This window comes from Hylaeus volcanicus, chromosome 5, assembly GCF_026283585.1.
Source record: "Hylaeus volcanicus isolate JK05 chromosome 5, UHH_iyHylVolc1.0_haploid, whole genome shotgun sequence".
Lineage (NCBI taxonomy): Eukaryota > Metazoa > Arthropoda > Insecta > Hymenoptera > Colletidae > Hylaeus > Hylaeus volcanicus.
The window spans coordinates 4379063-4451151 of record NC_071980.1 but is presented as its reverse complement, the minus strand read 5'-3'; the positions used below and the strand labels follow the sequence as shown (position 1 = coordinate 4451151).

General features: G+C 47.8%; 1 protein-coding gene across 1 annotated transcript; it reads left to right on the top strand.

Moving 5' to 3' along the window:
- Positions 1-39233: 39233 nt before the first annotated feature.
- LOC128876841 (zygotic gap protein knirps-like) lies at positions 39234-71576 on the top strand. The gene is made up of 3 exons (XM_054123560.1): positions 39234-40150; positions 51395-51472; positions 68933-71576. The coding sequence occupies exons 2-3, from the start codon at positions 51395-51397 to the stop codon at positions 70130-70132; spliced, it is 1278 nt and encodes a 425-aa protein (XP_053979535.1). The 5' UTR covers positions 39234-40150; the 3' UTR covers positions 70133-71576.
- The last annotated feature ends 513 nt before the right edge of the window (positions 71577-72089 follow it).

The following is a 72089-nucleotide window of genomic DNA, read 5'->3' as shown; positions in this document are numbered from 1 at the left end:
TCTAACACCTGCGGAATTACATATTACGCTTTACCTGAATCCATCATTTTTCTTAGCAGCGTCAATGCCACACGGGGATAAACGCATTCACGGACACTTTTTCCCGATGGCATTCATCAAACTCCGGTTCCAAACGGTTCGTACAAGAAACTCTTATTCATCAAGCTAATCAAACTCTCCCGCGAAGCGTGCAAAGTATCTAATCCGCGCCACGACGTCGGCAATCAACGATAAACAGCAATATCATCGGGTAGTCGTCAGAGGAACGCGCCGCGGCGTCCGATCGTCGTGAAATTAAACAAAAACACCGCGGCACTCGGCGAGGACTCGAAGGATCTAGGATCCTCGAGGCTTCCCCCTCGAATAAATTCCGCAATTAATAAATCCCCCCTCCTTAACTGCACGCGATTAAGCACGAGCCGCGTAATCCACTTAATCGATCATTAGGCTCGCGCAAACACGCCGCGGCGAGTATCGCTAATAGTAAGCGTTTTCTCGTGCGTTTAGAATCCGCCAGCAGCAGGCGGCCGTTTGATAGGTTAAAATTTGATTTCGAATCGTGTAGACCTTGATACGATCGAACGATTCGCGATCCTAGGAGGGAATGCTTGGCACGTTTGATGCCTCTTTAGTTGCAGGTCACTGGCTTGCATTTTGCTGTGGCGATAGACTTTTAGGATTCGAAGCGAGATAGTTCTACTGTGACCTTTCTACCTGGAAGGTTATACAGGGTGTTCGGTAACTGGTAGTACAAGCGAAAAGGGGATGATCTCACTGTTGCAAAGCAACCTGTTATCTTGTGACACCGTGCTGCATCGACTGTATCCAAAGTGGCCTAGAAATCTGTTTCCAAACGAAAGAATATCGATCTATCCACCCGCATTTATAAAAGAAATTCTCTTCCAAGGCATCCAATTTGCTCATAATAACCATACGAAGCGTCCTCGCGGGTTAAAGGTGTGTTCCTCGAAGAAAAAGAAACTGAAAACATTTCACCAGGCATAGATCCGAGACAGCCTCCCTCGAAGGCCGCGGTAAAATGTTTCCCCCCGTTAATTTCCCATATGAAAGTACCGCTAAGAGTTTTCCCGCGCGTTTGGAGTCCGGCAGCAGCGGGCGGCCGTTTTAATCGGGTAAAATTTCATTTCCATCGGGCATATCGCACCAGGGTCGTTACGAGCGATCGACCGTCCCGTGATCCGAGGAGGGAATGCCAATTACGTTTGTTTCCGCCGATGTGCGGGGCGCGCGCGGGTCGAGGCCAAGTCGAAGCTCGACGCGCGTGCATCGTGTGTGCGTTTTTCGACTCGGTTACTTCCGCATCGATGGAAACGTAGTCATATCGATGCAGCCGTAAGATAGCCGCCCGGTGCCCCGTGTGTGCCGAGCGTTGTTCGCGATCAATAGATCGCTGTACCGGCGGATCGGCGATCTGGCGATCTAGCAGCGGGAGATCGTGTAGCGATCGTTCGTTCCGCGATCGCGCACAATACGAATCGTACGTTCCGGGGTCGTACCGGGGGCGACTGTCTACGTATACTACCTCGGATCCGTGAGAAGTGTGCTGCCTGCTCACGGACCCGTACAACGTTCGTGCTGCGCTGTTAAAGATACTTTCGACGACGCTGCCAGGACGTGTCTACGTATATGTATCGGGGTGATGAGCTCTCGTGGACGAGCACCGGCCGAATCGTAGCAGATTCGATTTCTCTAGGTGGTAACCATCGGGATGGAATCGGTTACACACTCGTGCCGCCTGCATTTTGCTTAGAACGTGTAGGTTTCTCAGCATTTGGGAGCAAAATGTTTTATAGATTTCCTGGTATTAGGATTGAAGTAGATTCCTCAGTGGTCATCTTGTCGTTTGGTTGGTGACTCGGTAACTGTTCTTACACCGCTGAATCTCTCGGATTCGAGTCGAGTCTCTCTAGCGTCAGCTGTTTAGTTTACTTTCAGTTCCCTCAGAACGTAAAACTGTGAAGAAACATCGCTCGGTACTCAATTTCTACGATTTCCTAACTCTCGAATCCATAGCGCCGTCGACCCAGTTTCACGCATGTCGAACCGAAGAATTTTGATCAATGTGGACCGAATTAAATTCTCCAAACGCTCGGCCGATTTTCCGCCAATGGAAAGAGTTACTATCGCCGTGGATTATAAATTTCCACACCGTATTAAAACGCGCCGAACGGCCGCGCACCAAGCCCCGATCGAGCCCGCATGATCTCAAGCGATTTCCCAATTCTTTTTGAAACCACGCGAAGGAGAAAAGTCTCCGCGCAATTTTAAATTTATTCTTCTCGAGGAGGCTTAACCTTTTCTTCGTCGTAGCTCGGTTTTCATCGAGCGCCGCGCATAAACATACAGGACATCTTTTATTGCCAGTCGGACGACACGTGTCCGTCCATAAAACCGATCGCGAAGAGAGGACGGTTAAATGCCGCGTCGCCATTATTCGCGAATCGATCGATTAGCGTTGTAACGTAGCCTTTCGTTGCGATAATTATTTGTTTAGAAAGTATCTCGAGAGCCTTTCGGAGTGATTCGGGTCGGAGGTCGAGACCGTTTAAAACGCTCTAATCAACCGGATCGTGCACGCACAAACTGGCACCGTTTCTGTCCAGCTGGCGCTCGGGCTTTACACGTCTGTTCCGTTGATTGAATTATTAGGGTTATCCGCTATCAATCTCGTTTTTCGCAACGTCAGTTTCGACTTTCGCTAATTTATTCGAATTGTCGGATTCGTGTACCACCAATTTGCATATTCGCCAGGTGGTGTTGGCTAGTTTTTTATGGCCCGAAATGTGGAGTAAGTAACGAATGTAAAGTACGGTCGGTTGAATGTGCGTTAATCGGTATAGTTACGTAGGGATCCATCCGATGCTTTCGTTAGGATCGATTATGTAATATCGACTGGTCACTCGGGAATTCGAAGCTTCAAATTGGATAATGGTGTTTCGATTCGTTTTCGTACGAGGAATTGACTGCGTTAGTTTGTACCTTAAAGTAGAAAATAGAGGATAAAATTGTTCTCAGGCGCCTACAATCTTAGAGAGAAGTGCCTCGACCGGTATCCCTAACGCAATCGTCGCGTAACAAGATTATGATTTCTTTCCCATGGCTGAAATAATATTTTCGAGGGACACGGATACGTTTTCGCCGGCCAGGCACGTCGGGCATCCATAGCTCGCGGAAGGTATGCGGCGTCAAGTATCCTAGCGGGCAAAAGTTATATTATACCGAGCGTATCTGATGTCTACATGCATGCTGCTCGTATATACCGGCATTCACGCCAGCGTTGCGCAGGCCCCGAGCACAAAATAATGCGAGGATCGGGCCGCGGCAGCTGCCGCCAGCCTCACAACGATATCAAAGGATTTGCTGATTCAGAGGCGCGCCAACGAAAGAAGGACGACGGAGCGCGCTTCGCCCGTTTTCTTCGCGAAGAATCGAAACGTCGATCGATCATCGAGGGCGTAACGTCTTCGACCGCGTATCTAGGCATAGAGGAGACCCCGTGTGTCTGACAGTCGTTCTTCAGCCGGAAGATTTATTTCGTCGTCGAAAAACATCGGCCGTGGGAGTCCGGCCAAAAAATACAGGCTATCCCCTCCTGCGCGACGATCGCATTCTACGGTCTTATCTCTCTCGATTTATGAAACTCGTTGCTGGAAACCAGATACGCAACATTCAACGAATACCGCAACTATTAACGATCATTCCAGATGGAAGGACGCAAATTTATATGAACATTTGAAACATAATATTTGAAAGTGACGCAATCGCTGTCTTCCTACTCAGAGGATTACTAAATTCCTCTGGTTCTTTTTAATTTTTTTTCTCGTTCACAAGACACCTTGTCGTAGTTCGATCGTTCAACTTGAACGCACTCTGTATTTCGCAGATTGTAAAAGCTCGTTCGACAAAAGAAGAAAAAATACGGTCTACGGTTTCCCTATCTCCTCGTTTATTCGTCAGAAATCTCGTCCATCGGTGTCACGAGCGACAAGCGTCTCGTTTTTCAATCTGAATCAGAATTTCCGGTTAGGCAGGGATCCGCGGGGTGTCCCAGAAGCGTTTCGCAACCGCGATTTATCGACCGTTTATTTATTTTCGCCCGTTCCTGTCAGACCAGGGCCAGCGATACCAGGGTGTCGATCGCTATCTTAATTTCGTATTGTGATCGGTCAAACGGTCCCGGTTGGCGCTGAATGGGCCCTGTGTGTGTGTGTGTGTGTGTGTGTACACGCGCGACACTCGGGCCCCCCGCACCCTTTGTACTCGTTGCTCGCGGGCCTCGTGAAGGGAAACCGTGGCACGATGACATAGTGTCGACGAGAAACTACGCGTACGCACGGTTTCACGAAACGTCGCGTGCTCGGCTATCCTTGTCCCATGTTGTGGCAATCAGAGCCGACTTGTGTTCGTTCGCTGGTAAGACTTTTTCGAAGCTGGCCGCTTGGCGCCACGGCATTCCGAGCACGCTGTTCCGACGTGAAAGTGCAAACAATTTAGATAAGCGGGAAACGTGTGCGCGCCGCCATTAGAATCGGCGCTGGAGCCGTTCGATGTTTCAGCGCTCGAGTAGCATGCTTTCTGCTTGATCCTTGGAAATCTTGGCGAGGATATTTCATTCTTTATGTCTTCTTACATTTCGAGGGAGATACTTTCATGGAAATATAGTTCAAATCTAAAGGATAGCAATTTCGAAACGAGCGTGGATTTGGTATCGCGCAAGGGGAGTAAAAAAAAAAGTGAACACAACAGACTTTCTCCGAATTTCTTTGCGCATCTGCACCGTGATCGACCACCAGGCCCTTCGAATGGAACAGGACGCGAGGAACGACCATACGCGCAAAAGAAAGGAGTGCACGGGAGACCCAACCTTCGGCATAAACCTGATAATTTACGCATTCGGGGGTGTATCTCGGTCGGAATCAGCTCGGTTCGGTCAACCGAAAATTCTCAAGACGACACAGGCAGGTAGACGCGCGGCTAGCGTCCGTCGGTTTGGTCGCGTCGCGATTAAACCTGTGGGCGGGTCCTGCGATCAGATTAATGACGTCATAAACCCAATAAAATATCACCACGAGGACCGACAATGCGGGCGATACACACTGGGGAATCGGGAGCGTCGGATACCGTCTACCATTTCTTCCTTTCCTCCCCGCCTGCGTTTTCCGTCACCCTTGGCCTGATGGATGATGCAAATAACTGTGCCCAGGTCCTGACGCAACCGTCGAACGGTCACGGAGCACTTTTCTCAGCAGGTGGCTGGTGCTTCGAACGGCAGGTCCCTGAAAAAAGGGAAGACAAGCTGGAACGATCAGAAAAGAGAGCGTCTCGGGGTGGGGATCGGGGAGAAAGAGCAGCGAAGAATGCGGCTAAGAAAGTCGAGCTCGACCTCGAGGGACGATCCTCCGGTGCTCTTCTTCCCTCTCTGTTTTTTTCTCGGATCGATGGATCGTCGGTCAATAAAAACGAAAGTCGTCGGACTGAAGGGTAGGTCTCACCCCGTGTCCCGAGCGTGGGACGCGTGATTCTATTCGCTCGACTGCCTCGACTTTAAGGTGACTGCTGGATAATCGGTTCACGGAGTCAGATGTTCCTTTGTTAGGCGAGAGGACTTAACTCTTCATTTTTGCATTCATCTTGTTGGACACTTAACTCGTATCTGTTTTATTATAGAAGGTATTCCATTTAAGTTGAGATTGTAAAAAATCTCGAAGACACAAAAAAATCACAAGCACATTAAAAATCAGTAAGCTACAATTCTTCCACTCTACCAGGCGACAAATACACGACAACATTAGAGACACGTGAAGATGAACCGTTGATCTCCTGGAACATGTTCGGTCTGCATCCTCGAGATCGGATCGCGTTTAATCGACTGGGACTGTTACTCGCGCGAGCAAATGAGTGTCTAGCGATGGCCGATCAACATCCGGCGATCTGTCGACGATACCAGACGTTCATGAGCGTCCTCTCCGTCCTTCTTAAAGGATGTATCGACAAATTCGTGTCCCGCGGCGAAGGAGGCAGATCTGTCACATCCGTGGAGAGTAATCAGAACCTGTAGCGCCGTATATCGCGTTCTGTTCGTTGCAAGAACCACGTAACCGTGGGTCGTGGGGGTCGGGTATCGATAGTTCGAATCGACGGACGATGTCTCTCGTCGTTGCTCATCAAGACGCGACAGGACGGCTATATGCTGGCTGCTGTGTCATCCGCGCTCAGACGCGGGATGTCTGCTCGATGACCGCGGGCACCCTCGTTGCCCACCTTTGTTTTTCACGCTGAACCCGTGAACGCTGTCGGTGGATGTGGGTGGCCGATTTGTTAGTTAGATACGGTAGATTATTGATTATTTATTATTTAGAACAGTCGACTTTGACATCGTCCCTTGCCCATTGCCTTCCCAACATATTCCTCGACCACGATTCTGTAATTTCACTTTACAGGAGTGCTTGTCCCACTTCTTTTAGTATTTCTGGTTTCCTTTCTACGATTTTACCGCGTCTAATTGCCCGCACGTAGCAATCACCCGAACGAAGGAGCAAGTTAGAGCACGCAGCTGACGGTCGCCGGCCAGGTACAAGAATTTCGGGCCTCGAATATAGCGTAGGTCGAAATCCTCCCGGAAGCATCGTCGTTTATTGCGTTTTTACCAAACGCCGGGTACCACTAAGACGGTCGGTGTAAAAAAATAAAAACTCGCTCGTCGAAAAAATCTGTAACACTTTACGAGCGTTTAAGCCCCCGTCGGGGTATTAACGACACCATACTTTCGGACTGTGTCCGACCTGGCTAAACCCGGACGCGTCTAATGACACCGTGAGTGCTCATTGTTTATCCTCGGAAACGTGGTTCCAGGTATCGAATCGCTGGGTCCCGGAAAACCAGGCTGATCCTTTACGACAAACGAATCGATTATGACCCATTCACGCACCCATTGTTCCCCATTGTTCGAGGACGTTGTTAATAACTTTACGACGGCTGGATCAGGGCGACTGGTCGTAAAAAAAAGTCCAGTCGACAGAGGTGCAAATAAAAACGAAACGAAAAAAATCGAACCAGAGAAAAAAGCTCGAAGAAAGGAACGCGATGGCAAGAATACAGGGGGGAAAACACGTTCGACTAGAGTAGTCGAATCTACACGTATCGATAGTTTTCGTCGGAAATGTGATTTTGATCGCTATGTCCTGCCATTATTTCCGATTGGTTTTAAGGGTACGTGTTCTTGGAAATCGGAGAACTTTTCTGTAACTCGTGTTCGCTTTCCTTTCCTTTTCCTTTCTTTAATGGTCGTTCATCGAGCATCCTTGGATTATCGGCCCTAGATTGTTTTGCGTCTCGCTGAAACGGTCGTAAAACGGCCGAATTTCCCTAAAGAACGCGTCCACCCCCAGGGTGAGAGCATAAACATTCCAGGGAAGGTGTCACGGCTATCTTTCTACGGTCTAACGGTGCACCGTGACTTTTTGCCAACGGTACGGGGACCCCGCTTTCTTTCTTTTTTTTTTCCTGGCCTTTCTTCGACCAATTTCGGTCGGGGGAGAGAAAATCGTACGGTTCTCGCATTTTTATGGGCGAGGAAAGAATAAGCAAGACCTGTACCCTCTTTTACGCGCCGAAAAATGTGGGTCAAGTCGTAAAAACTTTCGGCACGGAAGAAGGGTTCCCGGGCAGGGGTAGTCGCAGTCGTTTGCCGTTATTTTGGGCGACTCGTAAACTCATGGACTGCTTTTTACCATTATTGCTCCGAAAATAACGCCTTGAAAGTAATTGGAGACCGTAAAAAAAAGATATTCGACGACGATTCCTGTGTTTAGGTAGGAATGCCGTATCGAGTGCGGTACGCGGTATCGCTAAATATTACAGTTTATAAATGCTTTTACTCCTTTAGTGATTTATTGCTGAAGGGAAGATACATTTTTTTCGGTTACAAGAACAGTAGTGAATAGATTCTTTTAACGCGTATTGTATGCATAGACTTTTCGGTCAGTTAAACAAGGCTCTCTTCAGGAAGTAGGTACAAATCGTAGGTTTAGTGTTAAACTTAGAATAAATTCTAGTTCTAAAAAGAGATAGAGCCCAAAACGCTTATCATGCTTCATACCATGGAACGCTTGGTCCCCATAAACCGTTTCATCAATTTTTTCCGAATTTGTATCTCCGCCACAAGGGTTGTTCTTCGAGCATCCGCGCTCGAAGGGGCGGATCCGCCTCGTCGTAGGGTCGCGTCGATAGGAGGCCTCGAAAGGGGCCCCAAAGTGGAGCGTTCTTCGGGCGTATCGTTGCGTGAAACCGACTCATCGTGGCACAACGAGAGCCTAACGACGGGCATTCAGTGAGTGCCCGTTTGCCCACGTGACATGCAAAAATCACCCTCTCGTTGCCAGGAACCGTGAGCCTCGGGCTTTGGAATGACTGGTCCGTGATTGGGCCCCGAAACTCGAGAAGAAGCACGGAGGATCCTCCCTCCTCTCTCTCTTGACACGGAAAGCCGGGCTAATTCAACCAACAAAACGAACGTTTACGCGCGTTTTGCATAAATGCTTACTCATACCGTCCCCTTGGTATCTATTATTAAAACCTAACGCTTTACATCTCTGTTTACTTTACCTCTACCTTTGCCTTCGTTTCTGTTCTTATTTTTAGTGGTTTCACGATGTTACATTTATTTTTCGTATATTTTGGGGAGAATAAAAAAAGAAGCGAGGAACAATGAAAATAACGAATATAGAGATGATGACTTGGCGACGCTCGCGCCAACATCCTCGACGACTTACCGAGAGGCAGCACTTCGTTACCTCGCATATTAATGAGCGGCCGGAGCTCTCAGTCCGCCGATCCGAATTACTCTCAATCACCTCGCGGAGCCATATGCTTGCTATTAATTACCCGGCTCGAAAACTCTTAACGACGCCAGCCTGTACAATCGATTTTCACCATCGAACGCTACGGGACGAGCGTCCGCCGCGCAGATGGAGATGTATTACCAAGGATTCCGTCTTTAATAGCGTTAAAGTTCCTGCTAATGATTACGGACAAAATTATTATCAATAATGTCGTTATTAAATTATCAATTACGTGATTGGGATATCGATGATGCTGCTTCTGGCTTTGATCAAAGAACAAGTTTAATTTCTTGCATAAAATTGGGCACGATTCTTATCTGGATGGATATTTCGAATAACGAATTAAGGATAAGCAACTGTTTGTTTCAATTACGTCATGATTAAATACTTTGGTTTTACCCACGATGTATCACTCGAGTAAAATTTTGCTCATCTCTGCTGTTCCATTTCTATGACTCATTCTGTCTGGTATCCATTGCGCAGTCAATCATTCAGTTAACGGAGGTTGTTTTCATTAACATACAAATTACTTTTATTCCAAGATAGAAACAATAATCGCGATCTGACACCAATTCCAGCGTCCCGCTTATCTCGACACCACGAGTCTGATTTAATCGACGTTCGTGCATCGAGGTAACAATGGAGGAATTGCAGAACGCAACTCGTAGAGGTCGTGGAATTTTTAAGCCTTCGTTATGAAATATTTTCCTGTGGAAGAGATAAGCAGAGACTAGCTAAATTTTATTCGAGTAAGTGATAGTCGACATGAATAGTGCCAAGAAATTGAAAATTACTGTATCAGGAATTCGTGCATGTTCCTGGATCGTGTCAGAGACGTCATCAGGGTCGACCTGCCTGTCGTTCCTCGGTCTCGTTAGAAATTCAGAAAACAGCCGGACGAGGGTCCCGCTGTCGGCCTAAAGAGTCTGATACCGCAGCGACAGGCGTCGGACACGGCTCGCGACTGGCACACGTAGTAATTATCATTATACCCGGTGGTCCATGGACATGTGCCCGTGAAACGTCTCGCTTGGCCCAGACAAGTGACGCGTTTCCGTAATCATTTAGTCACGGCGGCGCCGACGTCGCATTAACGTCAACGCGTCAGTTCAATGGCCGTCGAAACGAGAATAAAAAAATTAGAACTCGAAGAGGTCTGACGGAAAATCTACAACAAATTACACGTTCGTTTATTATAAAACGATTTAAGATATAATTACAAAATATCACGCCATGGGTAAGAAGCTGAGCAAACTATGAGACAGTTTTTAACCTTTTGCACCAAGGCCTTCTTGTTTAGTATTTATTCTATCGCCACGAATGCTAAGCTTATTGGACCTGCGCACCCTGAGTGGAACTATTCGATTATCCCAAGAGTCTACGCTCCCGTTCTCTAATTGCGTGGCGGAGCATATCACCGATCCGAAACGCAATCAATTCCGAGGAAGGACGCGGAATAGGACGAAGAGGTCCGAGTGAATCGGGAACGCGAACTCCCGGATCGAAATTAGACTCGGACGGGGCAATCTTCGTGGAAGATGAGCGGTCTCATAGACCAGCGAAGGACAAACGCGCGGGAAAGAGGAATCGAAGGCCTTCTGCCCACGGGGGTAGGGATGAAGGGACGTCGGGAGGGGTCGAAGGGGTAGCAAGCGAGATGCATTTCGTGGATTAAGAAGGTTATATACCTGGCGGTCTCACGGTGAGCCGGCTCGGTAGGAGTCTAATAAGATGTAACTAAATTATGATTGGATTCATCATTGCCGCGAACGGGATTGGTATGGTCGATCGTCTCAGCTCGAGGAACGCCACCGGTCGGTCAATAATTCATCGGCCCCGCGGCATTCTATATGAAGCGTGATATACCGTGATCCCGAATGAGCGATTGCCAACGGCGAACCCGAGACGGAAGAGGAAGGGACGACGGTTTCTTCTGCGCGTACTCCTGTTTCTGCCAGCCGCCGAGGGGTTGCTGACGAGGCCTCCGCGCTGTGGACGTTGCACGGATGGTTGTTTCTTACACCCACGGTAATTCGGATTTTTCTGACGCGGGGTTATGTTAGCTACGGTGTATTCCAGAAATAATCGAGGAGGTACACGTTCGCGTAAAATATTCGGACGTTAGGAGTTAAAAAAATAATATTACATTATGATGCTTCCACGGTGACGAAGGAAGTTAATAGACTACAATGGATCGTAAATAACTCAGGAACGTATCATAAATCATAATACACCTAATACAAACATTGCCAAGGAAAGCTGAGTTTCAAGAATTTTTTTTTTCTAATCGAAGCACACCAGAGCAATCACGACGTAACGTGGTCTCCGAAGGGAGTAGAGTTGTATACCCGGAGAAAAGGCGTCGTCGTCTCTATTTCACGGGTCGCGTGGGCTCGCGCAACACGAGAGCCAAGGAGGTGAACACGCGATGCGCAATCCATATTGCTCCTGCTCGAACGCTGGCCGTTGCGTGGTATTTCCAGTACCGTTCCGGAATTCCGTTCCAGTTCGTTTAATGAGGAACGACTTTTTAGCATTCCTGCGTTAAAGGCAGCGTGAGAACCGCGAAATGCGGGGTCGTGGACCATAAAATCCGTGACTCAGAGACAGGCACCTGGCGCGGCCCGGATCCTTGTTGCACATGCGTGCCAAAGATCACGGGTGCATTAAACCGAACAGACCTGGTCGAAACCGGGAAACACGAACGCGCTACACGCCAGGATTATGTACAGGGTGTCCCCGACACGCCTGGTCAAGCCTCGTTGCTGTGCTCTATTAGCGTACACGCTGGGATGCTAACCGTGGAGGCGCTGATATTATTCTAAACGATTCGGGGAAAAGAAGAAAATTGTTGAAGACACAATTGTACAATCATTCATCGGCGGGCATAATTTATAAGTTGATCGAGAAGAAAGCGTTCATTGGACATTCTAAACTACTTCATCGAATATAAGGATTATTTAATTTCATCCGCCGTTGCAAGCTGCTTCCACGAATCTGTATCAACAAACGAGTTTCGAGCCATAGGAAAGCTCGAAGCTAAACAATGACGCCTGAAGCGAATTATGCGTGAGCACGTTCGCGTAATCAGCCACGACTAACGACATAACGAGTGTCTCGGGCCTGGTGGCTGAAGCGACACCTTAGAATATTCTATTGACGAGTAGAAAGCAGGGCCAGTTGAACAGCGTTTGGCTTATTCACGCGAACACGCTTCTGTGGCTTTCAGTGGTTTACTAGTTTGTGGAAACAGCGATTAGGTGCTTCTTTGTAAACCGCCGCCAGACAGAGATCGCATGCTCGACGACCCGTGTACAGGTGGCACTGGATACTAGCATGACTTCTGGAGTCATTGGTGACCCCTCTGGAACTTAAATTTTTATCAGGTTTGCATTAGATAGATTTCCGACTCTATGGTATTCGCCAAAAGAGAAAATGTAATATCAATTATCCAGAGGAGCCATCTTCTTGTACGATTATTTTGTATCTACCTTCATCGAAGAGTGAACAGTAACCTCGATAGTACTGGAACACGTGTCTGCCAATTGGCAATACGACGTAACCCAGTGGTATCGAAGAGCTCCATAATTATAACGCCACTCTCCGATCCCAACGGAAACGGTCTCCGCTGTTCTCCGCGATTCTATCTCGTCCTGCGCGACACCTGTTAACCAGCTCAGTGCACATCGTTCCAGGAGCACCGTGGAGCTCCAATTCCTCGACCTTCGATCCTGCCTCGTCGTTGATTTACCGTTTCTCCAGCTTCGTGCCGCTGGAGACACGACGGAAGGCCATAGGGAACTAGTAGGAGAATCATGCACCAAAGTGCTCTCAGCTTATTGGAAATGATAAGACGGAACTTTTTTATATTTATAGTGTATTCGTAGGACGTTTAGTATTAAAAATCAAAATTAAGAACTTAAAAGACTTTTTTCCTGAAATTCAATTTTTGCAACGAACTTCCAACTTCTCAACTTTTATTTTCTAAACTAAGCATCCTATGTTTAAAAAAAAAATATACACGAGGAAATGAACAGCGATTCCTGATGGAGTTGAACCTGCCACGGGGAGAAGATGGATGGGGAGAGAAATAAAGGGGGGAGAGAGAGAGAGCCGAAAGGGAACGATGTCGAAACGAAAGCCGCTCCAGAATCGTGGTAGTCGTGCATCCGATAATGAGGCTAGCGCGGCATTTTCGATCCCGCGCCGCAAATAATCCCTTTTCTCTACATGGGAGGCTCTCATTATCGTGCAGACGAGCCGTCGGGCAGGGGAGGGTGGACCGAAGACATGAGAGCCAGAAGAAAAAGACACGATAAATACGGACAGGCGGGGGCGGCAGGGACGGAAGGAATGCCCTGGCAGTCGATGCCGTTTTATTTTTTTCAGAAGCTGATTGAGATCGACCGAGATCATTTACCGGTCGAGCCTGGACTAATCAGATCAATCAGATAGAACGATCGCGAAATGAGTTCGGCGTCATTATCCTCCGTCGGGGCCCGCGGTCGTTGTCTTCGTCTCGCCCTCGGTATGTCCCTCTCTGTCCTCCTCTGTCCGCCGTGACGACCCCGTGGTCGCAAATCGAATCATGAAATCGATTTCGACCGCGATCCCGACCCGTCCTCCTGCCAAGTATAATTCAGATTGGCATCCGTTCACCTCCGCGGCGAAGGGATCGTTATCGATGCCCGATTGCGATTATTAGATACGACTGATGCTTTAAATTTAATTAGAACGATTTTTCTGTCTGCCGGGCATGATTCATCAACGTGGATGCATTAGGATCGTTGATTCTCATTTTGCTTGATTGCAAAATTTGTTTTAGACGAACTCTCGCGGATGATTCTTTCTTTTACTTTCTTGATAGAAGGCTGAATGATGACCCAAACGTACAATGTATAATTTTGTTTCGTTCCTTGCTGAGATTGATTAATGTCGTGTCTAATATTAATTTATACGGGACGCGAGCTGTTATTTTCTCGTGTCCCATTTGCTACCAATTTTCGAGCCGCGCTTCCGTGACTTCGCCTGTCCACCCGTTGTTAGTGTCGCGTGATTTCACGCGCACGCCCTCGACACCTCGGCGTGTCCCCTTTCGTGACGAGGACACGCGCACGCCTACAACCTTCCTTGCTTCGAGTATCCTTTAAGGCAAACGAAAGTAAGACGTCATTGTCTCAAACACGGCCTTGTTAAACACCAACAAATATCATAATGGCTATTTTAAATGGAATTTGACAAAATTCTCCTGTGTAATGAGATTGAAAAGCATCGGAACATTTTATGGCAATCTAATTAGATAGTAAATTGTATAATCTTTTTAAGGTTTTGAGCGTCCTTAATTAGATACAATTCGAGCAACAAAGGACGAATCGAATTAAAACTTGCATCAACACTTGATCGTATCTTCGCCCAACCGAGGACACTCGGAGGTAGATCCGAGATTCGAATCTAGGCTGGGCCATTGTTTGTTTTTTTCCTTGTCAGAATCCTAATATCAGGTTTTGGTGGGACCAGGCGGTCGCTTTCCAGCAGATGCTCGAATCGTTGGCACGAAGGCGTATAAATATTTCACCCGTCGTTTCATCAACGCGTAACTCCTGCGTCTTCGGGATTATCCTGTAAGAAACGACGGATTTCGATTCGCGTTATTCGGAGTGGCCCGTTAAACATGCAAATGATCCGAGCAGCCCGAAATCACGATGGTCGAAGCGAATAAATCGAGGCAGGGGACAATTTACACGATCGTGGAGGCAACGGGTATAAATCAATTTGGAAAGCAACGTCGTTGGCCAGGTGAGATGATTTCTCGCCGAACTGGAAGCGTTTTACCGCCTCAGGCTTGGCAATTTTCAGCACGTGGAGTGTCGATGCGATGCGTAAGATAACTGCATCGGTAGTGGGCAATTTAAAAAGAAAAGTTTCATAAGTATCGTTTCGTATCGCGAGTGGGAAGAAAACTGAACGCGAAGTTGTCCATTTCTAGCGCTTGCGGTTTATGTTCTAGAGCTCTCGACTAATTCAGAGGGCGGAAAACCGTGATGGTGCCGCCTCCGTTCTACCTAACGAGCTGACTAATTGTTTCGAACTGGGCGCTGATTTACCGTGGGAAACGCGAAACGAGCACTCGTGCGTGGGGTGTGGGCCGTTGTCGGCCGTAGCAAACGCGATAATTATTACGACGTCTTGTTTAACCCATTAATTACCAGTGCCCTGCTCGAAGGACTTTCTAGAAAACAGATTTTTGCCTAGATGAAATATTTGCAGAGGCTCGAGTAGCCATCTGTCGCGCAGATAAGTTTTTTTTAAGTCGCTCGAATTCTCAGATCTATTTTCTATAAACAATGACTGGTCGAACGTTGTTCGTACCGATCAATTTGTTTGGACTCGCTGCTTCCTATAATTTGGGGCAAGTCCGGTTCCAAAATCACTCGCTCAGGTCTCGAACACTCCATTAGGGTAATTTACGAAAGTGCTCGAAATTAGAGACAAGTTCCAAACTCAACGTGAACCCTAACCGGCGCAGAACACATAATTATCCTAGAAACCACGTGGCTCTTAGTTTTTACAACGGACGAACGATTTTCTATCCATCTCCTGTGGTGTTCAACGAACGATTCTCTTCAGTTGAAGTCGTTTACATCCTCCACTTCCGCCCGCTGTCTTCTATGAATCATTTTGACGGTTCGTGCCGCGATGACGGGTGACGTGACATCGAAAGGACTACTATTCGGTGGAAAGTCGATCCGCTTTCGTATAAACGGCGAGCGTTTTGACTTCGAGCACAATGGGTCTATTTTACCAGGACTTTCACACGACAGAGTCCTTTGTCGTTTCCGTGGGCAGGGCTATCGCAGGTAGATCCTTTCGTCGCACCCTTCCCGAAAGATGCTTGTCCATATCAATATTTTATTACAAGTTCCGACTAACGAGTCCATCATGTCGAAAGCGATCCCTTTGAGAAAGATCGATTCTTGGCGCAAGGATCGACCGCGTGGAAGGACACCGTCGATCGTCCACGCAATAAAATAATTTACATGGCAAGTGTCGAGAAGTCAAACGGAGTCAAAAGTGAAGGAAGGATAATTACAGCGTAATGTCGTACTTTCTCCTCGGAGCGTCGGTGTACGCGGTCATTTACACGCGTGTAAAACGTTATGCTTGGAAGCAGCTTACCCGGTGATATTAATGTCGTGCTAGTACACGCGCGTAATGGCGTGCGCGCGCGAGAACCGGCCGCATGATTTAAATCCCGCGATTAAAATGAATAGAAACCAGCCTGGAAACGCAGCCGTTTGCTTGACGAACTCGCTGTACCTTTCGTTTCGTGGAAACTTCGTTCAACGTGACCAACTAAGTACGTATACGACACCTGTCGGCCGCATTGTCGTTCACTTTAGTTTGTTTACTTCGATTTATCAATGTCTTCGTATCAGTGGCGTAGAAAATGAAGTCGTAACGGTGCTTGGAAAAGGATTATCAGTTTCTTGTATAAACTGTTCCCGCGTAAAAATTCAAATAATACGCGTTGAAGGGTAGAATTAAATCACAGTCGAAGAAACGGCAGATGGTACGCGTAGCGCTGATCTTTCTTGAAATTTACAATGCGATTCCGAGCGTAAAATAAATTTCTCAATATCCCGGGCATTTCACCAACGAAATTTACGGCTTGACTTATTATCCTCGACGAAGTCCACGAGGTTGCCTGATTTTTCCGACGCTGCTTATTTACACCCGCCACGTGCGAATCGTACGAGCTTGTCGTTGTTCTCCAAACGATAGGGAAATATAGTACAGATCGAATTACGCTCGACGTGAACCGCGGTACGAGAAACGATAAAAGTCGAGATGATAAATTCCGCGACGCAAGTGCGTTTTAACGATTCGATGGCGGTCAACAGGCCACGCATTTAAACGATATCGAGGACGTGTACCGTAGAGAAATCCAAGCGAAGTATTGGGGAAAAAAAAAAAGAAAGAACGAGCGTTCCCCATCAGGCAGCGCCTTCTCACGTCGATCATGCACGCTTAGGCAGCGTCCTTCGTCGGTGAAGGACGCGCAAGGATCACGGTCGAGGATTTTCAGCGTTCTTCGTGCGGTGAAAAGGCGGTCGGATTCGTGAGCAGCCCCGCCAGAAGACTCCGGTTGCCAGGCCGGGCCCATTTTGATTGATCGGGCAATATAGCCTGCTCGCCCCCCGCGGTTTGTGCATTACCAGCTACGACGTGGAAAAATTACTGGATTGAGATGCACTCATTAATAATCCTCGCGTACGTGTGCGAGATCGAGCCCCCTTGACTTCGATCCTAAACGGCCGCGACTCGGCTTCGCTTGCGCGGCCCGTGTAATTACTCGTGAACGACCGTGCGACACGACCATGGACGAAGGGCTCGTTCCTTGGGATCGATCGATTTCCACAGAAAATATTCTATTTTTGCTATAGTCTTTTTTGGAGAAAAGGTAACTCCGGTTCTCGACCGTAGATCTATGTACAGGGTACGAATACTTATGGGACTGACTGTATATGTCCCAGTGAATGTATCTGGTTGCTGTTGGCCAGATTACAATTGAAACTCACATGAATATATATATTGTGGAATACTTTTGTCTCTTTGGGTATCGAAGTAAATGCAGCAAGTAAGAAACGATCCAACAAAAACACGATTCCATCAGCGAAAGCCTTTTACGATCGCACTAGTCGTTTACCAAACGTCCTTTAAACCCAAAGACCTTAAATTTCGACCGAAGCTCGGTCCCCCGGGGTGACGAACTCTGTTCGGGGTCTTAAATAGACGAGGGGGTCGTTCGCTACCCCGAATAAAACGCGTTTCGATCCGTAGAATTAGAGAGGCGGACGCGGACGCACGTTCGCGCGGCATTCCCGTGAAACTCGATATCCGTTTATCAAGGATCCACTTTGCTCCCTCGAATCCGTTGAATTGCTCCCGGTTTCTTGTCGCCGATCGGAACGTAAAGCAGCCACGTACACGCAACTCCGTGTCGGTGAACGCGAACGTGGATAGTTTTATGGCGGCCCTCTGCCTCCCCGTAATGCGTTTGGCTAAGAACTCCCGTGTGCGAGTCGAAGCGGAATAAAAAGAGGCGAAATGGTGGGAGGAGGGCCCAGGCGAGGCAGTGACTTAGCTACGGAGAGAGCTCGAACGGGCCCAAGCTCGAGCGAACGGAGAAGAAAGGGAGGACAGAATGGTCTTAATATCCTTTGATTTATCTCGGCTGGGTCACGGCTCCTTTGCTCCATTCCCTCACCCCCTCCCCTCTTGGCCAACCACCCCCGTGCGCAGACCGCAACGCATGGGCGGGCCAATAAGTTTTTAAATAACCATAACTCCTGGTTTTATGGGCGAAACGGCGCGCGGATGGGCCACGGCCGCTCTTGCCGCGTCCGCGATACGGTCAAACTGTAGCGAGCAACTTGTTTGCTTTATCCCCCTTTATATTCGATTGGCTGCGGACCCGATCGGTATACCAACCTGTCGGCGATCGCGCAACTCGTTTCTTTTTGTCCTGTTACCGAAAATGATTATTCGACCAGGGGCCAATTTGTTGTCGACGAAAATAAGCTGGACGACCGGGGGTTGAGACAAACTGTTTGGCCCGCAGAGTGACGAGAATGCAACCGAGTTGCCCAACGAGGATTCGAGTATCTAAATCCTAAAGTATCTGTTTCTTAAGCATCTCTAATTTTTGCAATTCCTTTTCCACTATGCCACGCGCTATTTGCTACATTTCCTGTAAATATTCTTCTCATCGAAAACAAGACCATCACAATACGACGTGCACAGACATCCATGCAGAGCGAGCGGAGGTGCCGCGAGGCGCCTTTGAGCCACATCGGCTTGGCGCGCATTTGAATAACAAAATCGTTCGAACCACAAAAGGAGCAGCGCAAAGGGCAACGGATGCTCATCATCGTCTAACCCCTGACGCACGTGCTCTCGAGCAGTCGTGTAGCGAACGAGCATCGTCTATCAAACGACGACTAGAACAATGGCCCGTGACTTAGTAGGAGCACCTCCACAACATGACACGGCGTGTACGCCGCGCGCGGACCGCATGCGTCCGCCGAGCCGAAGAAAGCGGGCGCCTCGCTGTTCTAGCTTCCATTCTGTAATGGATCTACACGAATCTGGCCCGATGTTTCGTGCCCTAGCCATTCGTTCCCGTTGCCACAGGCCTCGATAGCGCACCCACGCTTCTTCGTTTCTTTCGCAATCGGTTGGTGCGCGACTTGGTACCCAACAGCTGACACGTATTCCTCTACTTTTCTCTAACTTGGCGACATATGATCGGTATCGAGAAAATCGTACTCCAGTACTCCATCTTTCCACCCACGACACGTTCCTTCTAAAATTGCCCCCGTATCCTCGACTCGCGCAACAGGAGCCGACTCAGCCGATATCGCGACGAAACCGCGTCGGTGGTCCCCTGAAAAGGGACCAGTCGAACAGTCGGCTACCAGATGAGTGGGTGGTGGCTGAAAGAGGCAGGTTGCGTGGCAACCGCGATACCGGGCCTGCTCGCGAACGGACCTGGCAATATTCAACGTTCCGTGTACACGTCGGTCTGTATGCGTGAACGCGCGTGTCGGACTTAAGCGCACGGATGTGGCACCCAATGAGTTTAAATCATGCCGACTGCCGGGAAGAAGGTGCAGCAACGCGCTACGAGGCCCGAGCGGTTGCGCGCGGCTAAATCATAGGAGCCAGGAAGGCGTGCGAAGGGGATAACGCTTGGCGCAGCGCGTTCCAGCGCGAGCTTCGAATCACGGCGTGTCTGTAATTCGTTTCGAACGATCGGTGGATAAGCGACGTGGCCGAGTGTTTTCTCGTGGGCCGCGAGATCCACGCGTTGGGATCGACGGGGAACGGCCTCCTCCTGCCGTGGTTACACCGCAAGGTGGACGACGGTAAATCCCCGCGCGATTTATAACGGAGGATGAACGGATCGTTAGAGGTACAATGACTGCGGTTGATGCTCGGCTGGGCAGGATGGTGGACCATGTGGCGATCGGCTGGCGCTACTGAAACCTATGAGAAACTGGGACGGGGATCGAGATCGAACTCGTGTTTTTGAAATTCTTTCAGTTTCTTTGGTATTGTAGCAGGGAAAAATAATGCTAGAATTGAACTGGTTTTAATATGAAAGATGTAGAACTCTTTTCTCAGAAAATTCGTTGCTAACTTTGGAGCACCGTGTGCGCCAAAGTTACAGGGTCTGTTAATCCTAACAAATCGAATTCAACCGTCGCGACGCCACGAGCACCGTGGAAAAAAGGAGCGAGAACGATGATATCGGTAGACAAGGGAAGGGAAGAAACGGACTCAACGAGGGGGAGAGTTAGATGAAGAGGGACGGGGTGGAGGAAGAGAGGCAGTCGCGGAAAAAGGAAAATAATAAAGCGAGTCGGTGCCAGGTGCCCAGGTTGGCATAAGGAGGCGTCCAAAAGCAGTGCGTGTCATTAGAGACCGTGAAAGACGTGACAAATGACAGTCTGTCTCGTCTTGAATGCACATTGGCGCCCCCTATCGGTGCCATTCGTTTGTTTGCGGTCACACATTGTCGTGCTGCGCGTAGAGAGAGACTGGGCCAAGGAGCTTCTCCGTTTATCGTGGAACCTCCGCCGTTGGCGTGTTGCGACTCCTCTGTGAGAATACGATTCGCCACGGATCCTTGGGGATGTTTTGACGGCCGGTTGACGAGCGATTGTCCTTTCTAGCTGCCCTTCCGAATGCCTCTCGTTACTTTTTTCTCGTTCTCCTTCCCTTCGTCACGCTGGCAGACTTCCTTTCTGGACCCGACTCTCGAGTGGCCTCGATTAACGGGTACGGTTTTTTTTTTTTTACGTTTCTATTCTCGACCGATCTCGACGAATATTAATCGACGCCAGCGTCTCGTACGCTGGTTGGATATTGATAAATTGAACTCTCGGTGCACTCGACGATCCACCATTCCTCGATTCAGCTTGCTCGAAGATCGGAGTTCGCGAGTACTCCCGAATAATTACAGTTGAGAATCTCGGGGGTTGTCTCCATGTACATCCATATACTAAAAGGAAGAGTGGTCGATAAGATCCTAAGTTGGTAGCATCGATTAGAGTAACAGTCTCGAGCTGATAATACGTCTCTATCAGCCTGCCATATCTGTATAAATTGGAGATCGTAGCTGACAAAGCCATTGCTTCATCGTATTCCTAGCCTCTGCAGCCAGGCAACGTTTCGTAACTTCGTCGATTGCTTGTCCCGACCTTGACAGCGGCAGAGATAAACGGATCCAGCGATACAACGCGGGATAAGCCTATCGAGTCCTGTCTTAAATCCAATAACGTTAGACGGGGCAATATCGTCGTTGGTGGCCGGTAGTCATCACGGGACACTTAACCGCGACGACGCGTTCAACGATCCAGGGGAAAAAGAGCTAGACCCTCGACCACCCTCGACGGAGAGGTTTATCGTGCGTCGGGACGCCGTGCTTGCCGGCTCTATTTCTCAATTACCAGCGGACAGGAAACGCAGCCGGGCAGGAGGACGTCGCCGAACCACAGCGGATGGCGTCTCGCGGATCCATGTTAACACGGACGGCCACTAATCGTTCACGTTTTCGCCATAAGGGCTGATTCACTGGCAGCGCTGCTTCTTTACGGCATTGTTCGCCGGTCCGGTCGGATCGCTATCTTAACTAGCCTCGTGTGCGCGCTTGGGCCGCGAGGAGCTGGTAGCTACCGAGCCGAGCGGGCTGGTAGCTCCCGAGCGCTCGTAGACATGATCGTTCCTACGGCGTGTTCTACGCCGTGCTCGGCCACGGCCTATACGTGACGGCAGTAAAGTAAACGTTCCTCCGGTTGGAACCGGCCTGGCACGGTCTGAGCAACCGCGCCACGGACCAGGAGCAACAACGCCACGGAAAACGTTCCTGGAGAACGAGATCCAGGGACGATAGGAAACCACGAAATAGATGGTGGATTCTAGGCCCTAGGTGTGAAAGGATGCTATTGGCAGGTTCCACTCGTGTCTTGGGCAAATTGATTTGTTGCGTCGAAAATAAACCACTATCAGCGTGACCCAAATCTTGATTTACATCAGCTATGGAATAGATTTTATTTTCAACCCTGGATAACGAGGTCATGTGGAAATCGTCGGAGATCAAGGGACGATAGGAGACGTTGCATCGTCATGAGAGCAGACCTCGAGGTGCGAAGAGACGGGATTGGTCGGTGCTACCGTGGCCCGCCGTTGGAACCCCTATCGCGAAGATGCGAGCAAAGGTCAAGTTACGTCAAGTTGTAACCCTCCTCCCCTTCGCGCCGCGTCCCACAGCGTATCCTACCGAGCTCTACATCCCTGTTGCGGGTACGTGGTGATCCTTTTGCCCTTGTTGGCGAGCGTACTCCGTTTCCTCGAGGTCACGTCCTTCCCGCGCGAGACGATTTGCGGTTATAGGGGCCGCGGGGAATCGTGATCCTCGGATTGGGTGCGAAGAACGCCTCTTGTACGATCGCTGTTGCGATCGTGGCGATAGTTACGCTATGAGCTTCGACGACACCGAGGAAGATTTCATCAGTTTTTTGAGAATCTTGGGTCGAGGTTAGCAATTCTGGGCATTTTGGAGTCAAACGATGTCGTATATACTTATACGAAAGGTGTATTATCTGGAAAAATTTAACCCTTTTGGTCCACAATTGAGGACACAAAATTTAAAAATTATCGACACTATCTACCATCGGACAGCTGAAATTCTGAGTTCTTCCACTGAATTTGCAAGATTGCCACGTCGAAGAAGAGGGACGATACCGTGATACATGGGATATTACTTTAATTTCCGTGATCGATAACGGTGTTAGGTGTTCGTTTCAGGGGAAGAGGAATATCCATGAAGTAAACAGAACGATGTACAGAGCGGATATCGATCTCAATGGATTGTCCATCAGCAGCCATCCATCTTCGATGTGTTTGCAAAGGAACGACGCGTGGCAGTTCTCTGAATCGGTCATTTTCAGTTATAAGCCCGTCGAAAAGTCGTTGAATCGAATGACACTTCGAGGCTCGATATTTGAAAAAGACTGGGAAGAAACTGTGCAACTATCGACATCCGTCCACACGTCATCCATCTAGTTACGTTGTCGTTAAGAATGACATAATCGTGTCGCATTCAAATTCCACCATTTTGTTCTCTATACATCTTAAATCTTCCCTCGATTCGACTTCGCTAATCAAAATGTCTTCATTTATGTATTAAAACGGAACATCCTGTACGTTTTTCACGAAAATGAAGACAAATACATATTGCGAAAGTAGTCCGCCATCTTCTATCGCCTCGTATTTTCAATTTTCCATTATTTCACCGTTAGCACAACTTGAAACGTGCTCAATTCTAAGTTAGAATGGAACCTTCTGCACGTTTGTCTCTCACGAAGACGAGGAATTGCGGAAGTAGTTCGCCTGAAACGAATCTCTTCTTAAGAAGACGTTTCTTCTGCCTCTAAGTTCAGAAGTTCTAACACGACTAATACGTTTGAAGTTCCCAGAACACGTTTGTATACACCGTAATCGTTCCAAGTCGTACTGAAAATACCACGCATTAGAAATTACAAAAACACGATCGTCCATTATATAAATAGCCCGACTTTCTCTGAAGATTCAAAGGTTAAGTGCTCCCTGAAGATCCAACATGACTTCCAAGCTGTCCAAAGCTACCAACTCGCAGACGTGCCACGTTTTGCGTCGACTTACTTCACTTCGTGACAAATTGACGAGTAAACGGTACGTTTAGTGTCAGCGACAAACAATTCGTCGATAGACTCCACGACGTTGATTTATGGAAACCGTCTCGAAGCTTGTTTAGTAGCAAAAAATTGAATCGCGCAATCCGACACAGTATTTCGATATTTCATTACCGAAACGTCTATTAAATGCTCGTGATTGTCAAGGATTAAGGCCGAACGAAAATGTAATGTTCGGTTAAGAAAGTGAAATCAATTTGCCGAGCCGTAAGACGGCCGAATAGCCTAATGGGTTCGTTGGACGTTCCTCCAGAACGATCGATTATTATTCATTAGAGTGAAATTCTTGGCGGGACGTTTAATTGTTTTCGGCTCGGGGAAAGTCATCGCGAAGCCGCAACAAAAAAATTCGTTGGCCACGTAACACAGTGTTTACGACTGTTGCGACCACAGGAAACATTGAATACAAATCTGTCGCTGAAAAGTTCAAGTTGCTATAAATAAACGGGCGGCTGGTGTACGATAATTTGCATTGTACGACGCCAATTATATGATTTTTAAAGGTGTTGTAAATTGACAATTCCTGTACAATATTCGTTACAATGCTAGCGATCTTTCAAAATAATGAACGGAAGTATTCGGAAAATTGACGCTCCACTTTACGGTTTTCGAGAACAATGCCTGGCCCAAAGTAACTGGAACCCAGCGTCATAAATAAATTTGCGGCGGAGATTAGCGAGCCAAAACCGCGAAAGTTACGGTCCACCTTCTGAAGACGTCCTTGTATACCGTCTCTCGTTCCGACAAAGGGTTGTCCCTCGTGCGCGCTCTGTTCCACCTTCCCTTTGTCCCGAATGTATTCCTTTCCACCGACGAAGACAGCCCTAAATAAAATTTGACCGGCATGCGCCGGCATAATGGACTCTCGTAGTCCGCTGCGAACAGATTTACGATTCGGTGTTGGGCCTCCAATTGCATTTTCAGCTTGGAACGTAGGTAGCAACTGACGCAGTGGCCTGGGTGTCAAGGTGAAAAATATGCTTCATTAAAAGAGCATCGCTTCGAAGCAAGACGAATAATTGTGTTACTGTTCGCTTAAATAATCTCGATAATTGGTATTCTCGTCCCTGGAATTATCAAGATCAATTACCTCTCGAGTCACCTCTCGAGTACAAAGGGTTAAGATTTGTAGGATCGGCGAAATTATTTTTTACCAAAAATAACTTTATCCGTTAATTTTGAAAAAGGATACAGTCACTCGTTTCGAAAGAGACAACGCAAGCATGAAGGGTCCCCGCGGTTGAATAGACACATTGTTCTATCGGTGGTCCCGAAACGACAATTTCTCGGCGTATTTACCAGTATTAGGATAATCCCATTTGTCGAAATGTGCTTCCTTACAACAGTGGCACGCTGAAGGCACGCCCCTTCTTCACGATTCGGAAATTCGTGGCACGGAAGGGTGGAAAACGGGTCCAGCCGGTACGTTTGCCCCTGGGACACGGTACTTAAAGGTGCGTTTGTTCTTCCTTTACTGTAGCATTGTACGGAAGGGAGGGAAACGGGCCACTGGCAAAAGGCAACCCGTGGACTTAAACCACGTACCGTTAACAGATGACACAGAGAATAGTTCGGCTACTAGCACCACGGGGGCGAGCGAAAGGGTTGTTCTTAATGCCAGAAAATTTAAGACCGAGACCATTCTTGGGGTAGTGCTTCGCTCGCTACGAGGCAATTTGTCTTCGTTTAATTTGCGGCTAGTTTCGGCCGTCTTTCAAGAAACGTTCGCAATAGCTCGACGCCCCTAACTTCCGAGTGAAGTGCATCGAATCCTGGTGAAGTGAAATAGAACATTGACGAGAAATGTGCAGCACATGTGTCTTTTTTTAAGATTAACTTCCATGCTTTGGAGATCAATTCTTTGCGATAAAAGTCCCGTATCATTTTTCAATTTGAAGCGCCGTTAACTTATACATATATCGACACCGAAGCTTCCGTTCGTTAAGCACGACGAACATAATTTATTTACCAAACTGCTAATGATCGTATTAACGAGATAAATCGAAAGGCTCGATGACTGGTATAGTGTCGAAATTGGATGCACTTATCTTCCAGCGGTTTAGGTTAACGAACGCTCGGAAGAAAAAGGGCCCAGATTCGCGGCGATAAGTCCCGCCGAACAAGTGACACCTTCTCTTTTTAACCAGCCTGAATCTCCGAAGGATAAAGGTCTCGGGAAGAATTCGATTTGCTCGTGGACTCCTCTCGAAGGAAGCCACCCCCGAGACTCGAGCCTCCCTTAATCCTACCAGGCCTGATGTTATCCATTTACGGGTACTGTGCGCGTGCGGTATCGCCAACGGAATCTTATCTCGGGGACTTTAACCAGCGATCTGGTTAGCCAGCACGCCGGTCCGCCTCTAATCCCGCGGATTGACCGTAGCGAAACCGAGTAATCCTTGCTCGCCGCGGGATACTGGGCCACCTTCTAATCTCCTCTCCGAAAGCAAATATCGTAAACTTGTTGTCACCGGCAGAGGGCTTCCGTGGCCGTTTCCGCAGACGCGGAAAGGTGCGGCGACGTTAATCCTAATTTAAATGGGATCCATCCGACGCCGGACAAAAGTCTCGGAGTGAGGCAGAAAGTGGGCGGTGTAACGAGGATTAGAAGGAAAATCGGCGAAAGAAGATCCAGTGTGGCTAGTCCACCGTGAAATTGTCAACACAGAAGGCAGGACGGTGCTGAACTCTCGAGACCCGTCGTTGCTGACCAGAGGACTCTCGTTTTGTCTCGATTCGGTCTTCTCACGGAACAGCTGATGGGGAATTGGGAAATGTCGTTCTTTGTGGGTGCAATTTACGGGCGAAAAAGGTTAGATTTTTATTCGAATTATTTGCTGAGGTATTCGTTGACTTCAGTTTTGCGTTTCACAACTGATAGCAGAAATAAAGACATTCTAGATGATATAAGTAAGCCACGTTCGAGTTAAATAGCCTGAGTCGGTAGTTCTAGTGTTAACGAGACCACGAAGAAAGTCGCGGAGAATCAGCAAGAGATACTGGCGGTCGTTGCTCGACAAGACAGGGCGATTCTAAGCGGAAACGCTTTAACGGGCACGCACGATAGAAACGACTGGTCTCGGTGATCGTAATTGCGCGATTACGAGAGTGGCAGATCTGGGGAGCGAAGTAGAGAATCGTGTCGTTCATGATATCGCCCTCGTGCTTCGCTAAGCGCAGCAAAATCGCGCCCAAGTTGGAGACTTCAATGCTTCCCGGAACGCCTTGACGACCGTAACGCGGTCGATTCACCGTTGATCGTGTCGCGAATACGATTGCGTTTCATGGAAACGCTACCGAAACGCAGAAACACCGCAAAGTTTTCCTTGAATGACCTCTGACCTACGTAATCAAAAATTTTTACGCGGCTTTCGCCCGTGGATCGTGCTTTGTTTAATAAGCAGTGAGTAATACATCGGATGATTGTTTAACACGTTTTCTAAATTGTATTAACAATTTAGAATTCACGTTACGTCAATTTCTATTCCTGCTTATTTTTCTTCCGGTTTCTAACGGAAAACGGAACGCGAGTGCAGGTATAATGGCCTGAAGAAGTATTCGTTGAATGGAACAGCCGGCTCGATCACAAATAGAGCGACTCCGCCCATTAATAGGGACAACCAATTTAAAACATTTCCACCAACCCACGGAGCTTGTCTACCGTTCATTCTCGAAAGACCTTTCAACCCTTTCTTCGGACGAATTCCACCCTGTCCATACCTAATTCGGCTAGGTTTCGTGAATTTACGATGCACCGTGCCACTTGACTACATTGTGGGTGACCGCATCCTACTGAGAACGTCACAAACATCTACTAAGAATCCCTCATAAATTTCGCCAGCTTCGCGATACCTTAACGAAATTCGGGTAACCTGATTTCTCAGACTCAGATTTCTCATAAATTCAACTCAAAGTAAATTTATTTACTCTTTTTTAAATTGATTATTTTCAAATGATCGTTGATGAAAAAGTAAACCATATAGTAGAAAGTGAACATCAACCATGCAGTTAATGTTTTATATAATATAACTAATTAAAGATGCCAAATAATGTACTGAAATCGTTCTAAGATCCTACAAAATCATTACTCGCGATAATGGAATCGAACGAGTTCCAGTAACGCGTTATAATTTTAGAGGTGAATCGACGCTGAATGGCGACGCAATTATTCTCGCATAGTAACGCTGTATCGGCTACTCAAAAGGAGTTGTTTCTTTCGATTGTAAACTCGGTGTCGACGATAGCGTTCATATTGACGATGATTTATTGCCGAAGAGACGGGTGTACGACGATTCTCCAAAGTATCGTCGTTTCCAATCGACTGGCATGCGGCCGGAACAATTGAAATTCCTGGAACTACGGATCAAGGGCAGGGATTAGCGAGGATTTAAAGGAAACTCGCAAGTAACTGGATTTTCCGATTGAATGACGCGATAATCCGATTACCAGTTTCGCACGAGGGGGCACAGTTATTACGTTTAACTGGATCGATGAGATCGTGAGATGTATTAGGTGGTCAACAAGCGGGGCCTGACTTTATACAGAGTTAATCCGGTTAACCGAGCTTGGGGTTAAATGAACATGTTTGCCAACAGATGCGACGCGAGCTCGTCATCCTGACGACCTGTCCATTTTCGGCGACCGGTTTCATGCTTCGAATTTCAACGCGTACTCGGTGAGGCTGAAAGTATGTTCACGGCAGAGGAATTAATGAGAAAGAAGTTGGAGTTCTTGGGAGTCGTTACGACAAAGCGAATTCGTTGTACGGAATTGCGTTTGATTTGTATGCCAGATATAACGTTTCGGAAGATGTTGGGATTATTTTCTAACGAGAAATTCGGTGACGCGTGAAATTTTATTAGCGGCCTCGGGTGTTTGCTTTCGAAACTACTTTGGTTTTGGAAGACCAACTTGCTTTTTTATCTTCTAAAAATTATTGGTCTTTTTTCATTTTTATCTCTAAGAATAAGGAGGAGAAGTCGAAGAATTTTTATTCAATTTCTATTTTATTTCTCAGTAGAAGGCCTTCAATGGCTGATTAGAAACGACGCATGAAAAATCGTCAGTGTACCTGGAATAATGATCACTGTGATAAACTCCGATGAGGAAACCATCTTTGATCCGTCACAGATTGCCAAAGACGTCCGAAGATTCTTAGAATGCTTGACCGTGACAATTATCTATAAACACGGTTGAAGCGGTCTCGTAAATCAACAGCTGGTCTCTCACAGACCACCAACGCACCCGATGAACAATTCATTTGCATGCTTCCTCCATGTACAGGGTGCTTATAAAAACGTGACGTTTGAAATGGTAGCACGTTAATTTTTATATAAAGATGGCCTATCGACAACCTTGGACACCTCAGATTGCAAAGTACCGAAGGACTCTTCGATTTCTCTTCGCACGAGGAATTCGCGTGATTCAACTTGTCCCATCTCCGCGAGCGCACACGTAGAACATTAGCTTCTTCGGAACAGAATTATTTTCCTGTTATTTTACACTCGTTAGTACTTGGCAACTCTCGTTCTACGAATACTCTTTTGGACCACTGTAATTCAAATGGTACACAATTGTAGACACTTTATACAACTCTACAAGATGTCACCTGAATCCAGAACATGCTAGTTGGAACCAAAGTTAAATACCTTAGATTAACATTCCGTGTTCCGAGATCAAATCGGCCGTCTAATTTGAATCAAAACACACCTCGTTCTCCCACGAGGACATCTTGAATTCGCGAAGACGGCGATAAATAACCGCTCATACCGGAAGAACATGAAACGCGTTCACGTCGTTCCAGACGTCTACCCAATTTATCTCCTCCTCCAGGTACCCATGTGACCATCTTTGGCGCGAAATTCATCGCGTGAAAAGAGTGGCTCCGGTGAAGTTTCCAAGTAAAAAATACACCGAATTTGTTCGAATTATCAAGGAGAGTTCCCAGTGCCTTGTCAGACAATTCTGAATTCCTAATGTCTCTACATATACAAGCATGAGAAAACCCAAGCCATGCCTAGCGGAATGTAGAATTTTTACGATTGGAGACCACTCCGAATGCGTCTTCCGAGTCGTCTGCCGTGAGCTGGCCCAATTTCTATGGTGGCTCGCCTTATAAATCGCCGTGGCTTTTTTACGACCTTCGCATAAAGCGCCTGGACGAGTCCTCTCGCCGTAGGTAACGAGCGCTGCTCTTCTCGTTCTTTTCTTTTCACCTCCATCCGTCCGTCTTCCGCCCCCACCCCTCCACCCTCGGCCAGGCCCGATCAGGCCCGAATTGGTGGGCATCTTCGCGCCACGCTGGAACGGATACGCGCACGGCGGAGGACTGATTCCGAGTTTCGACGCGGCAGTCGTTAAAAACGACTTCGGCCCTGTCGCGACGACACTCCTGGGGTTTTTTACGATTTCCATCGCGTCCGTATAAAATGCAGGGAACAACGGGCCCGTCACTATTAAACACCGGGACGTACACGCGCTGGCTCGGATGTTCTCGTCGGAAATCGTATTTAACAGTTTTCGGGCATCCCACTCGTGCCTGGTTCCCTCGTAAAAGCTGATCTGGGATATTTCGTCAACACTTTCGCCCGTGGAATGCTAAATTTAGCATACTGGATAAATAGTGCAAGTCCAAATTGGCTTCAATCGAAAGATTCAGAATACCTAATGTTTCAATGTCGCGGGATATACGAAGAATATTTTGTTTCTCACGAATATCGTCAACGAGGATTCTTATTGTTTTATAATTAGCAGAATCCTTAACTCAAGAAATGGAAAAACCATGAGTGCGAAAGTTGTCCGTTTATGTACTCGTGCGTAAACGCAATGAAACTACCACGAAGAAATATCCCTGCTCATGGTGATTTATTTTTTATTTCCTCCTTTTCTGTTCTCCTCCTGTCGGATTACGCGGGGTTAATGGCTCCATGGTGCTTTGCCCAGCGGTTTAATTGATAAGTAGGTGTCGGATTTATCGCCAGACGTAGAATATTTATGAGACAGTTTTGTTCCCATTGAAAGTAACCGTGATTTATTTGGATTTAAGCGTGCTTATATTGTCGCTTAAAATCGGCAATTCGCTGAGGATGCATAGCTTTTTAGGTCGAGCTGAGTTTTACTTGATATAAGACTAGTTTCACACATTTCAGCTAGTCTCGACCTCTTAAACTCGACCGCTCTAGTCAGCTGTAGTCCTCCCCTTCGAATAGTTATTGTCGCCTGCAAAATACACTCGATCGTTTCGCGCGATTCCAGACTCGTGAAAGCTATTCACGAGCGTAGCTCGTCGTCCGCCAATGCCCGCGAAAGACGAAGAGAACGGTAGACGATGAAAAAGGGAAACGAAGAGTAGCTGGATCCAGAGATCCAACGGACCGGGCACTCCCCCAATATTTTGACTACCGTGTCAACGAGCCAAGCGTCCCGCATTCAGCATGCTCGTCGGCCCGTAACGCCATTCATTCGGCCGCGTTAGCGCTCCTGTGAGCAGATTTATCGAACGACGTGTCGCCGGTTCAACGCTGCGCGTCCATGCGGTTAGATTTGTGGCTGTTGCGGTTTTGTCCCGCGGGATGAAAAGGGCCTGGCTGGCCAAAAGGCTAGGCAATTACCCGGCACGGGCCACCGTGTGCAAATCCACACGCTCGATACTCATTCCCTGTATTAACGTTCCAGAGAATCTGTTCACGCTTGAGTGGGCCCGATGCAAACAAAAGTCAACTATCGAAGTAGAAACTTGACGATTTGTAAAATATATCTAGCAGTTTATTGTCTGAGCATGAAATATCGCTATCGTTTTAGCGACAGAGTTTGTTATCGTAAAGATGGGATACCTAAAAGACAAATAAAAATAGCGACAGTAGACATACTAAATGGAAAAGATTCGAGGAAATATCCAACGTGGACGAAAGTATCGAAAGAAAAGCGTCGATAGGGGGCCACGGTTGCGGCACGAGGCTTGAAACGTAATCCGTTGGTGAGCAAGGGACTACCAGGCCCTATCTGAAATTTAATATCGCGTCCTCGCGGTTTTCGCGATAAATCGACTGCCCACCGCCTACCGCCCACTCGCGGGCCCGGCATATTTAATTACAGAAAATCGCTCGACCTTCGCGCGGACCTCCCCACGCGGCTATAGGTTTATGCTGCCAGTGAACCATCTCTCAGAATCCGCTGTCCGTGAACCCCGTCGCGAACAAAGGGGCTTAATGAATTCCCGTAAAGGATGACCGAACGCGAACGAATCGATAATTACCGCTTGGAAACCACAGAGCCGCGGTGCGATCGACACTTAAACTTGATACCATCGCGACGGTCTCGTTCGAACATCGAATCTTTCGGCCATTTTACCTGGAACAAGGACACCGAAACAAATACACAAACTAAAAATCGATGCATGCATTGGATCTTGTTGAAACAATGTGAACATCGTCGAAATTTATACACGAAACCCATGTAACCATTTAACGTCGCCACGCATTGAAATCTCTCGAGCAGCGTTTCTATTAATACCGCGTCCACGACTGAATTCTTCCAAACCTCATGTATTTCGAGCATTGCGATACTTCGACGAACGTGCACGCGTGCATCGCAGGGGAAGCTCTAGAGTGATGTTTTTTGTCGGATGATATATCGTTCCATTTTCGCGTGACCGACATGATCGGTGTCAGGACATCTTGGCGTTACCGTCTCCTTTCGATCGTCCCCCGATGAGGCTCGTTAACGCTAGGAAAATATTCATGACACCGTCCGACGCTGCTACACGAAGGGTCGCTAGGACTCCGCTACAGGGTGCATTTCGTACCGAGAAGAAACAATGGGGGACCGAAATGACGCCGGAGAGGTTCGTATCAGCTGAAAGCGAAGGAGCACCGGGGCCCCTCGTACGCGAGGAGGCGCTCAATCGTGCGGAACGATATTCACTGTGTGGTTCCGTGTTATGTACTGGCGCGGTAGTTTATAGTTGTCATCCATTAAGCGTATTTAGACGGAGGGGTTTCTCGTCACCGGCAGGACGGGTCATTGCTTCCTGTCGTCGATTCTCCGACGTCGGGGAAGCTGCCTCCTCCGTACGTTGGCGATCAAACCGCGAACCTCCTCGATGCGATCCAAATAGCAAAAGTTTCTAAAGGAAAATTAGTTTCTCGAACCCTTAAGGACATCGAATATGCATAGGTTCGATTTGTATTTTTATTTAAGAAACACTAAATAGCAGATGTAAGCTGTAGTGCTAGGAGTTATGCTTGTACGTTCATTCGATTCCTACGAATCTTCACCCTCGATCAAGAACGTTCGTCCCCTACCCCTCATCATAAATTTCTGCTGATTAAGGGTGCAATACAGTGCTCGTTACGCGTATCGAAACGAACGAATCTTCCAAAGGTTGCCTAAACAGTGTTCTCACGAGCGCAAACGATCATCGGCCGCAAATCGCGTGCGATTCGACGCGGTTTAAGAGCGCGATACATGCGTCTCACACCACTAGACTCTCATTAACGGTATTCAACAATTATTCACAGAGGCGATTTTGAAACGGTCGGAAAAGCGCTCCGTAACGAATTGAACAGATGTCGAGGACTAGTTAGGCTCCTGAACCACTATGTCACCGAGACTCCACTGTCATGATCGATACTAATCGTTTGTGATCTTTGTTGATTCGTCATCCGATCGTGTAACCGATACACTCTGCCAGACCCATTCACTGTCGAGTGGGCTTCCTTTTTTCGGTAGAAAATCGGTAGGGTGAACTTCCATGCAGGTTCAGCGTCCAGGATTAAACCAGCATCCATTTCGCTCTTCCATTCCCGATTAAACGCCGCAAACCTACGCATATCCCAGCGAAATTTGCCATTGATTCAGCGAGGATCCTCCATAAGCTAAACCCCAGAATCAATCACCGAGTAATCGATGTTCATCATCGCGAACCGCAAACAAAATCCCACGAGCCGCGTCTTCCCGCGCCCGACGACGTCCTCGAGAGAGCCTGGTGTCTGCGGGATATCGGGGAAAGGATTCAAGCAAAAGGATTCAGCAAGAAGTCCACGGAATCCTGCACGGTTTCAGCGAGGATTCGAACCAGCCTGGCCGTAGATCATTGAAACGTATATCCCACGGATCGCGGGGTGTACCTGTACCGCTCTCCGGCGTGCCCGTTGGAAGGACACACAAAGTAGATTCGAGATACCGACGGTGCACTCCCAGTTCCCGTGGGGTCGTGCTGGTTGACTTCCAGTTGCTTTCGAGATCGAAGATTCGCCTACGCCCTTTCCCTGCGCGCGGAAGGATCCAAGCGTCGTCGCCTCGAAGGACGCGAGCTCACGTTCGAGATCCTGTTTCCCGCGGATCACTCGAAATAATTCCTTGGAGTCCTGGGTGAAATCGATACGCCGATGTACGACGCCTTCTAACGGCCACCGGGAATTATTCTCCGGAGGGATGCAACCGAGCACCGCTGACCGATAACTCTGCCGATCGCGAGCTGTCGTTGATAGCGCTGCCGCTGCGAAAGGAGCCCTGCGTCGTGACGTGAACGACCATGATCGTGCGTTAGAGTCGCCTTGCCTCTCCGGTGGTCGTTTTGGAGCACGCGAGGATCGAGGAGGAAACCAGAGCTGGCCATTATCGGGGTAATTGATCGGTCAAATAACGAATCCTGGAGGTTTCTCTGGACACTCTGTAGGAATTAACGTTGCAAGGAATCTGTTCGCGTTTGGGTAGCTACGATAGGAATGAAACTCGATTGTCGAAGTAACGTAGAAGCTTGTCGAATTGCTAAATCCATCCACTAGGTTGTCTCGAGTGAACATTAAACGCTTTAAATGGTGTATTTATTTCGCCAAGCAAGTCTCGGTTACTTGCGGTAGATTTAAAAATACTTGAGAAAGTAACACCTGTACGGTGCAATGCCCCTCCACGCCTTCGTCTAACTCCTCCGCTAATCCTTCGGTATGAAAAATTAATTTCCGAGTCAGAAGCACGAACGTTACAAAGCGCGCAAGCTATTTTTGTATATTGTAAGCTCCAAAGCCCGAAATGCGACTAAGCTCAAGGCACCGTGCAACGCAAGAAAAACGGAGATTTGCCTCTTAGGAAAACCAGAGAGCTTAGATGAATTCTAAGTCTGCGCCGTTTTTCAGTCGCGAAAGGTAAACCAAGGTATCCGTTACGGTGGCGATTTGCGAGGATATTTCGCAGAGGAAACGTTGTCGTTTGGCAGACCGATGAAAAAGGCACTTTAACGAGTCCTAATAGGATTCGTACTGTCGTGGATTTCCTAAAGCACCCGGAGGGGATTCCGGTCAAAACGTCGTTAGTCGACCGAGATCGGACAAAACAGAGTTGACCGTTCTCGACAGGACTCGTGAACCACCACCGGATCCTTTCGTGCAGGACCGCAGGCAACGGTAGGTGTCCTGCGTGAATGGTTAGTCGAGAGCAGGGACGTTCAGTGACTAAACGATGTTTGCCCACAATACGATAAACGTGTTTCGAAGTATCCTTTTCCGGGGAAACGAATCATTACTCTTCCTTATTTTTCACTCGGTCCCCATCGATATTTGTTTCAGCCCTCAAGAGCCTATTATGAGCTCCTCAGAATTCGTAATGCTGAAATCATCTCTATCGATACAGTCCAAACGCCAATAATAAGAATATTTTGTTCTTATCTTCTCATAAGGAACCACCTCGTCCTCGCTTGGACATGTTATTCGGCTGCAACCTGTATATTAATTTCTCAAACTACTAGATATATCGCCCTCAGGGGCTAGGGAATGCGCATACGCAGCTACAGCACGGGTTTAGCGATCCCGAGGTACCCGAGCTGTAGTGAGGCCAGTGGGTCCCAACGGATATACAAATGAATGCAAGAATGTAGGAAAATTTACCAAACATATTTTCTGTAAAGAATATGTACATAAATAAATTCGAAAAAGAAACGTGCTTCTCCTTCGAACCGTGTAAAATTACAGAACCTAGAAAGTCAAGAAACGACTGGTATTGGTCCTTGGCGGTTTAAGAAAAAAGCTCGATTCTCACGGAAAGAAACCAGAATCCGCATGCACCACCTCCGGTGCCTCGGCGCGAGCTGTGAGATCCTCCTTGCGAGTTTTCGCAGCGAGAAGTCCCGTCCCGTCCCGTGTCCCTTTGACCTCCTCGCGCAGCAATGGGTTTTCTTCGCTCGTTGGGACCGGGACGCTTAATAATCCGGCCGTGGTAATCGATTACCGGTGACGACGAACGGACGTCGCGGCGGCGGTGTTTCACATACGGCACGGCGACGACGATTCGCACGTCGGCGTGCAAGCGCGCGCTGCCCAAGAGAGAAGAGAAACACGCCAACGAGCGGGATCCTCACGACATTCCGCCGGGGCATTCGATTAATGAGATTGAGTGCCAGTTTTCAGCGCTGCCCCGCGGATCGGGCCCACGGAATTCAATTAATCGTCGCCGCGTTCCTGAAATATCGGGAATACCGCCAGCGATCTTTCTTGCCCGGCGCGGAGCGTTCGAACGTCATAATTCAGTTCCACGGATAGCCTGAATTTCAGCGGGCTGTAATACTCGCCGTGCGACCCGTGTAAAAGGGTGATGGATGGCGTCGATATGGGGAATGTCGTCGTAAACCTTTCAAATCATTTCGAACCACGCGCATTGTCGCAACCATAATTGGTAAAGCAAACACGACTTGGAGCCTGTCAATCTCACAGAGGAGTCCATAATAATTGAAATAATAATCGAATTCAGAGCCAGTTACTTCCACGTGGAACCTTATTAAGAATAACAAAATACGCAAAAATAAACCTACTGGTCTCTCGATCGATTCCACTTACGAAGCTTCTGCGATGTCGACCCTGCACCAGTGGGCGCAGATTTTTTCCCGGTCGCGGTCTCTTCACGATCATAAATAATTTATCCGACTTTGAGCGGACTGAATTGACGTGAAAGAGCTCGACGGTATGTCCGTCGATGTGTAGCAAACACGAGAGGCGCGGCAAGCGTCGTCGGATTCGTGATCAATTGGCCGAATATAATACGGATGTATTTACGCGTCCGTCCGTCGATGCGCCAGGTTCGCCTCGTTTTGTCTGCCATAGTCTCTTCCCTGTGTGCCTGCTCGTTCATGCAGAAGCCCTTCACGAGGAGGCAGATGGGGCTAATATGAACTCGATTCTGCCCCCGAAGATATGAACTCATTCTTTCGAGTGCACGAAGGTGTCTACCCATCGACACGGAAGGAAACAAGATTTATCGTTCTGTTAGTCGAGAACGAACACCTCTCGACGCACCAAACGGCTCCTTGCGATGCCCTTGAGTGTCCAGGGTTGCCATAGTTGTCAACCCTGTGACCTTTGACGAAAATTCGGTCGAGGAGAGAATCGCGCACGATCCAAGGATACGAAAATCCAAGGATACAAAAATCCAATGAACTCTTGGTCGTTTTTGGAATTTCGTATATTCCTTGAATCGTTTCAACCGTGAACAATTGTCGGAAGATCGTTCCAGGGACATTTGCCATACTTTGATCACGGGTGACAGAAAGTCGAGAATCCCAAGATCGACCATGAATAGTGACGCAATTCTTACGATTCCCGATTCCAAGGTGTGTTTCGTGTATCGTGTTCAGGCCTGGTTCTCCGTTGAACCGATACCGTCATCATCGACTATCTGGCTCGTAAAAAAGGAGAGGAACGAACGCCGTAGGACACCGGTCGAAATGTAGCGGACTTTCCCAGATTTGTAGCCGCTTCTACTACCCGGCATTATCTCGATAAAGTGAAATCGGTCGTTAAACGAGAAAGAGACGCGACCACAAAAAGCACCGAGCTTCGAAGCAGCGTTTCCCAAACTGTACAACGCTGGACGTGAGAAAATACTCCTTGGAAATAGTAATCAATGATTTTTTTAAATAGTAGTATTTTATAAAACGATGTAATATTAGTTTTCATTGTACCCAGGTACATTGGTGAAAAAGTAGCACACTAAGGAAATTAATTTTTATTTCTAAACAAAAAAAAAAGAATCGATTCAATGTCTATTATTGTTCATTTTGTGCAACGAAGTGTCGTTTAATTATTTTGTGAAACAGAGTGCTCCATGACTAAAAATGTTTGGGAAACGCTGCTCTGGAGGCTTGATGGGGTCAAGGCGCGGGTAGAGGGGTCGAAAGGAAACAGCCATAGATACCATGGAGGGGGATAGAGGGGTAAGAAGAAGGGGAGAAGCATCGAGAGCAGGAGGAGAAGAGCTTTACGTTCGAAACCAGTTTCTATGGTTTAATTTCTACGGGTGGACATCTTCTTTAATTTATGGCGCCGTCCAACCCCGTCCTTCCTGCCCTCCTACTCTCCCCTTTGAACGAACCTTTCGACATTTTATTGGGTCGACCAGTTTCTGTAACCCGTCGGATTCCTCTCGTGGCCTCCACCGCGAGAAAGATTCGAACGAAATCGGACGTCCTCCGATCGAAGGACCCCCTTGGCTCCAAAGGTGAGCAAAATTTCTATCCAGAACAGGGATTTTATTCGTCACTCGTAGAGCATCGATTAAAGTTTCAATTGTATAGTTAACCCTTTGCACTCGCGAAGTGACTCGCAGTCACCGCTACGTTTGACGCATTTTGTCCACATCATCTTTCTTGAGAAGCACCTTGTATTTTTTTATGGTTCGGGGATGATGACCCTACCGTCATTTTGGCACTCCTCGCCTTTGGTCCACTTGTTATTATTAGCCATTGTTTAACTTATCACCCCATTTCGCAAGATTGAATCGTTCCCATTCCCGGTGGAGGCGACAAGATCAACGATTCCGCGCCTCCGTCTGCAACGGCACGGAGTTCCCGTAGTGTTTATCGGATCTGTACGTTAATTGAACCAGCGAGCGGGTAATAGCTATCATTACGAGCGCTTACGTCTGCAGGCCAGCAACTAAATTATATGGGTGAACCACGGTGTGGATACGTCGCGGTTTAGACGTGCGCGTGCACAGTCTGTTGTTGAAGCAAGAATCTGTTATGTTGTTCGGAGGAGATACGTTTATTAAGGGCGACCAAGCTGGAAAGAGTAAGAATAAAGTGCGCGAGAAAAAGAGAGGACACTCCTTGAAAGATTAAATACGTGTCAGTTGATTCGAGAAGTATATTTATTCTCCATTCTCTCAAAAGAATCACGACGATCTCGACGCTATGGATCGTGTCATTTTCAGAGACGTTGGACGTAAAAATTATACAGGCATCTACACATTTCTCGCTTTAACTAGACGACTTGATAGAGCACGATTCTTATTTTGTAGAATTGAGAATCGAATTTCCAAAAATAAAAAATGTAACGACTAGAGACTTAGAGGCTGTAACAATCGATGAAATCAAAATTGAATTCAAATAATAATCCACACAAATTCGTTACATCATCGCGGTATCGTCTTCGAAACCCAAAGGTCAATAAAAAAATTCCTCGAGCAGTTCCAGCATCGATCGCGGAGGGAGCTAAGCGAAAAAGAAAACGTTCTCGCGTCCTTAGCCAACGCGATCAACGCTTCAGTGATCGGCTGGTCGTTTCTCGGGTAAGATAAGACCAAGCCGACGATCGGTTCTCCACGGGGGCTTCGCTAGCACAAGACACGAGGAACGACGGACGTAGCAAAGAGTGGTGGAGCGAAAGATCGCCAGTAGTGGGAAACGGATGGGTGGCACCGGGCCAGCTGGTCTTCTGGGACCGCTTGTGTCCTCATTGGCTGAGAGATCGGGCCTGAAGAAGGCCGATTGGCGGATCGAGGGACAGGCGTGCACCGATGGGCAGGCTTGACTGGCCCCGTGGCACACGGGGGAAAATCGGTTCCCGTCTGGTACACCGTGGCTCTCCTTAGGCGCCTTCGATGCAGTCGAACAGGTCGCAGCGATCGCGAAGCGCCAGTCCTCTCCCGTCCATCGACGTGGCCGCACCGTGACTCGTGGACGTTCGAGAGAGACAGACAGAGCCAGATCGAGGAAAAATCGTTGGATCGAGGACAGGGCAGAGAAGGAGAGAGAGACGGACCGACCGTAGGAGGAGGAGGACTTGGAGCAGGCCGCCACGGTCGAGGATCGCGTGGATCAGAGCACTCGGGGGCATTCGACGGATTTGCATCGAGGGGAACGGTTACGCGAACTCAGTCGCGTGTCCTTCGAGGGGGTGAATCGGTCCCATCGAGGTGAACGATCCGTGGTCGCGGTATTCACTTCCGGAAGAATCGTGCACCAGCTCACGCTGCCCGTGTACACGCCACGTGACCGAAGTCAGGAGGACAGAAACGTTTCGGAAGTGTGTGTCCGGGGATCGAACGATTTTTCTTTTCGAGATTCCCGCTCTCCCCGTGGAGTTGAAACTCAAGTTATGGTGTGTAACGTGTGACAGAGGACTCGGACGTTGTCGCGGCGAAGACGGTTAATTTTTTGTTTGTGGGTGAGCTGAGACCACCGGTTTTGGGCCGCTTGTGTGGATATCGTCTGGAACTGCGAAGGTGAGTGCGATTGTTCATATTCGATCCTACAACAGTGATTCTTAAACTTTGCGAGGTGTCATGCCATCGTCTTTGACAGGCTAATTCAATGTTTGAACTCTTTTAAAATTAGAATTAGTGAAGGTTGTATTATTATTGCATATATAAAAATTCAGAGACCACCTGCCTTTTGGAAAGTGTTTTCTCATTAGACAATTTTTGGTGTATACTAAACAGAGTGCAATATTGAATGACGTTCATTTTCTGCTAGAGCAGCTCAGTTAAATTTAAATAATTGAAACAATAAATATTCGATAAATCATCAGATTTACCGCCATTGAGAAAATTGTACAGCGGTGTGCGACTCCGCAGAGACTAAGAATCACTGTTTTACCATGACTGCGTTTCCCATGCGGGCATCGATGTCTCCCCAGAGCAATTATCGCCGACCCATCGTTGAAGTCTCCCAAGTCCCCGAATTCTCTTTTACCTTATCGACCACCTCGGGAATAACATGCTCAACTGCTTGACATTTTTCTACGAAAATAGAACGCTCGGACTGCCCTTTATTTTTGTATGAATTTCTTTTACACGAGGTCCAAGTTTGCAAAGGCGACGCGCGATTTGTCTTACGTACACGGCACCGGCGTGTTTGAGACATTCGTAAGAGAAAAACGAGGGGCTTTAAACGAGAATTGGCGGCGAGAAATTGTAGGTACAATACGAAGCATCGCGGAAGAGAGTAGGGGGTGAAAAAGGCCGGCTAATGATAGTTATAAAAACTAGAAAATAAATCACGCGCGTTCAGCCAGTAATCACCGGCGTTTCGTCAATCTTACAGTCCATTCACCGCTCCATTTATCCCTCGTAAATTAAAGTCTACATCCAAAGTGGCTGCGTCGCTCGCGATTATACCACGGCGTGAAATTGATAATGCAACCTAATAGCGGCACAAACACGCTTGACCATTAAATATACCCTTTCGACTGGCAAATTTTGATTGGAATATAATTACGAAGTCGTGAGATCGTGTGTACTAGAACCGCGAACAACGTTGTCGCACCCAGCGAGAAAATTCGTTCTAATCCTCACCTATTCGTGACTCATTGGTGTCTTGATCTATCGATCTCATCTTTGGTGTCTTGATCTATCGATCTCATCTTTGGTGTCTTGATCTATCGATCTCATTTCTAATTCCACTTATTGTACTTTTAGTGTTAGTTCGTAGTATTGCCACACGAATAAGAAACTTTATATCAAATAGTAAAGCTACGAAAAATGTGGGATAGTTTTTAGCTCAGCTAACTTCAGAGAGTTAATTAAACGCGTCCATAAATCCTTGTAGAGGTATAGATCGATAATGAGTGTCGTGCCATGAATAGATTGAGAATGGTATGCTTTTATGGCGTAGGTTTATAGCCATAAACACAGGGAAAACATATGCATAACGTATTCAGACTGTATTTTACGAAATATATAATATTAATATTTCACGTTACCTAAGCGCATATATTCGCTATGCGTTTGCCATGCTTATGCTTCTCGCATTTGCATAGTTACGCGTAAATCCATAAAATCCGCGGTCTAGTGGAACAGGGAATTCGATTAATTTTAACAATGCAGAGTACCTGACATCGATGTTCTAAATAAAAATGCAACAGTTCTCCCATCTTGCATCGATGGTCTTGGTCTCTGTTCGGACGAATGAGACGATCAACCGCAAACTTTGTGTGCGTTCCCTCTGTTGGTCTTTCCAATGGTCGCCTTTCTTCGCGCTCTGGAGTACGCAGATCCCTCGCGTGCGGTTGGCTGGGGTTAGTCGTAAATGAAAACATTATCGTCACCCCTCGCGGCCGCCTGTTGCTATAATATTTGCCTACTGGTAGACAGCGCCGTAATTCGGGCCAGTACAATAGCCAACACTTTTGTCGTGGAATAAAGCCGAGCAAGAGTCACGGAAGTGAACGCCGCAAACACGTGTGCAACGCAGGACGATAGAAGAGGAGAAGGAAAACGGGCTCGAGCATTACAATTATTATGCATAGGTGCCAGGCTCGGGTTCTCCCATGTCAAAATATATTTATTGCCTCCCTCCTTCTCCCTGCCGTCTGCCTTCTCTCTTTTTCACCCTGGTTGCGGTGTGTCAGCCACTATTGTTACCCTTTCATACGGTTATTACCCACTTGTACATCGGAAGACGCTGGCAGGGCTGAAGAAGGTGCGTTTTCGTTCTAAATGTTCTATTTTCATCTAAGAGCAACTCTTCTTCGTTTCGTATGATCATTCAAAGATTAATCGTGAGAGTATCACGAGGTCGTTGTGACTGCATTTAAAATATTCCTCATCTACCTTTTGTTTTTACGGGACTCCGAAAATTAAGTCTTCTCGACTGTAGTCCTTCGAAGATGATTAGGGTACCTAGAGAACGATTTCTAGAGATTCTCGAAGCGTATTTAATAATTTCCTTGTCTCGAGACCCAACCATAAGATTACCTCGCACATTAAAGTTGCCCAAGTGCGTTTTAAGGTCGTGTTCCTTCAAACCAATTCCATTCGAACCGTAATTCCGAAGATTGCTGCACTCTCCCAACCAGTTTTAGGAGAAAGTACGCAAAAACCGATAGAGTGCGCATAGCTGAAAAAGATCTACTTTGTCGGAGAAAGCGCGTACACAAACAGCAGCTTTAAATTCCCATGTGTAGAGTACACGGCTGTAAAGGTTGCGGAGAGTTCTTCGGCGTTCAATTAACCTTAATCGTAAGTTCGGACGCTCCTTTCGAGCCTTGGCGTTCGTATCGGCCGAATAATCAACGGCTCGGATCCCTTCGTCGCGATATTGCGTTCCCCGCGTAAGCCGCCTAAGAATCGCCGATCCTCATTTGCATATTAACCCCTCGAGGTTTGGCGCGGGGTCGCGATCTGACTTAACGCCTTTTTGCCGTCGTCGTTTCACCCTCCCAACTCCCCTCTCATCACCGAAATCGTAAAACTCCCGGCAAATATACGTATTATCTCCGTTTTTTCTACCTGGGGGAGAAACGGAAGCGTCGGTTGAAACGGTTCCATCGAATCCTAACCTTCTCGGACCGGGTCACGTCGCGACGACCTCTCATTGGTACACAGACATAGTAGCGCAGTGGTTGCTTTGCAAAAACTCTACCTCTGCAACAATCTAAATTAAAATTTGCTTCTCTTTCTTTTGCTGTCGGTATGTACGATTATATAAATGTAATTCCTGAGTGATGCAATATTAATTTCTTCGACGATTACATTATGTAGAATGAAACTTTTTAAGGATAAATATGATTCTTGACATAAAACATGACGCGTTACACAACAAAAAACATTACTCCGGGGTCTCCTGGCTGCAACGTTTCTCTCATAATTCTCCATGTTGCATTAGTGCCAACGCACTTGTAACGTACTTAGACGGTAATTGCAGGTGACATGTACAATTTCAAGAATCTAATTATTTTGTAGTCCAAAGTAATTTCAAAGTTCACGTAGGACTCGATGACAACCAGGTCTGAAAAGGTTAATCGTGATTAATGATTATTCGTTAATTGCTGGTGGTGATTACTGGTTAACCGAGTAATAGTAATCGTGGATTTCGCCTAATATGCGGCGGAGGACATGGCGCGTTTTCCAAAGGCCTTTATCTCGATGCTGCGTTCACCGAGACGTTTAACGGTACACGGTCCGTTACTTTTCTAATCTGAGCCGATGCACTTTGTTCAAGCCGCGATAATTCGCGAGGTACAGGGAACCACACTTGACGACGCTTCCTCGAGTTTGCATTTGCCGAGAGAAAACGACGGAAGACGTGTCTTATCGTGGCCTCGACGCGGATGAGCGATCGTCGACGGGAAAGAACTCTGGGATCTATTCCAGTTCTGGCATGCAACAATGTTCGTTCGTTCGTTTATTAACCCTTTGCGGTTCTAGGTCGAGCGAGGCTCGGCAAAAATGTACGAAAATTAAAGAACCAGGACCACAGAGGGTTAAACTGGTAAAGATGAAATAGTTTTGCTTGGATTCTAAACACCCATGCCTCGGACTATACACCGCCCGTCGCCTCGCTCCAACGCACCGAGGATGAATCCCCATTTCAAGAATCACAATCGTTTCAAGAATTGGAAAGTGTTTCCACTCCTACGAATGGAAATTTCTCCTATACACGGCGGAGACTGCTAAATTGATTCCGTTAAATAATCGTTCGCCGTCATTGACGGATTACCAGAATGGAGAAGATTCGCCGCGGCTGTTCGAGACAAAGATCCCTAACGAAGTTCAGAAGTCAATTTTCCACTATTGGAGGCCCATCTTTCGTCCGAACGTTCCATCGCGTCTCTCTTCCGCGCTGTTTTAGACGTTGTTAGAAGTCTCGACTACCCGATGGGTCAAAGATCGCTTGCCACGGTGGCTGATGATTTTATTTTGCGAAACGTCGTTACGTTGTCACGCACGTGCGCTTGGAGGATAATATTGATGGGTCAGCCCACGTGTTTCTTCTCTGTCTCTCTCCCTCCTCGTCCTCTCTCCGTCCTCACGGTTACTTGTAATGTGTCCTGAAACCGCAGCGGTAACTCGGTTAATCCCGCGGATATGCAATTTATTTTCGTGACGCTAATTCCTCCGTAATCAGAGACGTAAATTATGGGAGAATTAGCATTCGCGAATGTCGGACACTTTTACGAATTTCATTCAAGTTTCTAGTAACGGAGCACACTGGGACAAGTTTAACGAAGTTTAATGGAAAAATGTATCAATTTCAGCCGCTGAACGCATATGTGCCCATAATTATGTCCAACTCTTCTCTTAGCTCCTCTGTCGCACTCAGCAGCATCATCGCGATTCTACTTTTTTAAGTTAGACTTCCAAGTCTAGGATTAGGTTGCGAAACAACCGTCACCGTTTCTAGCCGCGGTAATAGAGCGAACGTACTCGCAGCCCCTCGACTCTTCGCGAGCATAACAAATCCCGCGACGGATTCCCACAAGTGGCAAGGGTTGACTACGGTCGCCCTCGATTAACTTCGAGTGGCTGAGGGAAATCTCGACGAGAGAGCGAGAAGGAGAAGGGCGGTGTTAAAAATTGGATCGGTCACGGGCCGAGGAGACGAACAATGCAGCATCAGTCCGACGGAGACTCCTTCACGAGCATACATACGGTCGTCGTGGCTTCTCTGCGCCGTTAGAAAGCGAGTTCGCCATCGTGGGGCTAAACTGTCGCGATAAATGATCCTACGGAAGGTTATTAATTGTCTTTGACTCCCAACCGGGCGCTTTGTGGATCGCGAAAACATATTAACCGAAAAGGAGCTGCCGTCTCCCCTGCCATATGCTCGTGAAAGCCTGCGTATGAGTGCGTGCGTGTCTCGGCTGTGTGTAGTCGAGCATATCCCAGGATACGAGCGTCTCGGTTAGGTCTGCGAGCTTATACAACGATATGGAGCATCATTTTTCAAGGACTCGATCGACGTGCCAGCGAGGCGCGGCCATCATCCATCAAAGCGATCGTTAAAAACGCATCCAGACCCGATACAAATTGCGCGACCTGCGCACCAGTCTGTATTCTGGACGCACTCCAGTTTCCCTTTCGAGATTTTCCTGAAACTGTCCCCCCTGTTAGGCCAGGCTAGCCGGCGACCCGCGGTGACTGGCAACGAGCCGGACGTCTCGTGCCTTCTCCGCCAACTTCTCTCTTTGTGAATCCCGAAGTCGAAATGGATCACAAAGGAATTCGCAAGTAACCGTGGCTAGAGAGGTCGTCCTACGGTCGCGGGAATTCGAAATCTTTCGAAGCTTATTTTCATCTCGTTAGGGCCGTAGCACAGTGGTTGAAAGCCAGAGAAAACCCTACATTTTAAACAAACATTATTGCTGGATAATTTCGATTCGAGAGTTATCTTTCGAGCGCGAAGAGTTAATCCATTCCAATTTACCGTTTGCAACGCCCCGAGCCATTATCAATATCTCGTTAATTCTCAAAACAAATTACTCTAGAAAATTCACGCAACGTCTCGGCAAGTATATCAATTACCACAGACTGTTAGGAGCTCAACGTATTCCATGCTATTCTTCACAAACAAAAAAAAAAGAAAAAAGAAAAAAGATTCTAATTACCGAGCATTTCTCGACTCGAGGCTCGTGAAAACGCTGTTAATTGCTCTGGGCGCAGGTGGAACGGGAAAACGAGCGGCTCGCGTCCCCGCCAAGCGACAAAAACGTAGGAACGAAAACCGAGTGAGAGATAATCGTCCAATTAAACGCTTCAGGAATAATCTTTCGTCGATGGAGTTTCCTGCGCGAGCGTGGCGGGCAAAACGAGTTCCATCGAGCGATTCACGAGCGCGTTAACTGCAATTACCCGGTTGACAGGGTACGGGGCAGCGATTGTTACAGTTCCCCACCGTGGTCGTGGACACGCTCGATGGTTACTTAGAGAAAGCGTTCGCGCGATTTTAATTAATTGGCGGTATATTAATTCGCGAATTTATGGCCGCGTTAGGATTGACCGCTCGATTACCGATCCATGGAAGCCGTGATATACGGCTGACGATTTTTCGCGCCGAAGTTAACGAGTTAATGAACCCAACGGGAAGAGGGAGTCGATATATCAACCGGGGTTCCGTACACGGAGACCAAAGGGAATTTCCACGGGACGAAAGTTTACCAGCGAGCGGTCGCGATCTTATCGTCGCCGCGGTTACGTGCGATCGCGCCGCGAACGGCGCTACCCTGGCTAAAATACACGGACGATTACGTCCGTTTATCGCCAATTAGAGAAAATGAACGGACTGAGAGGGCACCTCGTTTCGATTGTAATTACGCCCCGGCGCACGAGCTAACCGAGAGTCCGCAACACGATCGCCGACGAACACCGAGATTATATCATCCCTGGGGAAGTGGGACCTGGAGGAAATATCCCGTCGACGAAGCGTGGAACTTTATCGAATCCTCGTGTAATTTGCACTCGTGATTCACATTCGGGAATGGGGAGATGGGAGAATAATATCTTCGAAGATGAAACATTACTTTCAATGAACTTGAAGACTACGCTACTCTGAAGCTTCAAATATCTCAGGTGTGTTCCCTCAACATTTCCAGCAGCTCCGTCACCCTCCAGTTCCCCAGATTTCCTTCGACGAGGGTTTGGATGCGCGCGAAGTCGGCCAAGGAAAGGGTGAAATGACAATGGCGGGAGCTGACTGTAGGGATGGGCGAAAAAAACGCTTATAAAAGGATAAACGTCAGACGGGACTCGAGTTTAATGGCGCGTAAACTTCCTCGTGCCCCTGGACGTCGGGGTACACGCGAGCAGGGCGAGCTGGAACGATGACAGGAGGGGTTCCCTCATCCGTGACCCCTCTGGTTCCTCCGGCGCTCGTCGTTTTCGTTCGTGCAAACGTCGAGTCGGTCTGTAAGTCGATATTTGGAGCAGGTCGATCAGACTTCATTAACGAACGCCAGGCAAATATTGACTTGGAGTCCCCGTGGAAACTAGGGTACGAGGCGCGCGTGCGTGCACGCGAGGTGTGCCCCACCTTTTATCCCGCTTCGTGCAACCAGACGTCGATGAACAGATTGCAGAGCCAACCTCGTCTGCACCGCGGAGTGGAGGGGTACGGGGTTATTTTTGCATATCAATCGGAGAGGTACGCTTCTGGGCTGGTGGTTCGCCGCGTTATCTGATGTTTCGTGCCGCTGATAAGCGTCTCGGTCCAAGTGGAACTCGCTGCCGCGCTGGTGTCTTGGGAACAGGAATTCGGTATGGGAAGAGATTCCGTGAACGTTTGGATTCCGATCATCGAAATGGTACGGCGAATGCTAATTCAACCCGTTACGTTCCTGATACGGCGATCTACAGGGTGTGCTGGAATCGATGGGTCCAGGTTTGAATGCGGGTGTCGGAGGAAATAATCTGATCACTCGCGAGATAGGTACACTGCATTGTTTTAATAGCACATTCTGTCATCGTTAGTTGAAATGTTTTATCCGGAACATTTAATTAATTGTTGAGTGTACAGTTATCAATGTACGAAGCACAGGTAGAGATATTTTTTATGCATACCCACTGTTTCAAGCACACCCTGTATATAGTTGGCGGGGCGTTTGTGAGACTCGCGATCGGAACGTCCGAATTCCTATCGTCGAATTGAAACGCCGCGAGTATCGTCGTAATTCAAACCACTCTATCTACGCAGTCGAGGCGCATGAATATTCAGCGCAGCTATTAATCAGTTGTTCCATGTATCCGTTGAAATCCGATTACGGAAACCAGGAACGAACGTTCTCCGAAATAACGAAACCTGTATGTAGGAGATTAAACGATTACGATCGTAGGATCGCCGAACAGGCTGCGCGGGATCGACAGTTTGAGGAAAAGAAGAGCAAAATTCTTTTGGAATAATAGGTGACGAATAAAAGCACCGTATAAAAAATTTATTGCCAACGATTATACGATCGAACAGATCTCAGTGAAACCTTGCCTCGTTTAACGTGACGCATAATCTCATTTTATTGGTCAACAGTGTCATTCCGAGCATTCCAATCCTTTTTATTGGCCATTCTATTTCCATACTTTGAGGACCTGTATATTTACGTTGTACTGCATTCATGTAAGTATAAAATGTACCTCGTATCATTGTAATGTTTGTCAAAATATTGTCAACGTATCATCAAAGATGAATAATCAGCAAGTGAAAGATAAAACGTTGTTCGTCTCTTGTTCGTTGATCGAGATTTTGAAGTAGGCTGGAATTTTGTCCACTTCTGGTTTAGGGCAGGAGAAATCGATCAACGGCGGCGATGGAGGTCAGCCTTGGCCCGAATTAACCTTCGTGGGATAGCGTCCGATATCAGTCGCCGAGATCCTTTGTAAAATCAATAGGCTCGGCTACTTAAATGGTACCGTTTGCTGGTTATAGTCACCGGCGGCTGCGGGCCGCGGTTACGGTTACGAAGGTTGAATCGATGCGCTCTGTGATTTACTGTTAATCGCGAGACCACTCTTAATCAACGTCGACCTGCGTGCACCAGCCTCTCTCGCTCGAATATTCCGCATGGAGCGCATCGATGGAAACAACGTCCCGATATTAGCTCCGCGCCCCGTTTTTGCACCGCTTAACCTTTTCCTCCCTCTTTCTCTCGCCCAGGTGATCTCTTTGCACGCTTGCTCGCACGATTCAAAAGCTTCGAGTACATTCTCACGCGGTTCGCCACGCTTCTTGAGCCTTCCCCGCCGCGAACTACGTTTCAATTCGTGATTACGTTGCCTTACAGCACTTAATTACAATTTACAGTCATCGTGGTCCGAGCCAGAGATGGGCAAAAATTTAATTTCAATGATAGACGACGAATTGGGACACCGCGTAGTGATTTATGCTCGACGTTTATTCGATCGAACGGCTATACGGACAATTATTGCACGATGCCTCCAAGTATTTTATTAAGGAACGTCTATGTTTATGGCTCTCTTCGGTGTTTCAAAATTATTCGTCTATATTTATGGGGCAATAAAGAGATTGTGTTCGCGAGGCACGTTACGTCGTCGTATGCAATTACTCGTAATTTAAGGATCCAAGAAGTCTCTTCTTCCTAATTTTGATCGCATAGGAAAATTTTTCTATGAATTAGTCCAGCATGGACGAGAGCCAACAGAAGGCGAGGGACTAAAAAAATGTTGAAAAGGGGCGAGTAGGTCATTGTTGCGCCACGTGTAGTTGCCCAGGAGAGGAAAGATACCTGCTGCCTCCTCCTCTGCCGAGGAAGAGGTAAGACGGTCTCGCCTCATCAGCAGGCGGAATGAAAGAAAGAGCGGGCGTCAAACAACTGCGTCGGTGAAAAAACTTGGAAACCTTAACGAACCTGCGGGACGACTTGTCTTTTTCTCTCTTACACTTTTCACTTCCCCGCGTTTCCATTCGTTGGTTTGTACGGGAGAACGATCATTTCCTTTAGAAGAACAATCGCGAAGGGGCGATTAGAAGGGCTCGGTGTCGTATCGCGACTGTAATTGCGGTCACTTTGAATTCTCGTTAGGACAATCGCGGCAGATGCAGGAAGCACGCAGCAAGATTGCTACTCTTCGACTATTTATCGAATGTGGACCGAAGTCCAGGAAGACAGCGATCTTAACGAGGTCATCTATTCAAAATATTTCAGCGTCAAGCAAGAAATTCAATGAGGTTTTCACTGAAAATTACTCTAAACGACTGCTTTCTTCCTGTAAGCGCGAAAGTGTATCATGATAACTATCTAGGCATTCGGTGCGAAGCCGCCGGAATTGTCAGAGATGTTACTTCAGGTGACTTATGCGAACCAACTGTTTTCGGTTAGGTAAAAGTGGACGACATTAGAAAAGCCAGGTGCCTCCGAGGCTCCATATCGGATCATCGTTGGTCTAATTTTATTCCAGTTTACTCGAGAAATGCGTTCATTTCCCTGACACCGTCACGCCGACAGATGGTGTTTCTTTCACCTAGATAGCGCTGATTTATGATTTCCCGCTAGCACCAAACGAACTTCGTCCCTGTCGAACAGAAAAGGATACCGTCATTCACCCCGAAGAATAATGGTCCTCCGTCGTTCCTTCAACGAATTACATCGTGCTATTAACTGACTTTAGAGACAAGCATGGTCCTATTTCCAAGCAGGATCTACAAATACAATTAAATATCAATTTACCAGCTGGATTACATACAAGAATATTAATAATTTTATTATTTTGGGAGATTATTTTTAAGAATTGTTATTTTGGGAGACTCAGAAAACCGAAAGCCGAAACGTAACACTACCAAATGTTTATTGTATCAAAAACCTATTACACTTTACAAACATATCAAAATTATTGCAAACATAGCAAGGATTTTTGAGTCTATCACAGCTATTAATCCAAGGTTAACGTTGACGTCAAGGGGACAAAGCAAGGAGGCAGCGAGGAAACGAAATCGATAGTTGAGATTGAATTCGGATGCCACAAGCATTAGTGGGCGCTGGTGAACCGTGTCAGGGGCGATAATGGTCGTAAAGAAACCGGGGAATAATTTTTCAAGCTCCTCTTCCCGGTAATCCAAATAGCATTCGAACATATATCCCGTAAGATATTGTGGGAGGAATAAAAATCGAAGCGAACGCAGAAGAACCGGTTCGTCACTCCCTCCCTAGCTCCGCGCCAAGCCTCGTCTCTTTATCTTTCCAAGGATGAGCCGGACTAACTGACGCCGTCACTATCCTTCGAATAACATAATTTCTATAATTGCAGATGAACCAACAGTGCAAGGTCTGCGGCGAGCCGGCGGCTGGTTTTCATTTCGGAGCGTTCACGTGCGAGGGTTGCAAGGTAAGGAAGTTTAATCAACGTCCGCATACTGTTCGACCCCTTGAACCCCCGCTTACGAAGGAGATAGGATCTTCAAAATGGTCTTATTTCGATCGTTTAACCCTTTGCACTCGAGGAGCGACTTAGAAACGACAGTCTTATTTATCATTCGAGAACGAATTCATGCGAGTCGCGCGCAGTCTCGGTTCTGTTCTCCGCGACGTCGCTTTCCACGCGTCGAAGTCACCCTAGCGGAAAAACGAAGCGCACGCGATCCACGCTCCCTCGCGGTACTTTAAAGCGGTGCCGCGACGTGTGCACTCTAGTTTAAAGAAAAGGGAAGGTTAATAAGCCGCGACGAATCGCGAGAAAGGACGACCAAGCACGTACGCGTCGGGCCATCGATGAAGAAGGTGAGAAAGTCCGATCTTGATGGACCTGTGAGCGGGATGTCCGGGGAAAAAACGTTCGCCCGACGCGAATCCGTAAGTGGACGGGAGAATCGAGCGCGACGAATCGATCATCTCGGATCGTCATCCTTCGTAGACGGTTTCGTCGGTGACGGCGATTGTCTTAGAAACTGCGACACTAGGCCGTTTTCATCTAGTTTAGAGTATTTATATTTGAGTTAATCTTCGCTAAGAAATCGTCAAAAATCCATTAATACTCACTCTCCGCATAAGGCGATCACGTGTCGTTTCCGGAATAAGCCATTCCCATTCAGGTTATGATATCTGTTAGTGTTCGAGATTTTCTATTCAAAGAATTTCGCCCCATCTTTGGGGCCTGCGAATACAGTGGGTCCGACGCTTTCATCGCGATGTCCTTCGACGTTCGTTTGGCGGCATCGATCGATAAGGACGCATATAATATTCAATCGGCGGATTCCTTGGCGCACGTGCGCCGCGCCGGAACGCGTAAGAGCTCGAAACGACAGGAGGATCGGAGTCTCGTTAGGCCACGTTTAGTTGGCCGAAGGGTGTTGACCCTTGCTCTCGTCTCTCGTCCCACTAATGTGGTGCACCATGGAATATCGGTACCGCATACTAAGTGACCCATCCGATAGTAATTGGACCTCATTAAGGCAACAACGGGCCCACGGCTGTCTCTGTGCCGCGTTGCGTTCAGGTTTCCCGGAGACCGAGCCACCAGATAACGCGTTTTAGGTAAATTAGACTCTCTCTTTGTGGGCTAGGATCGACCGGGACGGGGAAAATACGACCGTGCTCCGAACGATACGGATTTATGTGCGTATATCCGTGGCCGGGTTCGAAAGCATTTACGATCTGCTCTCTTCTCAATCGTTTTACCCCCCTTTACCTTTTTCTCGCCCTCGTTCCCCGCGTCGGATGCCTCCGAGATAAGACGACGACAGTCACGTGAGCAGCAACTCTATGCTCTGACTCTATAATCTAATATTCCGGATTAATTCCGGAAGTACAGCCCTATTTTCCTCCGAAGAATTCAATTTCATCGTTGTTCTATATTACATCTCGCGTCCTGATATTTCCAATATTTGTCTCCCTTCGTCGATACAGTATTATACTCCATTTAATTTACCTTCGAGCATTCTTCGTAAAGGAACTAAATGACACGCGGCTGGAGGATTTTTCAAATGGACGAGGAAGCCCCACGGCTCGCGCGTACGTCGGTGCAGCATGAAAGATCGGTCGTTGGGTCGAATACCTTTAATTCTCACCTCTGGACTTTCGTGCGGTTCTCGATATCAGGGCCCGATGGCGCCGTTATATATCCCGCGATAACATCGAAACGCCGTGAGAGCAACGTTCCAACCTCTCTCAGCCTCCGAGCACATAGTTATGCCGGCGAAACGACGTACACGGCACGATGATAATATTAATTCCCCTGGCCAGGCGTATCGTCTTTCATCCCCGACTCAGTCGTCGGCCGATCCGCGATCATTAATTAAACATTCAATTCGTATGAGAAATTTTCGCGTACGTTCGACCCTGGGGGCTCGCCAGGGAACAGCTTGATCGATGCCCAGATCAGGGGCGAGAAAAAGGTCCCGGGAACAGGGCGAAGAGCCATTCCTAACGGTAATTTTCCGAGTGTAAAAATCGCCCCACGGCTGGGTCTCGTAACGTTTGCTAGTAAACGAACGCGCGATGATGTAATTCGACGTGTACATCCTAAGAAATCGACTCGAGGAAAGGAACATGGTGCCTCTGTAACGATCGTCTCCCTCGAGAATCTCTGGTTCGAAGATCGATCGATAATCCCCAGCCTGACGTCGGATCGAGGACGAAGAAAGGTTCGCCAGAGACGTTCGCCATTCTTTTTCCCGAGGCGAGCCGCGTACGTTCCGCGGAAATTCAATTTCTATTGTAATAGGTGGAGTATATAATATTTTGCTGAATTCAAACAATTCGATAAAAGTTCCTAGTCGGTGCTCTCACCGATGCTTGAGATAACCCAATAGTATCTAATCATAATCCAATTTGTATATTGTTAATGTAACGAACGTGTGAGAAGGAAATTTAAAGTTGACCGAGAAAGCTGAAGGGGATCAAACTTGACGTAGTCGAACGAGGCCTCGATTCTTCGTAAAGACGTTCCCGTTCTTTTATTTATACTCAATTTCGACACAGACCTTTTCGTGGCACCTTAGAGACGCCCCATTCTCACGGGAGTTACAGAGCAGCCGGATTCGAGAGGAGGGGATTTGGTTCCAAGAGGACGTTCGGGAAATATTTGAAATAATTTACCGGGCCGTGCATTACGGGAGCGAACCGAGAAACGAGGGACACTCATTAGCATACTAACGACTGGCTTGAATTCCCCGCGTAACATTGGAGACGAGCGAGCACTTCCCCTCCGACGCCCCGCTGCTCCCCTTTTCCATAAGACCACTCTTCCATTTTTGGTGGCGCGACGTTCTCCAGATGTACGAAAGACAACGCGTGATCCGGTCTTCAGCCTCGACGTGGACCTGGACCTATCGACGATCTACGAAAGAATTTTGCGATGGAATTCGATTCTTTCGAGGAGAAATTTTCGGTAGCGCTCGTTCGCGTGTTATTATCCAATTAGAAATTGCAACGATTTTTTGGCGGGGTTTTTTCAATCTTTATTTTAATTTTCAATAGTTCTTCATGGACTTATTTTTCAATTTTAAATTATAAGACAAACATTGTTTGGAACAGAACATTGGTTCGAGTTTTAATGGGTTAACGCGACACAGTCTTCTCTTCCCGAGGATCCAGTGCACCGATTCGCGAGGCTCGACACGCTCGTTACGGTATCCAGGTGGGAGAGTTGGCGAATTCGCGACGCGTTGTGATGCAAATCGGCTCAGGGACCATTGTTTTCCACTCGACGATTATGCGCGCGACCGACATCGCGAGAACTTTTCGGCAACCGTCGCCCATCCTGTCGGCGCGCCGCGAAATTGGCGAGCGATCCACCGAAGGTCTTTCGGCGTTATTCATCGCGAGACATCGAGGACGGATCGAGGACACGCGACAAAGCAAAGAGGATGCCCCGAGCGAAACGGCACCGAGTCACTTTTCGCGCGACCCTCTCGAGTTGGGACTGTCCTGTTGTGCCCGTTGAGCGACCTCAGCCTGGAATTCGCGTGGCTTCCGGCGGCAGAATCCGAAAAGGCACTTAGCCGCGATGGAACTGTCGAGTTTTCCGGTCTGACGAGACAGAGTTCGAGACTTTCGAGTGCAATTGCTTCTTGTAAAAGCAACGATTGCAGTCATGCGTTCTAAAAATAAAATGGAGGGTTAAGCCTGGTTCAAGAATGAACCATTTAAAATAGTTAGAGGAGAGTTCTTTCAAACGTGATACTTATCGAGCAGTGCGTCTTTGCTATATACTTTAACCCTCTTACAAGCATATCCTATAAGTGGAAAAAAGAAAAAAATATTATTTTACAAGTTACAGGTTTATTCGTCATTGTCAATACAGTAATCTTTGGAATAATTCCCTTAGTTGAGTAGTAATCAAAAGGAATGAAATTTGTTTTTCCCAGAAGTTCTGGCAACTTGTCTACACTTTGCCACGCTAGGAGTGGTGCTTGTACGCGGTTACGTCACAAGAGAGCACAGGAATATCGAAGCGGATTACCAGAACACTTTATGCAACGCAGCCGGGGCACGTGCACACAAAGAGAACACTTCTTCTTTCGAACGGGATAAAAGTGACAGTGCGGGGAGGCGAGAAGTTCACAATGGCACAGCACCAGAAACCGTTTCAGAGAAACCGTTTAGGCGATTTCCACAGCGGTTGGACGATTTCGCGACGCCGCGATTAGCGTTTCCCGTCACGATCGACAGATTAGTCGACCGGTTCGTTTTTTGCCACCGGTGCTTTATTGCTTCGCCTGGGAGTGTCCAGTCCGATTTCGCGACGGAATATATCGACTCCGCGGAATCCCTTAGACAGAACTCTCGCGTTCCTGTATTTTATCCGAGTACGGTCGAGAATCGGTGACACTCCCTTCCCCTCCTCGCGCCAGTTTCGTTCCGTCGTTGGCGAACTCGTCGCAAATCGTGGCGATTCCGCTCCAACTCGAATGGTTGCGCAAAACCTGGAACGCCGCGGCGCTGACTTTCGACGAACTCTTCGAATTGTCTTTTCAATTGTATCGTCGACGAACGTTTGCGAAATAGGCGTTACGGCGTTGATGCTTCGGCCTGGGCGATGCTCCTTACCTACGCGTTGAAGTCGCCGGGATTAGCGCAGTAAAGTATTCGAGAATTGGCAGCGTAACTTTGAGTTGTCTTCGCTTGAACGTTCAATTGTTGAGGTGTTCTAAATGAGTACGAGGCGAGACGAAGGGCAGGCTCTAGTAGAATTTAACTTCCTAATCATTCCTAGACCTTTGACTTGTCGATCGTTTACGTTTGCATGTTAAATCTCTTTCAGCGAGTCCTTCGGCTTCGTTGATTATAAATTTTCCTCGATCACGACGGAATGAGTAGCGCAACTATCTCAAGCTGCTTACGTGATATAATACAAATTTCTGTAGAATTTAATTTACTTATCACTCCTAGCTGACTTTGCCTCGGCCTTCAGCATCTTCAAGGATGAACTCGCTTCTTCCGCAATTCAAAATGAAGACACGAATTATGTTCTACTAGGCAAGGACGAGTGCTCCTAATTTGCAAAGCGGTCGTAAATTACGAACGCGCGTTAAATTATGTCATGGATACTGCGATTTCAGCAGAGGACTCCAGAGGTGGGGCGGAGTGTTCGTGCCTGGACGTTGAATCGATAGATCGCGATTTATTGGCTCGTAAAAGGAACGTAAAGCGGACGTCGCCGCGATTTGGCCCACATACGAGCAAGGTGGTGGCCGTCGCGCGTTTCCTGCGCCCTGGCGGCTCGTAAATCGCCATTTTATACGAGCGACGTGTTGCGGTTCGCGGTTTCCTCCCTGTGTCGCGTTTTACGCGCCTCGAGGTTAGGCATCGGCGTGGTTAGGCGTCGCTTCCGATGGGATGCAACTCTGGATGCCTGTGCGAACCGTCGCAGAAGAATTTGTTGCTGCCTTTATCCTTAAATCAGACCACCCTCTTCCAAGCGAAGAAGGAAGTGCGATATATCGACGATTAACGCTAGGATATTTTCACCTGTCATCTGACATGTACAATAGTTGCGTAAAGTTGTCATATTTGTAGTATCCGCTTATTTTTTGTTTAGACTCCTACACATTGTTTCAATTTCTGTCGATCGAATTTTCCGCCTCCATCGTGATTCCACCTTTCTCCCGCGTGACGAGCGAGTTCATCGGCGGGGTTCATCTATTTCCAGCGGCGGTATTTAAATGGCTGCAATTAGGCGACGTAATCGCAGCAGTTAAGGCGCAAGTCGCGTCGACCAAGTCGCGAACCGAGTCGCCCTCTACTGCGTGCGCTATAAAAAAGGAAGCAACGGAAAGGAGCGACTATTGGCGGCGGAAGAGGATGTCGGTGCAGAAGTGCTCTCGGATTCTCGGCATGTGTTAACACGCGCCACCTTATTGCCTGGCCAATGTCGGCTTTATGAGAGAGCTAATTGCGTCGGCGGAGTTCAAAGATGGACAAATTTCTTGGCTAGATAAACGCTTCGAATAACGAATGGAAGATAGACAATTAACACTAGACCTACCACGACCGGTCAAATGACCGTTTTCAAATTTTTGTATGCAACTTTTATATGCTGTACATGAATTGTATACAATTGTTTCAGGCATTATTCAATTTAGTTCCACGTAAAATATTTCTGCATTTAATTGGTAAAAAGTGTTTTCAACCCTTTATTTATTGAATTTCTAAAATGTTTTTATAATTTAGTCGTCCACCTTGGTCTTATGCAATCTAAAGGAAAAGAAAGATTCAAGTTGAAAAGAGTTAAAGGAGCCTTCTACTAATTGTTCGAATGTCGATACTTTAGGAACACATTTTCAAGAACTATAACAAAATGTATAAAGGAATTCGTAATTTCAATGCTCCGAAGTAGAAGGTCTCCTTAATGCCAGCAACTCGAGATATCTTGTTATGTTTTGTATCTCCAAGAGCAAATAGCGCGGCTATTCCGTTTACTCGCGATAGTTGTTCCCTCCGTTCGTCCAGCTGGCAATGCTTTCGGATTCTCGGCATGTGTTAACACGCGCCACCTTATTCCCGGTCTAACGTCGGCTTTATGAGAGAGCTAATTGTGCCGGGGGAGATATCGCCCAGAGATTGGCTCTATAATCGAGTTTACGGCGCTGTTGCAGTGCGCGCTCTCGAACTCCATGCAAAGTGCTCGCGGATAGGCTAGAGATTCCGTGTCACCTGCGTTCGAAACCACCGAGCGGGTTCGTGAGGTCGATTTAGCACGAGAGCCGGCCGTGCATCTTCTGGCGGCGTTTTGGTGTCGACGCCAATGAGATATCGAGGTGCCACTTGGCTAGGCGAACGAGCACCGGGTAAATAGGTTGGCGCGAAACGTGCCGCGATTTTTAGCCGCATTCTGCCTTCGTTTATTTGTTTACGAAATTCTCGATTTGTTGTGAATTCGTTTCGGATGTCGTCTACGAATTCTTCTAAGCTACCATTCGACACCTTCGCCATAAGTAAAACCTTTCTCGCACGCGTCTCCGGAATTTTTCGCACTGCGTTCTAAAAATAGAGGCGATATTTCGCAAAACGCAACTATTCGGGACACGGTTCGCCCATTCACTCGTTTCGCAACAGCATCGCAGATCCATCCGATGGTCCAGAGGACCTCGCTGTTTGCTTGTGAAATTATCAAGAAATCTCCCGAATGCTCGACGAAAGAAATCGTCACGAAGCGAAGCCGAGAAGTTTCACGCAGGATTTCGGCGCCGTGTCGTGTCGTCAGAGCGCCATGCAAATGGGAAACCGCGAAGCGTATTCAGTCGGCGACCCGAAAACTTGGGACGATTTCACGCGCAACTCATTACGCGATGCTCTCTGGTCCCAGCGACCGATGGACTGCCATTCGTAACGCTTCTCCTTTGAAATTTCGCTCGGAAGCTCCCTATTCAGACTCACCTCGGGCTTCGCTACTAAATGAAATAATTGTTTGTCTCTTCAGTCCTCTTTCCGCGACAGTCCGAGAGTGGACTGTCTCGCGAGGATTCGCTGGTTGCGTCAATCGTTTGCGCAAGTTCGATCGTTCTGAAAAGATCGACCGCGGACGTGATCGCGAACGTCGCGCTGCCCGACGCCGCCTGGTTGCGCAGGGCGACGGGTAACCACCGCGGAGGCGTCCTCTGAATGCTAAACGATCATCCTCAAGGGCGCCGCGTCTGTGGCAAGACCGACGAGTGTTATTTGGCTGGTTGACGTAACACCTGGGGGACCAATAATTTCACCGGAAGCATGCAGTGCTAGACGTCTGGTAGGTCGCAGTGTCGTAAATAAACGCGTCCGGGGTTGCGACGCGTCTACGTTGGCGGCGACCCGTTGTCTGCTAAATCTGTCTGTCTGTCCGCGAGACAATCGTCGTTCCTGGTTCGCAAACGAGGTGGCTAGGGCTCTCTTAGTCACGCGAACCTGGCCACGGATGAAATATCGAACGCCGAGGCAGCCGTGGAAAGCGTTCGTCGAACGATTATCACGCTGGAATCGGATTCACGTGACCCATCGTTGCATTCGCGAATATCCCATAGACGCTACGCGAGACGATGGCGTGCATCGAGGATGATCTTTCGGATTGAGTAAGGTCGACTAGAAACGCTCGCTCTTCTCGTGCCGGTTTCTCGTGTAACGAGGAAACTCCGTATTGTTTTCTCGAGATTCGACGGCCGTATCGCGACACGTTATCGACGACTCCTGCCATCGACGGACTCTTGAAAATTAGCGATTCACCTTGCCGCTGTTTCTGCATGCGCTTTATCTCGTGCTTCTGAAAAGTGAAAGCAGCGTATTTGGTTGGCAGACGTCACGCTGTCGCTGTGAGGCTGTTTAATAGGATCACATATATTCTCTTGCGAAGAAAGACTGTGTCGCGGGAAGCGTACTGGTAAATCGCAAACCTGAAATAGATACAGCTAGAGCCCCCAACCCCTATCCGAGAGTGGTGACATATATCAATATCCAAGAACAAACAACGCGACATTCCGGTCGTGATGACAGCTATTATTGTTCTCTCCTCCGGCCGTCCAGCTCGCTGCGGGAAATTTGATCCGTGCGTTTTTTCCGCCCGAGGACATAATAGGGTACGTGGGCAGCGAACGATCGCAGATTACGCCTCGATTAAGCAACAGTTCGGTAGCGATTCCATAAACAATCGACAGCAGCCGGCCGAAGCCCGAACAATTTATCGAACGATTGCGCAAACTTCTGGCTCTGGTTGATCGTTCGACATTTTCCCCCGCGCATCCGTCCCCCTGCCCGCTCGCCATCTCTGAATATGATCGAGCAATTAAATCCATCTCGCGAATCGCCTGGAGAGATAATGGTATGCGCGCGGCCTTTGCGCCGACGACATCCACGCGGCAAGACATTTTCCCGGCGCACGCAACGAATAAATCACCGGTCCCGTGCGATCGATCACGATCCTCGTGCTGGCTTAACCGAACCTCCCAGAAACTCTCTCCCGCGCTCTCGCGGCTTTACCCTTTTCGGGGCGAAGGAGACTTTTCCGCGACCCGTAGAACGGTTTCCACCGCGACCATTCGCAATCCGAGCCATGAGAACCCGCCATGGTGAAACTCGAATCTCGCGATCCGTGGAGCGAGCCACGATCACTTTCATTCTCATTTTCATTTGTCCATGTAGCTATTACTCCTCGTGTCAGGGGTATGCGGTTGTTTGCGAGACTTTTCAGTCACTTTTCCTTATTAATCATAATTAATCAAAGTACTAGGAAGCTTTGTCACCAGCTAGGCAAATGTTCTTCTCACAGATTTTCAGCTTAGGAGAATGTACGCGCTACTGGTCCTTATCTATCCACCGTAAATTTTCTTTCATCATCGTCTTTGAATGATATTCACTCGCCTGATTCCAACCAACTGTGACGATCGTTCATGATTGTCGCGGGCCGCATTTGGGACATTTAGCAGTACCCTTTGCAGAGCAGGTAGCGCGTAAATCCGCCTCGGGCGACGCGTCCATCGGTGTCGGGGTTCTTTCCACCGCGAGCGCGAATCCGCTCGTCGGCGCATCAATCCTCGCATGCTGGGCTATCGTCGGATCCGCGGAATAGGGACTGAACCGACTCCCCGTGAGACGGACTGAGTCGACTAATGCAAGCAAATCGCTCGCGCGCAGACAAATTCCCCAGACCATATCAGGCCCGTGGAAAAATTCCCTGACGTACGAGCCTGCCCTCGACCGTAAACCGCGAGCTTTCGTGGACGGCGGCTGAAACACTGGCTCGTCTCGTCGCGGGAAGATCGATGACTTCCTGATCGAGAGCGCCGCCGTTTGGTCCATGCCGCCTCGAACTCCCGCGGATGCTTCTCGATAATAATTTCTAGCGCGGACGGAGGAGAAATTGAGGAGCCAAGGATAAAGGAACGATGGCTGTCTCTCCGTTACCATTTTCTAGATTTTTGCTCTCTCGAGATTTAAATGACTTGGAATTTTTGAAAATTGGTCCTTTCTCCCAATGTTCATAGCAGTTCTGGACCCAGTATCTCGCAGGGGTTTCGCGTTAAACGAAATCCCGAAATTGAAAGTTATCCCTTAATCGAAAGTGTAAGACATCTGGAAATTCTTCACGTTCGCGAGGTCAGTGTGTCAAATCGCAACGGAACGCATTTCCACGCGAAGACCAAACTGAAAGCCGATTTCACGACGTGCGTTAAACTTCATTCCGTCGGCGCGTAGCATCGGAGAAACGTACTTACAAAATCGCTATGTTGAATCAGCATACAATGACCGTCGTTCATTGTTCCCGCAGTTAGGAACTGTCGCCGCGCGATCTGCAATTCAATCGCCGACTACATCGTAGGACATGGAAGCATCCCAGTGTCATAAAAGTGCGTTAAACCGCGCGAACTCGAATAACGAGCCTACGGAGTCTCCGGTGACTGCGACGCTTAACCGTCCTCCAGTACAGAAGCTGGATCAGTTTCACGCCGCAATTAAAACGAGTACAGTTCCACGTTATTATCATCGTTTTCTTCAAAGATGACTTTGCTTGGATTTTAAGCGCAACCATCTGTCTATGGAAGCAGCACGTAACGCTGCCTGCTGGAAATCGAAACGAAATCGAGAGTGACTCGGGTTCCGTGCGTTCGGCATGCAGAGCGCACGTCAGCCAAGGTCTTCACGGCGGCATGACGTCAGGCAGTCCGTCGGTTTTCAGCGATCCCGTTTCAGCAGAATGCTCGATCCCTTGGATCGCCGCCAAAAATCCTCTCCGTGTCAGACTCGACGTAAACTCACGGTCCAGACTTGGTAATCATTTCGACAGAAAAAGTTGCTTTCAGTTTCGCAAGGAAATATTATCATTTCCTCGACACTCAGTCGTATTCTTTAAAGGAGTGCTAATTATGTCGATCGAAGAGTTGACTACAGTCTTCGAACCGTATTTTTCTTTAATTCGAATATTCCGTGACTTGCTAGGTATGAAAAGAAAATGGGTATAACAACGTATCGTTACCTGTTTCTCTGCTACATATCTCTAAATCCAAAGATTGGCATTTCCACTTCCCCATGATACACGGAAAAAGGAAACCCAGCGGTGAGGAATCAATCGGATAAATATCGATCATACCGCGGGGCCAGTCATGCGCGTAGTCGATCGAGAAACGGAATAAAATCGCGCGGCACGGAACGTGCTATTCTCACCCGTCGGCCGCCGGCGACAGCTAGAAATAGACGGAGATCTAGATAAGTCATTACGTGGAACGGCTCGTTAGCGATTCACTCTCCCGTATTTCGTTGATAATACTCGCACGAACTTGTTAAACAGGACTGGTTCTCAATGTTTCTTAGAGACGATATTTTTCTAATGGAGCAACTCATAAATTAGCTAACTTTAATTTGTTTGCTCGTTCCAGTAATATCTATTAGCAATACGGTTTGATTGAATATAATGCTTGAATTAATTATACAGTATAATTCATTTTTTCTTTTTCTTTTTAAGAGATAGGGAGATTGCTAGGCAGTGAATCTTACGAACAGAGAAAACAACATTTCAATGCGTTGGGAGGTCTAGAGAGACAAGTTCAAAATAATTTCGCCACCTGTGCCGCAGTCCTTGTGAATGTTATCTTCGATCTCGGATTTCATACAGTGTGAGCGTTCCGAAATCAATGATGATGCGCGTTTGCGAGACGCGCAAAAAGGGAGATCTACCCGATCGGTCGGCGATGTGCTAACGCGCGCAGGGAGCAGGTGGTACCACGTAGTGCCAGGAGACGGAATTCAGATCTCGCGCATCGGCGAGTCATCCCCGCTGGGAAAGTCGCGGAGGAAGGAAACGCGAGCGATTCGTCGGAACGAGGATGACGACGCGCGTTCCGCGAACATCGGCGAGCCTGAATCGTCGCGAGTATATCAGGGTCACGTCTCGGTGCGTCGAAGTCACGCGCACCAGGGGACCAGGTGGCGGGGAAATTGGTGCTCTACGTCGGTTGACACATCGACGACCGTTGGTACCGTGTGTTTTTTTTTTAGTTTTCTCAATCGGCGATGACGCGTCGTTCTGATTTTTGAACCTCTCGAGCGACCACGACGATTACACATCTCATGGCTCGGCTCTATTTACGACGTTCATTTTTTAAATAGAGGCATTAGAATTCAAAGCTCCAACATTAGAAGACGGCTATGAAGAGTAGGTTTGTTTGCTTACTGTTCGGTAGTTTCTTCGTGCAATTATGTTCAAGAGGAAGAGAACATTACGATGGTTATCACGTCGAATTTAGCAGTGGTACTATGACCAGGCATTGAAGTCACCAGAGCGGAGTTTACGTTAGTATTACGTTTACAGCATCGCAGTACGAAAACTACCAATACGATTGCTTTAAATCGTTCACAGAATAATTTACTGGAGTTTTTCTATAAATATTCAAATTTCAATCTACGCCAAAACATGCTATTATGGTAAACAAAATAGTATGCTTAATCTTGATATTGACCTCATTCTTTTGAAATATTCAGACTGTATATAGAAGTTAAAGAACTTCACGGACATGATATTTCGTACAAATAAGTCTTCTTACTCAACAACCTTGCACTTCTGTGTCTCGTAAATTGAAAGGAATCCCCCACGATGCTTTAACATTCACCTCCTTTAGCATTCACCTGAAAGTCACCTTATCCTCTCCTCATCAAAAGGGAACACTATTTTTCACGCGGCTCGAGTTGGCTCAAAAGGCGTCTAAAAATTTCGTTCCCCCGTTCTTTTTTTCACACCGTTTCTTTACAATCGGCCGACACACCTGTGCAGGTGAGTCAAGCGTTCTCTCAGTCTCGACCGCGTGTCCCGGCATCGCGACGTCCTCGTCGTTCTATGCGAGGGACGCAACCTCTATCCGTCCGTTTTCGTCTCCTCACGACGACGTCTGGCCTCCTTCACCGTTGCGATCCTGGCCGTAGCGTCGTCCTTTTCGTTCAACTCGAGCGTCCTTGTTCCACGCGCCTCTTACTCGCTCGCGTATCAACAATCTATATTAAGGACGTGGGAATGTGAAATGGCTTGTCCAGCCAGGGACCGTAGGAGTCGCGGTGTGGTCTCGGGAGAACAGTCTGTCAAACGCGTGCGTCGCGACGCCGACGGTTTACGATTGAACCTGACGTTCAGCCAGGTTGAAGTTGATAAAACATTTATAATTGCGTTTTTTCTATTTCCTTTCTGCAATTGGTATCCCACAAAGTTCTCAAAGAGTGAATCAACTCTTTGAAATTAGGTAGATTAAAAACTATCATCGCACCTTTTGCTTAGCGTTACCAACGCTGAAAGTATAATAAGTGGAATCGGAAATGTATACAAGTCAAAACGCGTTAGCAAGTTGTTGATACTGTTCTTCTGTCCAGCTTGAATTTTATTTTTATTTTTTCTTCCCGAAGAGTTAAAAGCAATTTTGTGAATAATATTCCTACGCTACTGAGTGGCCTGGACGTCCATATAGAACCTATAGCCGCGCGTCATCGCCAATAGTAAATACGATGAGTAGCAAAACGACGCGTTTCGAGTGTTCCAGAAGAGTCAACAACTCGCGGCAGCGCCTCAGTTTCTTGAAAATTTCGCTCTAGCTACGTAATCGCACGACTCGTTGGAGTAGCAATTAACAAACGAGCGGTTTTCCGTGATCGCGGAGCGCGACGTTTACATAATCTGAATCGTAGAACGCGTATCCTCATTGTACGCGCGTGTTAAATCGAGCATTCGCGATTGTCGCTGGTGAAAATTATTTCAACCTCGAGGAGGTCCTCCCCCTCTAATCGCGTTAACACGCGACGTCATGTCTGTCGGCTTCTAGAAGTCTGTTTGCAGGTTCACTTAGCTCGCCGCGACGTCCCGGAGAACAAAGATCGCAGGTGATTCGCGGAATCGTCGAAAGAACCAGTCGTAACGAACAGAAATTAATTTTTTCATGGGGGTATGAATATTCAGGAGCGGACGTGAAAAAAATTAGGAATAACAAATTTCAGTATACTGCTTGTGAATTAGTAGAAGTAGGTAAGCGAGGCAACGACAGATCGAGCATATTAGAAGTGTATTTCTAAACGCTACGACCTTGCTTTTTAGGTCTTCTTCGATAGATCTCTCAGTGTAGAAAATGTATCAGGCAAGTAGGGATAAATGATAAATTTATGAACGTTACAAATGTTTAAAATATTAATAATTTCTCAAAGTAGAGTATTTTATGATACAGCGGGTCTGTAAAAATTAAACGGTCCACGCCTCTTGCGATCTTGTGTCGGCCGTTTACAATCGCCACCTCACTCGAGACATTGTCGATTGCCTGGCAGCTCGAATTCCCGTCACGTGCGGGAAACTATCGGCCGTGCTTGTTTTTTTCCTCTCTATCTCTCCACGAGGAAATTGTTCCCGCAACGTTAACGCTCGACTTAGCAAACGCCATGCCAATCGCATTCCCGACGCCGAACCGAAGAAACGCCGTGTTCGGCGCTCGAGACCTCGACTATCGGCAACGCTATCACCTTCGATTTTTTCCAAAAGTCGCAAACCAGCAAGCGTATTCCGCCATTTGAAATTATTCTATTGCCACGAATGCTAAGGTTAGATTTACTTCGAAAATGGGATCTCTAATTTGAGACTCGAGAATCAGGTCACCTTTGCCTCACCGACAATCATTTTATTGACACTTCCAGTTCCAAAGAAATTAAACCTAACCAAACATTATTGCTGGTTGATTCGCTGATTCTTCACAATCGTTACTTTTATAATAATTAATCATTCTCGATCAAAGATAGAAGCTTCAAAGCACACATTTTTAGGCACACGCGTCGACATTCCACAAAATAACGTTCGATCTCGATAAAAAATTCTGAAAGCCAGCTCGATCGCGGTTGCCCTGCGCGTGTACATAATCAACCCGCCATCTTTGGTACAAGCTGTACGACGCGTAAACGTTTTCCGACGGACAATTTGTCAAACTTTCCCGCGCCGGTTTCCGTTCACGATCACGGACAACGATTTCCCCGTGGCGTTCTATATGGCGTTACAAATCGATTCGGGATTCCGATGCGCGCTGGCTGATTTGTGATAATCTCCGTCGTTCAATGACGGATTTGTCGCAGCCAGGCCCTAAATGGCGCGCGTTTCTGTCGCCGGGAATTTTCTCTGCCGGCGTTTGTTTCGTTCGTTGCCGGTACGTGATTCGCGACCTGGACGAGGACCGGGGCAAAAACTTGAAAAGCCCGAGGAACACGCGCTCGCACGCCTCTTACGCAATCACGCGAATCCCGTTGTCCACCTTGTTTTCTGTCTACGGTCAAGATACGCACAGCTGACCGAGCGAAACACGCAATCGACCCGCGCGATTGTAAACACGCTTGTTTACCGCCCTTACGGTCTCGTTTTCTGCCAACGGACGATGGTTTCGTAGAAGTTTAGAAAACGATTATGGCTTCGTTGGTCTTCGATAACGAGAGCAATAAAGAGTGGAAAGTTGAGGAATTTTTAATGATTTTCATTTATTGTGGTGTACCTGGAATATTATCTGCTAAAGCTCTTCCTGTTATTCTGCATCCATATAATGCGATATTCATATAATATTCGTGCCACGCCACTCCTAGATCCACGCTTATACTTTGGTTTCGCTCCGAACCTTAAGCACGCGTGTACACTAGATCATATTCCAGCGCGGACAATGAGCGTTTCGTAGGCGGAAGCGATCGGATCCTCAGGCCGTGCTAGTTTTAGCGTGCGCAACACGGCACCGTAACCTCTTTCACACAGTCGCGGTGACAGCCAAGGATCATCTGGCCTACAGAAGCCGTTTTCAACGCGTGGACGTGAAGATCTAAGATCGTTGCTCGAAGATTGCCTCCGCGGGTACCGCTGGTCCTGCTTCCACGAGCTTCGGATGGCGCGTCACGCGTTCGTTACCAGTTTGTCAACCTTTTCGGGTTGTGCCCAGATCGCCGGAGGCATCGACTAATCCGTTGGCCTTCGTTTCATTTTGTCCTGATTTACAATACCGTTTACTGAATTCTAATCCGATAATGAGCTGGTCAGTAGATTCATTTGGGATGCCGGAAACGGTCCATCGCTTATTTCGAAGGATTCGCGAACGAACCCTTGGCGAAGCAAATATATTCAATCCTCCAAGTGGACGAATGCATGGTACAAGCTAACCAAGAGTTTCTCACGACTGTAAGACCGTCGGTGACTCAGAGACGCGACTAAGCGGTGACACGAGGTCGGATAATCCCAGGGCATTATATCAGGGCTGAAATGTGGGCCACGGATCGATAGCACCGGACATTTCCAGCGGATGAGTCGTCGGTCCCATTCGAGACGCGTACCGCTACTCGAGCTTTTGGGTTTTTGGACCGTTAGTCGCCCACGTGGCCTGCGTCAGGTGAAGCCCAGAATCCGAGAGTTTCCGGTGTCCGATATGTGAACGTCTCCGTCTGGGCTAACAGGTTTATTCCACGATGGGGGGATCGGCTGGTATATTCGATTATTATTAAAAACGAAATCCTGAAGCCTCTTTTAGGAAACCCTTTACTTCATATTCTTTCCACGTAACGCCTGCTCATGTATTTTTCTCGAAATCTCTGTACATGCACCATATTTTGGTTTGCATTTCGAATTCTTGGAAACCTATTCCCCGAGCATTCGAGTCCCAGAAACATTTGAATAATAAAACGCTCCACAAAGAAGTTCGAAAAGTCCCAGTCCTACTTTCGAGGCGATTTCATCGTCGACTGACAGGCGTTTAACTGCACGAGGGGCCTACGCCACGCACGCGGTCCATCTTCTGGTCCACCCTCTCGCTGTTGCCGGCCCTTCTTGATGCTAATTCTCGTGACACGCGTGGCATTAAACCTTGACGTTTAATCCAGCGGAGACGCGCGTGGACCTCGCTGATTCGCACGGTCGGCCCTTTATATGGCGCGGGGGATCTTTCATCCTAGACGTGTCCGACGGAATCCTCGACGAAAGGAACGACGGGTTCTGAACCGCGCGACTCCCTGTTTGTTTCCACGAGCTGCTCCCGTAAAGAAGTTACCTACGATGACTTGCCTTTCGCGGAAACCGTAGCAAAAATTCGTGGCAATAACTTGCCACGCTGCTTACCGCTCGCTGCTCTCCCCCGGCATGTTTATTAGCATCGAGCTACCTTAGCTGTGGGAACTGTACTTGACGCAAAAACGCATACCGCCGCTCTTAGTGGTCGCATTCTGTAATCAAGGCACCGAATAATAATAATTTCGTATAATAGGTGCGATACTTTTTAGTGGACGTCGTCACTTTAGATTCAGATCATTCTGGCATCGTTGTTGTAACCCTTCGAGTGCCAGAACTATCAATCTTCATCAAAGTACCTGCCACGCATAACTCATCGTTATCTTTCTCCTCTGTTTACAGTCGTTCTTCGGGCGGACGTACAACAACCTGGGCAGCATCTCGGAGTGCAAGAACGGAGGAGTATGTGTGATCAATAAGAAGAATCGCACCGCCTGTAAGGCCTGCCGTTTGCGAAAGTGCCTAATCGTGGGAATGTCGAAGTCAGGCTCGCGCTACGGTCGCCGATCGAATTGGTTCAAGATCCACTGCCTGCTCCAGGAGCAGACCAACGGTGGTCAGAACGTGAACGTGGCCGCGGGCGCTGGATCGCCGTTCGGGCCAGGCTTTCTACCAGGATTCCTGCCTCAGGCTCAGAGCCAGCAGGGCAGCGGAGTGTACAAGGACGCGAAGGACCGCGCGTCACCTAGTCAGGAGGACCTAGCCCTCCAATCCCATCTGCTGCACGTGGCGATGCTGAAGCAAGAGCGCGAGAGGGGCAACAAATCACCTCACCCTGACGACGTGGCTCTTCAGAACCAATTGCGTCTGCTGGCATGGCAGAAGGAGCGCGAAAGGGTGGGTGGCAATCCTCAGCAGCCCCCAGGCACCCCTCCGAGGGACACCACTCCACCGCCTTTCTACAAGCAGCAACAACAGCAGCATCCCGCTTCTCCGATGTTTCCCATGAACTTCGCTCAGAAGGACACCGTCTGCGTGCCCACCAGCCCATCCGATGTGTTTCGACCGTTCCTCCCGACTTACAAAAGGACAGCAGACACGCCCAGCGACAGCGGCGCATCTTCCGTGGACGGTGGGGATGGTCAGGACACGGAGTCCAGGAGTAATTCAGCGTTGAGCTACTTCAAAACCAGCGCAGCATCGCCCACTCTCTCGGAGCGCGAGTTTCCACCCAGGAAGATCAACGCCACCGTCACGCTGACGACAGGTTACCATCCCCATCAGGGGCTGGGGTTGGTGTACCCACCCCCTGGCCTTGTGACGCCAGCAACCTCTCAGCATTCGCCCAGAGGCGGCGATCTACTGCTCGTCAGTCCCAGTCCGGGCGGGCTAGCCGTGGAACAGGACGAGCCGATAGATCTCAGCGTCAGGTCAAGCAGAAGCTCCCCGCGGCCCAGTCAGTCTTCAGAGGAAGATAACAGATCGAACGACAACGAGTGCGATCGTGACAGCCCCGCGAAAGAGGAAGCAACCACCAAGAGCAAACCTTTAGATCTGACGTTAGGCGTAAAGAGGCCAGCGGAAGTGCCTTTATCGTTGTGAAGTTCTTAGCAACCCAGGCCCGCGACAGGCTAGTCCCCAGTTCTTATCGAGCACCGATTGGTGCCGTTAAATCCTCGATGAAAGGATCGAACCGATGGAATCGGGTTAAACATTCCAGTTGCGAGGGATGACCGGTTCCCTTGGAGATGATGTTGAAAAGGCGTTTGGAGACGCTCGAGGATCGTTGGAGGAATCATTCCGTGGCGCGTGGAAGTGCCACGACGTGGAATCGTTGCGCGACAGCGATCAAGAGCCCCGTCACGAAAATGTGTTCAAGTCTTGTACATAGTTGTCCAGTTGAACTGATAGCAGGAGTCGAGATTAATTTATTGCGGTAGCGGCTAGAAAAGAGGCAGTCTCGTGTAACGTGTCGAATGATGGACGATCTTTGCAACTTTTTCAATTTGTCTCGCACAACGAGAAAAAAAAACGTAACGATTCTTACTACAATTTGGACGATGGAAAAATACTTTTTACACTTGTATAATATAATCATCAACTTCGAGAAAACAGCGTTTCAAGTTTAGCTACCTATCTACTATCCGATGAACTTTAGAGAAACTATAAACTCTAAGACAAATTACTTTTCGCGCATCCGTGACATGAGAAAACACTCTTAAAGCCTGACAAGTGGAATAATCAACTTGGCAAGGGGAAGAGGCACCGGAAGCTACTTTCATCGACTGCTGTGGCACTTCTGACGCGTCGGAAGTCTAAAGGAACAATTCCCCTCGACAAGTCGAATGATCCACTTGCTGTGCTTTAATTTCCCATTCTGACGTGTAGAGGTCATCACGAGTTCTGTCGTGCGCGTGTATACGTACACACATGTATGCCCCCTTGTATAAAAGAAACGGAGAGTCGCAAATATTATCGGCCAGTAGTGGAGTGCCTTAATATAATATATTTATATAAATATTCTATATGTATATGAACGTATACTATGAACGGACCCCTTTAGGATCTAATCTCTATCGTACGTACGGTCCCTTGAGCATCGTATTTTCTCATCTCCGTTGTACAGCGAAGCGTCCTGGGCGCGGGGCCGCGAGATGAGGACGTCGAGGAACGTCCTCATCGGCTCTGCGACCCTGTCACGACGAGAGGCCAGTAAATAAAATGAACGAGAAGAGTAACGTCGACGTCGATGTATAAAACAAACGTGTGCATCTTGTAAATAAGCACGGAAGGGGGAGGACTGGTACGAGCGACTCCAGAATATCGCTTCCGTGCTTCCGCTTAGCGTTCGAGCTCTCTCGGCTAGCGCAAACCGGAGCGAACAGATTTTCCGTTTTTTTACACGGCGTTCCCTTCTCCCGACATTTTCGTTTCTCCCCCATCCTCATTTTTTTGTGTACATAATAGCATGTAAGCGGTGAACACGAGCGGCCAGTACCTAAACGTATCGCGAAATTAAATATTTTTGTTCAATCGATCATTTCTACTTCGTGTCCTTTTATTCGTCGACCGATTCCCAATCCTAGAATCCTCCACTGTTAAGATGGAGGATGCTTTGGAGCTCCTACGTATGAAACGAAGGTAAGACCATCACGATATTTCATATATTCCTTTTTATTATCGTAACATGACTTTAACGATTAATAACTTCAACAATTGTTTAAGATTTCAAGATTCCTTTTAATGACACGTTCTCAAAGTATTGATCCTTTGAGTCCGTAATAAGAAAAAAGATTTTATATTTTTATTTTTATATCGTAAAATATACAATACATTTTTGTTTACAAGCATGCATCTTTGCTTAAAATTGTCTCGTACTGATTAGATTTTGTGTCAAGATAGATTCATTTTTAAACGAGCAGTATGATTATCTATCGTATTTCTTGGATTTAAGAAGTTATTTCAGGTGAGAATTGTTGTCGACCTACTCTATACACGGCGGCGTAGAGTCTCACTGCGGCCGCCATTAATCAATCGCAACAGGAAGCGCGAGAGCGTT

What these genes read in the sequence shown, in the direction of transcription:
- LOC128876841 (XM_054123560.1), top strand. Translation starts at nt 51,395, where the DNA reads ATGAACCAACAGTGCAAGGTCTGCGGCGAGCCGGCGGCTGGTTTTCAT. An exon ending in TCACGTGCGAGGGTTGCAAG is followed by an intron (nt 51,473 to 68,932) that starts GTAAGGAAGTTT and finishes CTCTGTTTACAG; the next exon opens with TCGTTCTTCGGGCGGACGTA.